At 35.5% G+C, this 71,082-nt stretch overlaps 1 protein-coding gene and 1 non-coding gene across 2 annotated transcripts; both read right to left on the bottom strand.

The window, feature by feature from the left end:
* Positions 1–10,558: 10,558 nt before the first annotated feature.
* LOC141432044 (uncharacterized) lies at positions 10,559–68,667 on the bottom strand. Its single transcript, XM_074093411.1, has 8 exons — positions 68,565–68,667; positions 54,765–54,986; positions 24,157–24,269; positions 16,620–16,715; positions 15,454–15,589; positions 15,059–15,192; positions 13,569–13,782; positions 10,559–11,303 (listed from the first exon to the last, which is right to left on the bottom strand). The coding sequence occupies exons 2-8, from the start codon at positions 54,823–54,825 to the stop codon at positions 11,173–11,175; spliced, it is 885 nt and encodes a 294-aa protein (XP_073949512.1). The 5' UTR covers positions 54,826–54,986; positions 68,565–68,667; the 3' UTR covers positions 10,559–11,172.
* On the bottom strand, positions 29,910–29,983 carry TRNAN-GUU (transfer RNA asparagine (anticodon GUU)). The gene has a single exon. It is a non-coding gene; the product is annotated as a tRNA-Asn (tRNA).
* Positions 68,668–71,082: the final 2,415 nt, after the last annotated feature.

Below are 71,082 nucleotides of genomic sequence, written 5' to 3'. Positions count from 1 at the left end.
CAACTTTCGTGATTCTCACTCATAGTCAAAATACCATATACGGGACTTATCACTCTATTTTTACACAAGTAATATTTACCTCGACGTTTCGGCAACGTTACAGTTGCCGTGGTCACGAGTAGACTGAAGTGTGGGGTGTCAAGTCTGCCTAGCAGCGCGAGTTCTTTGAACTACCCGCACTTGATCACTAATAGTACCGGCACTCGTATCACGAACTACCCGCACTTGGTCACTTTTATTAGTCACCCTATCACACCGACACACAACACTAACAACGTCCGATCGTCCCTCCGAACATTCATCCCGATGCCGACACTTATTAATAACAGGATTCCACGAAGATGAAAGCTTATACCCATCGTCCCGGTTGAAATTCTTATGCTTTTTTATTTCAACATCTTCACGTACCATTCTTGAGTAAAAATGACGTCCCGTGGACAGAATATTGGGATTGTGAAGCTCAATCCAGTGGTTTGGCCTGAGACTCAAATGCTTCGGCTATGCTTCGACTTGTTTGACCTGGGCGATTTTTAATAACTGCAATGTGTTCCTTGACCCTCTCAGCTATTGTTCTTTTCGTCTGTCCGATATAGGAACTACCACAGCTACAATCAACCCTATAAACACCCGGTGTTTGGAAGGGAACGACATCCTTGGGTGTCCTAATATGCCTCGCGACTTTGGACAAAGGCGTGTACACCACCTTGATGGAATACTTTCCTAAAACGGCTCCAACTTTGTTCGTCACTCCTTTCACATAAGGCATTATATGCAGGCTGTCTAGCAACATCAGGATATTTGGTTCTACGTTTCCTTTTGAGCTGCCATTTATTCACCACATATCCGTTACGCTTTAGTACCTCCTAAACATGTCTCAACTCGTTTTCAATAAATCCAGGGTCACACAAATCAAATGCTCTATTTTGTAATGAACTCGCAACGGATTGGAGATGTCTGGGATGGTGGTGAGACGACGCGTTCAAATATCTATCTGTGTGCGTCGGCTTCCTGTAGACGGTATGTGCCAAAGAACCATCCGCTCTCGCCATTACCTTCACATCAAGGAAAGCTAATGAATGTCCCTCTTCCAACTCATAAGTAAAACTAATCTTCGTATGAATCGAATTGAGATATGCCAGAAACTGTTCCACTTCAGGTTTCCCTCCTTTCATAACGCAGAAAACATCGTCGACGTACCGCTTCCGCACTCTAATATTCCACGCTTTTAGATCTATTAACGTCTCAAAATGTTCCATCCAGATATTGGCCATCACCGGAGCCACGGGACTACCCATAGCAACGCCATCAATCTGTAGATAGTGCTGTCCTCGATACAAAAAGTAACTCCCTTCTAAAAAATAAAAAATAAAATAAAAAATAAAAAACTACTAAAATATTACTTGTGTAAAAATAGCGTGATAAGTCCCGTATGGTATTTTGACTATAGGTATTATAGCCCGGCATGCTATTGATGGGTTGTTATTTTTACTTAAAATTCAAATTGTCATAAAAAAGTTTCCTAAGTAGATCAAGAATTCTATTGAAAATTCGATTGCAACATTTTGTCTCCATTCAGTTCAAAAACTCAGCTTTTTTGACCAATAATATAAAACTGAAATAAAATATATTTCAAAACAATACAAAATAATGCTCTAACTATTAAGTTAACCTGTTCCGGAAACTCGTTTGCTCAGAACTACTCTTACAAGTCACACAAACGTCCACAATGTAACAATACCTTTTATACGATTGAGAAGGTATTTATTAAGGCTGCCTGTTCAACTTGGCTTTCCAGATCCCTAATTAAGACGGACGGCGGTAGGCATGCCATTTGTTGCGTCGTTCACGTACACTCGGCGACATGTAAATACAGTGAAGTGCTGTAACTATTAGGAATGGAGTAAAAGTTAAGGATTATGGCGATTAGTTACGTTTTCAGCAAAGTTTTATCTAGTTAGAAAGAAATATAGTATTTCATGACTTCAACATGCTTGGTTGGACAGATTTGGATCAAAGGGCAACATAACATCAAAATAACAAAACTGTTAAGTTACAACTTACAACCTTTGAAAAGAAATACATAATACATTCCACCATCTGCCGTATTGCCAATCTCATTCCCTCTGCAATCTAGGACAATCCAAATGCAAGTAAACAATTCTGAGAAAATACACTTGCAAATTGATTCTCTATTAGTTACAAGATCAGTGATCAGCGTTTACAAATCCATTTCCTCTCGACGTACCAAAATCTTACTTAAACCCGACACCTTACCTGTTGCCCGTTCCCGAATAACATCCGAAACTACCGCCTCTGTATCATTGTTTCATCCAAGGGCTGCGCTCAATATCCATATCTGGAGACCATGCCGGCGCGTTCGCAGTGAATACAAACAAGTTCATAACACTGGCAGTAACAAGATTTTCCCCAAGACGGGACTCAAGGATAAAAACAAAGGGGGCAATTTAGGCTTCCGAGCGCGCTTGACTGATCCACAGGGTTATCCTATAGAGCAAATCCCGAACGAAATACGAGCGTTTATATCACTCTCAATCTGCTGGGACGATCTCCGAGGGTCGAGGGTCGAACTTGTAACGATACGGTGGAACAACTTTAGTTTGGCACTTTATTGAGTTAAACTTGAGTGACGTCATAGGGCTGGGGGCTTATGGAGTCAGCCGGAGTTAAAAGCTGACGGTTAGAACGCAAGGAGTAGGTAACGAGACGTTATGTCATCGCCTTAATTCCGGCAAATTGATATTGACAGCGGCCGCTCTGTACAATACGCATAGGTTTATGACTGGAAGCTATAACGGGCTACTGTGAAGCGTACACAGTTAATATTAATTTTCTCAGAAATGACCGTAAAAGTTGACATTATTCTTTACATAATGAAGGTGAAGTGCATAGTTTATGGTCAGCGAAAAATTAAAAAGTTAAAAAGATTGCAGGCGCGCTAGCTCGACAATAATGAATTAGCGCGCCTGCAATCAGTCACAATTTTTTTTAAAGTTAAAAAGGCCATGGAAATGTTGGCACAAGTCGTATACAGCCAAGTCTAATGGCCGGTATCAGATATTTTGTTGGAACTCCGGACTTTTTCTATTGGGTCTGAAACAGCTTGTGGTGTTTTCGGTGGAAAAATACACCTGCAGTTTATTTTTAATTAAAAAAAGCCGGGAAAGCATAACAAAAATATTGGAATGACATTAAATTTTATAATATATTTTGAGAAAAAGTTTATTCTATTTCAGAATTATTCACCATTTTTGAGAAAAGCTTTATATTAGTCTCGGCTGGAATAGCAATTGCTGGCTTCGTATTAGCTAAACGGACTCGCAAGCTCGTCCGCTTAATACTCATACTCAGCCAGCAATTGCCTACTTTCAGGCCACGACAATAATCTACTATTAAATGATATGCTCCGTCACCTTAATCACGCACGAAACATCTATGTGATAATTAAGAGTTTTAATTTAATTTTACCCGATAGATTATGTGCCAGTAGATTGCTTATACATACAATAAAGCAGAAAAAAATATCACAAAGATTTTTCATACCTATCTATATAAGGCCCGTGATCCCTACTGTCGTCAATTATAAATACTTATTTAAATCTTTTGCTGACCTTTAAATAGGTCAAGCTTGGGACAATTAAGCACGTTAGCAAGATAAGATAAAGTTTATTGCAGAAAATGGGTACATACAAGATGGTAGGTAAATAATACATGTTATTCACTGTGCGCTAAACAACTGTACTACGTTAAACAAGAGCAATAAGACGTAATTAATAAAGATAATAAAAAAACACGGATGAATTTTTAAAACGGAAAACTTTCAATGAACTCTTAACATTGGTCAAATTGCCAACATTCCATAAAAGCACGGATCGCGGCGGATTGATACATTGTTTTGTTAAAGTTTGCGGTTTTCGGAAATGCCAATGTTGATCAAAATTAATGATCGCCTAGGTCTGGAATCGACGGGTAATGTATAATAGATAACAGGCAGGTAATGGTAGGTAATAACTAACTTATAGTAAATAAAAATCGTGGTAGGTCATGGCAAGACTGCCATTGCTATGCCTTTCAAGCAGAGAGTCAGCAAAATTACATTTGACATCTTACCAAGCTTTACGATGCAGGAAAATATCGTACGGAAACCAGAATACACTTACGAAACACGTTTATAGCGTGATGTGCCTGAATTACTCTATCTGTACGAAGCCCGCGTGGGAACTACATCCCAAACCCGATTATTCTGAAAGGAAGCCTGTGGCCAGCAGCGGGAAGTTATACACGGAAGATGATGATGATGATGAATAGGTAATAAATGACCTCTGAAATGAAAGGTCTTTGCGTCAGCAATCGCGTCGCAATCGACTCCTCGCTAATCCCCAAGTTTCGAAGATAAAATTGGAATTAATAATCGATGTCTCCGAAACTAACGTACTGAGTGGAAAGCTAATTTTCGAAGTTTGCTGCGAAGCCAGTTTTAGAATTGGGTCAGTGTGACGCAATTCATGCTATCAGCAATAGGAACATTGTGGTGCTTTTGTTTATAACAGAAATAGAAATGGATTCATATCTTTCAATAGTAATAAAGATAGTTTTAGTTTAGAAGCTAGTTGAGTTCTCTCTCAAGGATAAGTTCACCTTTGTATTAATTCCTAATTGTATTTTTGGTTTTTTCATACAAGAGTAAAAAAAAACATACCGAGGTACATATACCTACTTGGTTTGGATAGGTATTTAACTAAATGTAAACAAACTTCCGCTGCCGGATTTGGTACTTACATTCAAGGATTTTAAACATTTTACTTATATATTTTGTAAAACAAAGTAGACTATACAGAAATAGAAATGTTTAGATAGTTTAATGGGAGAATTTCAATATTTAGACACCAATTGACGTTGTTTTGTTTACATTTAGTTAAATACCTATCCAAACCAAGTATATGTATAGTAAAATGTAGTAATAGAAAATGCAACTGGCATATATAACATATAAAAGTAAAAAGGTATAAATGTTAATGAAACAACAATATTCTTGTGTAAATCGAACGCATTATACATTTATATTTATAAAGAGATAAAATTCCACATCTTGTAAATACGTAGACATTTTCATACAAATTTTACACAGTAAAACACATAAGTAAACATTTAGTCTCTATGCAAACGGATGGTGTTTGATGCTATTTGGAGATGAAAATACAAAGCAAAATGTTCGGACTTGTAAAAATTATGGCACACAAGTTTTGTATTATTATAAGCGTTTATGAAAACCTAAGATAAGAATGTTTCAAGCGCTCTGTGGTTATACTAGCCAGTATGATTGACGTATTGTTATATGAAATGTATATTAATATTTATATCGACCGTATCTCTTATTGTCATAACAACTAAAAATAGATACTGTCACGATACTGCCCTGAGAACACATTGGGAAATTTCGCTGTGCTTGTCAGCGCTTGGGCTGGTGTATACAGGGTGAAACAATGAGCGTGAATCAAAATAAGTGTTTCATGCTGAGTTGCCATGCATTAATCCATTTGTTGAAAATAGTCTAAAAAATTTGCGGTTTCCATACATTGTTCAAATTAAATCACGAAATCAATGTATGGAGACCGAAAAATTTTTCATACTGCTTTTCTTGTCATTATTTATGTAATGTTCATTGTTACTTTTCCATTAATGCAAAAATTTTGATTGACGATTAATGCAATATTTCAGCATCTGAGTATGTGACACTAATTTTGATTGACGCTCAATATTTCAATCTGTATATAGGATGAGCACGCATCATGAATTGCACGCATCATGAATTGATCAGGATCCGGGTTAAATTACAATTAAATAAAATTGACATTCATTGTACAATATCGTAGTCACTTCGTTTTAAAATATAAGTAGATTTTTTTGATATGACCTTTCATCAATTTAATTGAACTGGAGAAATTTGCTTGAAGTAAAATTACCGAATGCATAGGATCGTTCATAGATAACACACAAACTTATCACTTTGTAACCTACGCTCACTTTGATTAGAATTTGTTCGATTTACAAAACTTAACATTAACTTTTAAGCGTATCTTGAATCATAAAACCGTTCTTTAAACGACGCGTATTGTGATTCTATGATGATGCTTAAATTTACTAAAGTATTTCGTTTTAAATTTAATTGAAACAAGAAGGCATAAATATAACAAGGATTGTGTAACAAATTTTTTTCTTATTTCGTAATACCTCAAACAGGCAGGTCTGTAAAAGTAAGATACGAGTAAGTATAACGTAAAATAAACTTAAACAAAATTTTCAAAATTAAAAATGTAATCAAAATAGGAAATATTTTATTTAGGCCATCAAACAGAATATCACGGTAGTTACTCATACCTAAATGTGATTTATGGCCATTAAATATATAACTGAACATTTTTCTAGATAGATGTTAAAAATAATATACGCTTTGTGCATTTTAGCGTTTCAAATTTTACTTAGTCGTAATAATTATTGTGCGCCAATAGTATATTTATCAATTTGAGGTCTTCATTCAAAAATATATGGCGACCTCAAAATGTATATTGATATAAGACTGCACGGTTAAAGGTGAGTTAAAGCTTGGCTAAAATATGACACATAATTGACAGGTATCCAAGTCATGGCAGTCACACTAAAAGCACACTAAAAAGTAGTATAGGTCTACCAGTACACTTTACCCTCCATATGATTTTTTTCGGCTATTAGCTTTATATTTTTTAACTTATGTGATGCGAAAAGTACTTGTTTACTTTAAGTAAAAAAAGTCGCATGGCTATTAGGTACACTATTATATTCCCGAAAAACCGTTTTTTATCTTTGCATATGATAGAAAACGCGTTTATTTCTAGAAACAGTAATTCATTACGATATCGCAAAATGCATTTGCATTTTTGTAGCCCTCATCCCACCGTACGACCTAGTCGCAACTAGCAGGATAATAGAGGTAGCTAGTGTACAGTGGTACAAAATCAATAGACATATGGTAGCTTAATTTAATTTTACCCATCTGTAATAGCTTCACACTGTTGTAATTATTATACAATTATCTAACTTACGTTATGCTTAATATGTATAAAAAGAGTGTATAGCAATAAGGAAGACATCGATAGCCTGCATGAATTTCTTCACAAATATAGAAATACATTAATAAATGATTAATTTCATATCTTACGCACAGTGTCTTCTACGTATTCGACCCAATTTTCAACGAGATGAGTACAAGATACGGGGTAGACTGACCAAAACTTAATAAAAAAATATTTCAAGGGTAAGTAAAATATTATACAACTGGCTGTGCCCGCGACTTCATCACGTGGACTTAGATTTATCTTAGTCAGTTATTGTTTTGACTGCCTCGAAGTGTTCAAAAGATACCTGCCATATTCATAGTTTCCGAATTAAATAGCTGTGATTGTGGACTTATCCCGATTAGTTTATCTAAACGCACCGGGTGGCCTTTCTGCGACTTATCCTATTTTGCTTTTCTACCGCACGCTTTTCAACGGGTTTATTGTTACCTATCGTCAATAACGGACAGGAGGCTCCCCTCTTGACACAAGCCAAGAAGGTAGGGCCAGAATTCGGCGATCTGTGGGACGTGCATAAAGTGGCTGTCGTGTGTTGAGTTGTCAGCGCGGTCAAAAATAACGCGCGCGGAGTAGTCGATGTAGCCGTCCAGGTTTTTCCAAAAGAAAATTTTGCGCGTATATTTTGTGGTGAATGATCTCGATACATGCTATGAGAGAGCCCTGACTAAGGTGATACGAGGTCCTTTACGATGCCTGAATAAAGCACCGTCTGAACACAAAGTCTGAGTAATTACCTATCGATGCTGGTCTCTTATACTTTATAGAGATGTCCTGTATTTTCCCTGTTTTCGCCGATAATCTCTTTTGAGAGGGCCAAGAGAACCAGGCGATTTGCTTAACCATAGTAATGTGAGGTCAACTCACGTTGGTTATGTATTTAATTTTCACCAGCCGGAAGACGTCCACTGCTGAACAAAAGCGTCCCGGCCTGCCAACGCTTCGTCTTCCGGTGCCACTTCAACTTGCATATTTCGGTGTAGTTATGTATTTATATCCCTACCTTATATTTTTATACTTGTGTATTTAGTAAAGTTTAATATGCCCAGTTAACCAAATTCAAGAAAACTACAATTTCAACCACATTTCCGGACAACCATGACATCGGGGCTTTCAAAGCCGGTGTCGGACCAATGACTGTCCTTGAGTAGTTTAGTAGTAGTACCTACTCGTGGGCAGAGGTGATCATTTCCCATCAGATGACCCGCTGGTACGTTTCCCTCCCTTTAATAATAAAAATAAACCTTATTATGGGTACTATCGCGCTTATAATACATATTTACCACTGTAACAGTTTTTCGCAAATATTTTGAATGTAGGTACCTTGTAGGTACAGCACAGAATTCGGCCAGTTACAGTTTTTTATATGTATACCCTGAAATCAATCAAATTCTTAAATCAAATTCTGATACGAACCAGGATGGGAAGCGCTTCTCTCCGTGTCCCTACCCTAACTAACTCACATGAGCATGTCCAACTTAAGTTGAACCGTTCTTCTAAAACTGTTCGATAAAGTAATATTAATTCAAAGCAACGACAACACATCAGTGAAAACCGCATTCTTCTACGGGTTCTAAGATTAGCGTGAACGAATACACAGACAAACAGACAATTCTAAAAATCATTGTTTTGGGTTCCATTAAACTAGTAAATAGTGACAGTTTTTTGAAATATTTTCAATGTACCGACATCGACTTGTTACAGATTTATTATATGTACAGATAAAATAAATAAGTACATAATTGTTTAAATTAAAGCCTAGAATCTAAATTGACGAGTTCGATGTAGTTATTAAATGGTAAAATCTAAAAAAGTGCGGTTTTGTTAACTGTCTATAATTATTATAAATGGGTGTAGCTACATCTCATTGAACAGTGGGTCGTCACAAAATAATCGTACCTATTATGGTATTTTAATTTAACGCTTTTATAAGCCACTATAAAGGTAATTTGGGGTCAAATTCTCGTTAGATTTTTGAATAAATCCCATAGGCTTGGAAGCAAACATAAGGATGTATACATAATGTAAAATAATACAGGAGAACAAACAAACTAATTTCAGAATATTCCCGAGTACAAAAATCATTTTTATTTTCAGGAAGCCTTTTTAATTAAAATAACGATTAACTGTATATATATCTTACTTCCTTAACTCTCGTTTAACTTTGTGTACAAACAAACACAAACTTTGATCTTTACTCTGCGTAACCGATATAGGTACTCCGTGCTTTACCTTAATTTGGAGACACGATAATGACATATCAGATCTGTAAATAAACCCTTTCTCGTCTCGTGTTGCCGAAGTGTTAGCCATTACTAGTTTTAATAATAATTTCATTTCGAAATTGTCACTCCACAACACGTATAAATTTGTTACAAATACTCACTCCAAGTCATGATATGTTTTTGTTACACGATTGCTCCTAGATCTTCCTAAAATAGCTATACTGATATAATTTAAAATTGAAATAATTTTGTGAATTATATTTGATAACGAATTATAATTTAAAAATACATTTTTTACATAGTTCTACATATTTTGGTTATAAAGATAACAGCAAACATCAATATAACACTAAATTATTTATATTTATTTTGATCCGATCAACTTTTAGTGTAACTATAGCTGTTTTAATTCAAAATAATTCCCGCAGAATATTTTAGAATAAAAGGAGCGAGTAGGTTTTGCATCAAAATCATCAGTTTTTTTAATGAATTTATATTATTGTGTTGCGTTTTGCACAGTGAGAATTTAAATTAGACATTTATAATTTGAAATCCTTCTGGATCAACTTTAAAAGATTTTTCTGAAACTACATACTTACTCAATGTTGAAATACATCTTTTGATGTCATAATTATATCCGTTATATTTATTACTAAAATGGCTTTGGCCACAATACTATTCTAGAAGGTAAGTAAGGGCAATATTTTAGGGACTTCCTAGCTTCGGGGTAGGGCTGTTCAGGTCATTTATAAATCCCTAACGTCCTAATTCAGTCTCATAATTGCATACATAAGTGAAAATGTAAATTTACAAAAGAGGTAAAGAAGCATCTCGTTTAGTAGGTAGTCTCATTCATCGGCGTTAATCGGAGGCATTAGTCACCTATTTAGCTCTAAAGCATCATAAAACATCTTAATGATATTTGATTTTAGGTAATTATGTAGCAGATTATTCGATTTCTTTAATAATTATACTCCCCGACGTAAAATAGAGGGGTATTATTATTTTAATGTATAAGTCAGTCAGTCCGAGTCAGTCAGTTCAAAACTCAACCATAGGCCGTATTGCCTTAACGTTTCTGCCGCTCGCGATCGCAAACAAATGACAAATCTCGCATACAAAACTGTCATTTGATTGCGATCGCGATCAGAAACGTTAGGCAATACGGCTTCTGGTTTTGTTGTTTCAAAAAAGTTTTTTTTAAAATTGTGAATCGAATTGTGTCTGTTTCATTCTAAACGTGCGACGTACATATCTGTCTGTATATGGCAATGTAGTTCCTAAATAAATGGACCAATCTGAAGCGTTTTTTTTTAAAAGCTTGTCCTTAGGTAAGTTTAATTTCAATTGGTTTAGGCATTTTTGAGATATAGGACTATGTCAAAAAAAATGTCAGGGGACTTTTATATCACATTTTCTTTTCAAAAAATTATATCACGTCCCGAAATCTTTTTTCCCATATCTATAGTTATTATATATTATTATCTTTATTCAACTTACTTGATTTGCTGTGATGTGAATTAAATATTAAGCTCAATTTAGGTTTTAACTAGAATACGATACGTATTCATTTCACAACACGTTTTGGTAATAATTAATAAATAACATGCTGTTTAAAAATAACTTATATGTCATTCTACATCTTTTGTATGTGACTTTTTAAAAACTGTACCAATTCATCACAGGACTTCAAACGAAATGAGGATCTAGCCGTAAATGATTGTTCGTCGATCGAAAACAAATACTATACCCTTAGTCAAACATTCAATTCCTACAACAGATTTATACCTATGTATTATTCTAGTGATGGAGAGTTAAAATTAAGGGTACATCAACACCAGTAACATGAATACGAGTAGTATAAGGGCGGCTTCGTATCGGCTCGACGCGTTCTCGGGGCTCAGGATCATTCTAGGTAGTTGCGTCGGCGCAGGCTCCACCCGGACGATCACTGTAAAATAAGTATAATTAACAAAAAAAATATTGTCAGATTCTTTTTCTATACACACTGACCTCGCACATTTTTTAGTAACACCATAGTTTACGATAAAAAAAAGACCTGAGACACCGACTTATCAATCAACGTTATAACAAATAAAACTTTGGACGTAGAAAGCTGTGTGTTTTCTCAGATGTTGTTTTAAAGCTAACAACTAGAAATCAAGAAACACGTATTCTGGTAAATCTGCCAAAATTCATATTAAATATAAATACATCGAATTACTTTCATCCTAGTAATACTCAAACTCCTTACCCTAACTCCTAGTAGTTGCAATGGACAGCCAAACAGACATATTAAATAATACATGTCTGTATTACATAGGTACAAGTGTAACGTTTAAGTAGTTGTACGATTGTATATATCGTTAAACCATATACATAAAAAGAAAATAAGTAAATTAAGACTAACAGCGGGCGATCTCATCGCTAATTAACCAAAAAAAAAATATAGCAAAAAATTGAACCGACTACAATAAACCATGAAAATATTTTTCGACCACTCTGAAGTCGGTGCCCCAGCACGAGCCAGCAGGAGTGGTTGAAGCCCAATATATATGTAGGTGAGGTAGACGACTAGGTATAGGTTACTCCTGCTGTTAGGTACTCCTGCTGGCTCGTGCTGAGGCACCGACTTCAGAGTGGTAGAAAAATATTTTCATGGTTTTTTGTAGTCGGTTAAATTTTTTGTTATAATTTTTTTTTCTTACGTTACAGAGACGTTCATTAGTGAGGAGTCCTGGTGCTTCATCACCCGTTCCATTTCACCATACGCATTACGATGAGCTTAAATTGCTTAGCAACTATGTTAGAGTAATTGAAATTCAACCCGTGAAGTACTTGCTATTGGGTTGTCGCTCCGTTGGACAAATGTGGTCGTCTCGTCATCATCAGTTCCACTTCACCAAATGATGATTTTCAAGAGCACATGCACGAGTTACTACTAAATATATCGAAATTATCATAGGTGCCCCCACAATACCTATTTGAATAGTTCCCTCGATTTCCTTAGGATCCAATTATCAGATCCTAATTTGGTGCTTATGGGACCTACTTGAAAGCATTCCTAGACGAACGAAAAAAATCTCTTTCGAAGGGGTTCATAAATTAGGGAGTCCTGAGATAACAAACATAAAAAAAATACAACCGAATTGATAACCTCCTCCTTTTTTTGAAGTCTGTTAAAAACAATGCGCTTTTGTTAACATCTTGTTTTGCTGGTTGCAGAAACATCGTTACGACTGCTAGCAAAATTGACTTGGCATTATTTTATGCAAAGCACTCGACTTATTACTCAGTAAAACAGAATAAAACTTTTGCGTTTTATATACGTGTCCTCTATAACGAGTCGTGATGAGCAGCTACCCGACAAACATATTTCGATTAACAGTAGTAACAGAAATGAAAACGCTATAAAAAAGTTAATAAGTTCCTGGTCCATTATTCTGCTATATTACAGATCCCTGTTTTATTGTAATCCAGTCAAGGGAACTGGCACCGAGATACGGTAAACGCAATCTTGGAATTGGAGTCAGAGAGCTTCTTTCCCAGTTATGTGTGTTTCCATGAGATCTTGATCCGTTTGGACATTGATATCCTCTAATACTGTTTCGGATAATAATGCCGATATAATCTTAATACCAAACGAATGTATTACTTGCACTATGGTTATTTTTCGTGGATATTTTTCCTTATCATATTTCCGAGCAGTTTATCACAAAATTATTATTGATAGGTACGCTTAAAACGTCGTGGCCATAAAACGGAGAAAAATTATCAATAAAAGTACTCTTAACTTGGTTTTTTGTTTCTGCCCAATTTGGTGTTTACATCAGTTCTTGACAAAAAGTTGTTAAATGGCTGTTTAATAAATTTGGTAAAGATACAAATTTTACTTCATCCTCTTATCATTTACTGGAGTTTTGGGTACAGCTTTAAGGTAATCAGCTCTTCTCCTTATTGTTACCCTACAAATAGAAATTAAAAGTAAATACGACTACCAATTATGTTTTTTACGTAACTTTTTCTTTCGTTAAGTTTTTTTTTGTTTTGCGTACTCATTGATTCTTTTTACTAACAATCATTCATACTTTTCAATAAAATCAGATGGGTTAAACATAAAGGTTTCTTCAAAAATATCCCATTTGACAAACCTTCATGTTGGGTTTACCGCTTATAGACCAAACAAGTGACTGTTACAATTGGCTATTGAACTGACCAGAAATGGTGTAATTCTGCACATCAGCGAACCCCTCGGCGACGCTGGCATAGCTCGGAATGGTGCTCAAGCAAGTGACGTCCACGGTTTGGTTGGGCGTGAGCTCCAGCGCCGGCAGCGGGAAGTGGAGCGACGAGCTGGTGATGGCCAGGGGCATGCCGTGGTGGTGCCGGTGTGCCATCGTGCCATGGGGGATGGTCAACTTCTCGTCTACCTGTGATTTATTCAGATGACATGACAAACCATCAAATGACAGTTTTTGTATGCGAAAACTGGCATTGGATTGTGATCGCGAGTGTCAGAAACGTTACGTAATAGATCCTCAGGTAGTAACAGGATGAGCGGCCTCATCAAGAGATGCAACAATGGACAAAAATATGCTGAGATAAGAAAATAACATTAATAAAACTTGTTGTAAGGAACTCTCTGTTAGGCTTAGATGGACGATTGCTTGTAAGTATATTATTATTATAATGTGGTGGACTAGTTAGTTTTGTTCTGGTTTGCGGGGAAAGGTAAAGTTTTTGAATTAAATGCTATCTTTTGTATAGTGTTTAACTGTTAATGAGCAACTAACCAAAACTTATTAATTTAAATTATGAAAATCCATAAAATGCATACTCTTGGTACCTATTGCAGACTAATTGGTAAGTATTTTTTACAACTTATCTTATATTGCATCGGGAGTATACTACATCACTGTAATTATTATTTGTTATATCTATATATTTCTAATTTGCTTTGTTTTGATAGCTTAAATAGTAAAAAAAATGTGACATGTGAAAGAGCCCTTTGCGGCCTGCTTATAGAATAAACAATTTGATTTGGTTAAAAAAATAATGAATCATATAAATTGTGGGCTTGCACTAGGACGCCCTGGACAGAGTGGCGGAAATTTTATAGATGAAAACCTCAATGCTTAATCATTTGATTCAGTTCTGTGTTTAAGGAACCGAATCAGCGAGTATGCCATATGCCCGGCTTGGGGCCGTATCTATAATTCTGTCGGCAACAGTCTACGATGTACGATAAAATCGAACAGTACCCGGGACGCGGACGCTGAGCGAGCCAGCTAACTAGACCGGCCGGCTGCACAAATTGCATATGCCCGTAATGCCATTTTACTCGCTTACCCGGAACTGAGGGCTCTGTGCCTCTGTCAGTTTTTACCAGTAAAACGTTCGAGATTGTTAAAACATTATTGCTGCGAGGATCTTGTAATCTTCGTGCGAGTTATCGGCTGTAATACAAAACTATCATATCCTGAAAGATTTACAATGAGCTGAACTTTAAAGTAACAATATAAACTTTAGTAGCAACTACGTACTTGGGTTAAAACTATTTATTCATTAAAAAGCAAACCATTTAGTTTCGACAGTTGCAAAACAAAAAGTTTTAAAAGTTGAGGTTTCTTCCCCTTTGTCTCCAGTGACACAGAATGGATTCAAGTCGAGTCCTATTTAAACTTCTGGGGGTTTTTAAAACTTTACCTTAGCATTATTTATAAACCAGGTGAGGTGCGGCGCGGGGTGCGCCGGCGCGCTCTGGCATGTCGCGTCCATGAAGTCGTTTGGAGAGAAGCGCTTGTTTTTAATCTTTATCTTCGGGCGGTGTTTCTGTCGCACTGTAATAATTGAAGAATTTATTTACGAATTCAGAGCAGGAACAGAGTCGTCCTGAATAATATAACTCCAGGGGTCACGGCGTACATGGTTCAGAGTTATGATAAATTAATTAAGTGACCTAAATGATTCGCTGAGCCTTCATATTCTCTTATTCCTGGAGCTTTATTTTTTTGGCTGAATTAAGTATGATCATACTGAATTTGACCTTATCTACTGAATAGAGTTTAAAATTTATACCATATTCAACACATAAAACTTACCAATAATATTTAGCTCATGCAGCTTAGAAACTTTCGAGTACAAAGGAGTCTCCAAAGCGATCTCGCAAGCATACGATCCGGAAGCGGGGAAGTCTAGTTTTTCTAAAGTTACTGTACTGGGCGATACCGTTGCTAACTGAAATTTAAATTATATGCTGTAGATAAATGCAGAGTTTGGTTTAGACCAAACAGACAGGCGCGTAGATTTATTAAAGGTTAAGCAAGCAAACGTTAAAGGTTTAGATTTGTAAAAATGAAGACAGCCAGCATATGACAATTCATAATATATTTCAGAATGAGATGACCGGTACTTAAAAGAAATAAAACAAAATGTTGATGTAGAAAATGAACATACATACATCCGATTTTGATTTTAACAAGATTTTAATTATCTTCACATGATTTCGTGAAAATTTTATAAACCTTTGTTGCTGAAATTTGGTAAACTTTTGGGGAAGTATACCTATCTATTGTTTAAATGTTTATAGAATAATTAAATGGTTGGGTTTCCTATATAACTTATAGTTAGAACCTGCAATACATTAATAAACTGCAAGTGTGTATAAAATATTAACAAAGAAGGTACAAGTATAACGATCGGGTAAATTTAAAATTACTAAGAATTGAAGTTACCAAAATATTTAATGGAAGGATTTTTTGAACTTACGTATAACAAGATATTGTTACAAGAAGCTGTATTGTATAATGGAAGGTATTTGTACAATCCCAGTTTCGGTTCCCGAAACATGAGCTTGGTAGTAAAGTAAAGGGTCCTTAAAACTAATTGGCGATCAAATGGCGATTGTATTGTTTTATTTCTAATATTAGAGGTAACAGTAACGAACAACCCTCTATATTATGATACTCCAAAAACAGATCATACAAACGATTTTGGTAATTAAAGGTTTACGAAGTAGAATTTTAAAAATATACACTATAATTAAATCTACTTGGTATTTCGCTTGTATTGCAAAATGCGTGGTTATAAGTAGACCAAAGAAGAGGATATTACTGCTGACGTCTAACCGTACGAGCTTTTTAAGGTACCTACTCGCACTTGATCATGTTAAATAATGAGGGAAATTCGTGAAAGTTTTAAACTATTCATGGCTATAGTGATTGTTATTCTACCTTAAAACAAACTGCTTGACCAACATTCTACTTACATCAACAGTAGCTCCAGTAATGTTGTAGATCTCGTATGGTGGGTCCCTATTCCTGATATACCTCATTAAGTTCCGTCCGTCTTTGTAGAACACCACCTAAAACAATTACGTTTTTTTACAAGGTTTTATTTAACTTGCAATGTTTGTATGTCTATTATCTATCCAGACGACCAGATGACCTAGTGGTTAGAGAACCTTACTACGAAGCTTGAGGTCCCGGGTTCGATTCCCGTGTCGGGGCAGATATATGTATGAGAAATACGAATGTTTGTTCTCGGGTCTTGGGTGTTTACTATGTATTTAAGTATGTATCTATCTATATAATTACATTTATCCGTTGCTTAGTACCCATAACACAAGCTTTGCTAAGCTTACTTTGGGACTAGGTCAATTGGTGTGAATTGTCCCGTGATATTTATTATATTGACCTGCACTTACTACTTACATATGTGCGGGTCAAACTTTACGAGTTAAATTTGATCCACTTCCAGTGGTCAAATAGATTTGAAATTTGGCATAATTATGGAAATCTGGTGACAATGCAATAATCAGACAGTGACATCCTGATAGTCCGGCCAGGATCGTCTCCTTAGGACGCGACGGAACTCCTCAACGGTTAATGTCATATTGATTTGAAATTTGGTAAGAAAATGTGGTTTGGACAACAATCAACAAAAAGTACAGTCAGGACAAAATAATGTTTTAAAAATTAAATTCTTAACAAAAACTTATTAGCTTTTTACGAAAGTATTAGCAACAACTACACTTATTTTCCTACCCTTATTCGTATTTGAGACGTATATTGTATTTGTAGTAATAGTAGTATCCAGTACAGTCGACCACATCCGGCAATTTATGCCAGTTTCAAATGGTTCCGGCCAACTGACGTTCGTCCCAGAGTTTGTATCTAAGTACGTATGATACTAGGTCATATCCGGTGAAACAGTTTATTTTTCCCTGACGCCTTCCTTCATACCTACATAAATCGAGATAATTCAAGTCTCAATTACTGCTAGGATTTTCTATGATGAATTAATTTGTCGAGTTAAATTTTTTAAATACCTTTGTATTTAAAAACACATTCCTTTGCATTTCAATTTCTTTGTATTTTCATATGTATTTTCCTTTAAATCATAGGTCATTGTAATAGCGTAGATGGCAGTAGGTAGTTATAGTCTTATGTTTTGAATTAAAACATCTGTAACTACAATATTCCTCAGAATGGACATTAATTTTATTATGTGGCCTAAGCAATATTACCTAGTGAGATATTGTTTTAATGTGTTACATTCACATTAGTAAAAGGGGCAAATCATTTCTACGCTGATCTTACCAAACTGAAAGCCGGAATTTCTTGAAATGAAAATTCAAGGCGTTTTAAAAGCACTAATTCAAAATCCTTTCCAAGTATTTAACCAATGGATGTCCAAGTATACAGCAAGCGATGACTCGGGCTTAATCGAATCGCAATTGGTTTGATGGCATACCCTATCCAAAGCTTCCATTCTCCGCCATTCGGCTGTTACAACAATACTGTGCAGCTATCTGACTTAATCAAGCTATAGCTTATATGTTATTATTGATCTTTACATATCTATAATATCTCAGTATCTTTTACGTGTGTGAATAACCTAGTTAACCAACTTATAAACTTAATAACTTCCGACATTGTCATATTAACTTGTAATAGCGTAGATGGCAGTTTAGCCCTAGGTACCACGGTCGCTACCACCAAGCAGGTTATTTTCACTTATAAACTAACGAATCACTAATAGAGCTAAAACATGGATATACCTATTATTCATGACCAAATCCATGTTGATTTAAACCATGTCGAAAATCGTAAAATTCATGGTAAAGTTGTCACGACTTGAATACACATAATAACGACATACAATTTTCAAAACGACGTTTCAAGGAAAAAATAAAACGTAGGTATAGGTTGTACAATTAAAAAAAACAATTACGAAATTTATAAAAGGAACTCTCTGAAAGTAGGTATACGTACTTCCAGAGAGTTCCTTTTATAAATTTTGTATTTTTTTTCTTTTTTTTTGTGAGTGCCGTTACAGAAAGTTTCACGGGTTCCATAAACTTTCATGTAAATAATGTTTGTTTGGATACATCTTCGTTCCACCTCGCTTATATTGAAGCGTCCTTAGACATTGCACTAACACAGTTTTTTAGCATAGCTAAATCAGTGAAACAAACTCGGTAAATGCATGAATGGGTTAGGGGCTGCAAGCTTGTAACATCGAGAATATTCCAACCACGTGTCGGCTGATTGAGCCAATTGTAGTGCAAATACGAGCCGTGTTCTATATCGCAATAAAATTAGTGCATTTGGTAAAAATCAATAGGTTACAATACTATCCCACTAAAAACATAAGTGTTAAAAACAAGATAATTTTTTCTGTAACACACAAAGAAGTGCTATCTAAAACAATGCCCAATAGCCATTGCAAAATAGCCAAGCTAAATATGTACCTATGTATGCGAACTCACATGAAATATTTTTAGTGGATTGATTTCACTGTCAAACTTGACACTTTTTTCAGATACCACTGCCAAGTTTTCTTAAAAGTCAACCAGGCGATTTGGGCTATCTTCTTCAAAAAATTAAACGAGTTTGGCTGAGTTTCTCAAAATTGGTTATAGTTTAGAGGGGTGGAAACCGTCATCGTCATTTCTATAAAAAGCAGTGACTGCTCAATACTTCTTGCAAAGCCTTCATTAATTACCTACAGTTTTTCCCATCTCTATTTGGCAATGATGCGTTTTCCTAGGGCATTAATGTTTAATGCAAACCGTCAATGACATTGGGTTCGACCGAAAATATCCGAATACCGCCAGATATTTTAATAAAAAATGGCGGAGGTGGAGCAAAGCCTTCGATCAAAGCGTCCGGGTTATCAGGCACTCTGTGTAAGCACTTTACTTTGAGATTTTTATGCGGAGAGTGCCCCATAGTGAGAAGCGCTAGGAATGTCCTTGGTGTTAGCTATTGAATTTTTAAACTACTATGAATTTTTAATTTTATTTTACGAAATTCTATCAAGGTTTTCGTATTAACAATATAAAAATATCTACCTACTTGCTGGTTTGGCATTGATTAAATGTAAATAATGAGAAAGTAGTAATAACAAAAAAAAACTAGCCAAGTGTGAGTCGGACTCGCGCACTAAATCTCAAAAATCAATTGACCACCTGATTAGGTTCAGTTCGTTGTTAGGTAAAGTTGGTATAGTCAAGGAATTTAATTCATGGGCCACCATGGAACCTTGTCAAATGAAAAGTCATTACGACTTTCCTTGTTAATTAATGCGACATCTCACTATGACGTTTACTGTGTAATGGTTCCATGGTGGCCAATGAGTTAAACTCCTTGACCGTACTATCTATATATTAAAGTCATTGACAGAAAAATTACAAAGTTTTTTTTTGGGTAAGACTGACTTACGCTTGACCGGTTTTTATTATTTGTTGATAGGTATGTTGCAGTAAATTTATTTATCTCTATCAGCATACTGAGTTCTAGGTTCGCATGTTTAAACAATATATAGGTAGAGATACATATGTACAATGAAAACAAAATTATACGTTTCATGTGAGAGGACACCATTAATTTTTTATTTAATTTAATTTTTATTATTTGTTATTGTAGCAGCAATACTAATACACCGAGTACTGCCTTTTCGCAACGTAACGTTTGGCAACCTGTTTCATTTCGCAAACTCTAAAACTGTAAATATTTCAGGATTTTTTTAGGGCCATCGTGTAGAACCCTTTAGGTTACGTTAGGTTAGTTTTATAAAAATCCTGAAATATTTACAGTTTCAGAAATATTAAACAGTTGGGTAATGAAAAGTTGCGAAATGAAACAGGTTGCCAAACGTTATTCGCCGAAACATTAGTAAACCACTAATACACATTATGTAAAAATTTCAGCTGTCTTACTGCTATAGCTGCCTAGCGACAGTAAAAGGATTCTGTTTGTAACCCTTCGGCTATGGAACTCTAGAAATTACTAAATTATAACTACTATGCTATTAAAGTCGTGTTTCTTGCCCTGTAGGTACGAGCGAAATTTAGATTGGACTGGATTTTGTTTTCTCATCTTGCAACAGCATGGGTCTCTAAAAGGCGAGTGTAGCATTTTTTTCCAAGGCTGGCAATCTACCAGCACTCTCTATGGTACTGGTAGGTGTCCATAGCCAACGGTGAACACTTAAAATAAGGTGAATTTTATGCGTTTGTTGGCTATCATATGTTATTAATAAACTTGCATTAAATGCTTTATTAGGTGCCTCTGAAATCGTCGTGTTTCTAATTGGTTGCTACACTTACCCAATAAAAATAGAAATTCAGTATGTATTTATCGAAAATGGCATTCCTTTCCGTAGTTCGGTAAAAAAACAAGTGTATATAACAGAAGGTTGTTTTTTTGTCATATAATTTATGAAAATATGCGATTACCATTTAGGTAATTTAGTACAGACATTACAAACCGAGAGGTATTTACTAGTTACCTCAATATTAACAAGCGAATGAGATTACAGAGCTTTGGTTTGTAGAAAGCCACAGTTCGCAAGCTAGGTGGGGACTCAAATTAATGGCAACGACTATTAGGTTGACCACCTTGCAAGGATATATCTTGCGGTTTTTCAGCACTATAATAACTTTTGCTCACAAGAGGAATCTATAAAGTATGAATGAGATTATTCACAAGAATTAAGTCATTATAGGTAGGTACTGTGGTGGTGTTGTGACTTTTTACTTTTATTCAATGCTTTCCCTTTGCCTGATCGATTAAATACAACTGTTTTTCCTAGACTCCATTGCACATGTTCGCCTTTAAATTTGAATCTTTGAAATTGGAACTAATTTGCCGGCTATAGGTACAGTCAACTACAAAGAGATGTATCCATGTTAATCTTACAAAATGATGTAACTATTCGCATGCCATAATTAATTACCTTTGGTCGGTGACATTTCTAGTAACAACAAAACGTTACATTTTGATCGACTCGTATAAAATGCAACAATTATTTGTATCCCGCTACGCTTCCTCCGAATGTACACTAACAAGCCTCTTTTACTATCTACCGATATATTATATTATGACAAATATGAATAAGTACACGTTCAATGTTCCAAAGAAATGTAACCAACACACTAAATAAATATTATTTATCCAATTTCCTGAGACAGATGATTGTATGCAATGACAAGTGCAATTAGTTTTTTTTGAAGTTTAGCTACACTTATTTTATTACCTACCGTCAGCATCAATCACCAATGGGCGTCTAAATGCTTTATTTACAAATAGTAGGTACTAATATAATAAATGCGAAAAATTGTGAGTATGTATATGTGTGTGTATAGTTTGTTACTCCTTCACGCTAAAAAGGCTGGACGGATTAGCTAAAATTTCCTAAGGCTGGTGATTGGAATAATACATAGGCTACTTTTTATCGAAATATTCCCAAGAGGTCTCGATAAAATCTCTAAATCTCAACAGGTAGGTTCAGAGCCATTAAACTTCGCACAGTTTTTTTTGCAACGTTAATGAAATCTACAATATTTTTTAGAAATTCTCATGGGAATTAAGTAAAATCCCGGAAGTTCAATTCATCTGCTGGATCTAATGGTACGCGTGCGCGTAGCCGCGGGCTAGAGGTGAGACGTACTAGACAAAACGCGGACTGAGTCTTGCGAGTACGCGTCTACAAAAAGACTAGATCCAAAGACTAGGTCCACGAGTGTATACAAGTACTTAACTCAATTGACTCATTGCGTAAACAAAAAGATTCCCGTAAATGCGTTCCCGTGATTGCGTATATCCGTACTAGTTTTAGTAGTTTTACGAATATCGAACTACCGAAATGTCATCAAAAGAAACTAGACTTTTTGTGTTCATGCTTTTTAGCATTGTTTTGTGTTATTTGAACAAATGATAAATCGCTCGTTTTTCCTGGAATTCATCGTGCAGTGGCGGACGAGTCGGGCGATCCCGAGGACTCGAAGTTCCCGGACGTTTTGCGAATAGTTCCAAGCGCGAGCGCAGTGAGCGCACGCATCATGCTTGTTTTCAAGTTGGCGGAACGTTATCAGCCGCCGTACTCCTAAATACTCGTACGGTAAAAGAAGCGCGGGCGGGAACGCGTACCTACTCACGCATCCAAGCCAAAACCTATTCCAGTAAATACGTCTCACCTCTACCGCGGGCAAACCCTATAGTAGATAATGAAGAAGAAATTGAGTGTTTGAACTACGAATCGGCTTGCTTGGATTCAGCGGTGCTACTACGAAATTCGAAAATCTAATTTCGTATCGTACCGTACTAGCGTACCGTACTCTCGTATTAGCGTCAACAGGACGGCAAGATACGAAGTTCGAATTTTGCACTTCGTAGCAGCACTATAGCTGTTCCGAGTTTAAAAATATTGGTTATTTTTTAATATATCGGTAGATAGTAAAAGAGGCTTGTTAGTGTAACATTCGGAGGAAGCATAGCGGGATACATAATTGTTGCATTTTAAACGAGTCGATCATAATGTAAGGTTTCGTTGTTACTAGAAATGTCACCGACTAAGGGTAATTGATTATGCCATGCAAAAAGTTACATCGTTTTGTAAGATTAACATGGATACATCTCTTTGTAGTTGACTGTACAACATGGTGCATGGTGCATTTTTACAATATTAACTCAATTTATAAGCCGAGGTAGCATAGGCATAACAATGTACCGTGAATCATTTTACACTGTTCGAAAACTCAATTTTTATTAACACGGGTGCATAGCTTATTAGCGTTACGGTTAAATGTGAAGTGTGCAGTTCTAATCGTGAAACATAAATCTGTGAATCCGTGCAGTTGCGCTCTAAATTACTGAAAAGGAAATCATTTTACACTTAACTGTTAACTGGTTCATATTTTACGAACTTCGTTGAGTGCATAGACTCACTGCATCGTAGAGTTTATAAAAGTATATATATACTTATTAAGTAAGTAAAGTGCGTTCATTTGGCTTCTCACTTAATAGTGCGATGAGACGTTTCTAGACAAACCACTACTTTTTTTATGTTTAATAGGCATGCGTTTGACCACAACCTCGTCTGATGCTAAGCGAAAATGTGATTTATATGAACACGTTTGATACCTCGTAATTTATTCACCCTTGATTTGAAGACGGCGATCACCGCTGCGTAGTCCGTGTAGCGTTCAGAGAAAACAAGAGTACCTACCTAGGTAGCTCCTTAGTAATTCTACTCTTAAGTTGGTTGGATAAACACAAAAACGAGTAAGAAGATGACATAGTAATGCCAACAATAGAGCAGAAGCCCTGCCTACTTCTGCTACATCTGTCAAAAAATACGCAGATGGAGTATGAACATTTTCCGAAATGTACATGGTACCATGTAAACTAAAAGGTGAGCCATTGTCATGTGGCATTTTTTCATGTAATACGTGAATAATCGACAAACGAGCATACAGTTTATACAGTTATCATTTTATCAAAAGGTTTGGGTGTTACCTTATAAATAGAATCGGAATCGACGTTGTGATCGCAGTGAAGAGTGGCGTTGTGTCGGTGCTGCACAAAACGAGGCGCGCGCAGGTCTACCCACACGTCTGCCATACCGGCCACTGTGAACAACAAAGAATCGCAATTGAATAAAAGAACGGTCACACCGCTGCTTAAAAAACGGTGACGGTACGGAATCGCAGTGACGCAGACGCATCATATTCGCACCGTTTTTATTGCATGCTCTCCACACCGCTGCTTAAAATACAAAACGGTGCGGAATCGCAGTGACGTGCCGTAAACGGCAGGACTTTACCGTATGCTCTCCACCAAAAGTAGTGAAGTTTACGACACGTCACTGCGATTCCGCACCGTCTGCGTATTTTGAGAGCATGCGATAAAAACAAGCGCGTATACGATGTGTCACTGCAATTCCGTACCGTCACAGTTTTTTTTAAGGAGCGGTGTGGCCGCTCCTTAAATAATTACTTTTAATTCATTTTAAAACCTTACTGCGGAACCGTGCCGTGCGCGGTTTTAGAATGGGATGGGCCTATCTCTTCCCGCAGGTGTCGTAAAAGGGGACTAAGGGACCTGTACCACTACCACGAGTTTAATGACCGTACTCGATAGCGACGGCGTAAATTATTTGTAGAGGCACTGAACAATTCTCCATACAAATAATTTACACCGTCGCTATAGAGTACGGTCACTGTTAACTCATGGTAGTGGTACTGAGGCTGTATTGTCGTAACGTTTCTGGCGCTCACGATCGCAATCAATTGTCAGTTTATGTATGCAAAATCTGTCTATTTGTATTGTATTGTAGTTATTCATTATTTTTTTAATTTTATTGACTTACAATTTACATAATCAGGTATCATTTTGTAGATGGCTTGTTATTTTGAGCGTGCTGTGTTTTATAAGAGACGCCGTAGCGCTGCCTGTTCATCACGATAGAAGCGAATATTAGCTAACAGTTAAGCTAATATTGACAGTCCATCGTGTACACAATATTACAAGCCATTCCGTAATTATTTCTCACCCAGTATTGTACGACCAAGCTTACAGTAATATCATTGACAAATAATAATCTACGGAACTATACCCATGGACATTAACCGATGATAAATACCTTTGGTTCATTGGGGCATTTATTTCCGAGGCATTTAATATGTGACGCGCGTACGGCGAGCGTAGCACGGTACGCGTTTTATGATGATCACATACTCGTTTATTGTAGAGAGAAAGGCCGAGAACTCTCAGAAGCAGAAAACGAAATCAAAATTATTATATTTTTGTTTCGATTTCTGTAGTGGATAGACATGGGTTAATGTACGATTGCAAATTCAAAAATATCAGCCTTGCTGGAGGGGCTGTTGTAGGAATAAAAGAAGAAGAGAATAGGAGTAATTTTACTGCCTATACGTACAACAATATAGTGGAGTGGGTATACTTTATTTACAATGAGTTGTAGGAACACAAGATTACTTATAAGGGACGTTTTACTTACTTAGCTGCTTAGTTTTCTATACGGCAAGGCAGGCAGCCTTCCTACATAGACCTAAACTTAAGTCGTCGCAACTAAAACAGTTTGCAAACTTAGTAATATTTGATGCGCTACTACTACACTCGTACAATCGTACTCGTACAGTCAACGTCATAAATAAGTGATTACTGTTGTACCTTGTCACTTTAAGGTCATGTTTGAAAAGCCATACAAAATTGTGTAACGACTGAAAGCAACAAGGTACAGAAATGATCTTATTTATGACGTTGACTGTACTACAATTGTAATCCATTGCATCTGAGCTGTTCTGACCCCGCTTTAGAACACTGCTTACTTAAAGCCTTAACTTAGTATTTCCAGAGCTGAAAACCACTTACAGTTAACACTCACTTACACTTACTTTTAATTACATAAGTTAACTTCTTTTGCCCGTAATTTATTAGTGGATTTATTTATTACTACCTAGCTGTTATCTGTGATTTCGTCTGCAGAGAATTCGTTAATTTCTAATCCGCGAGAACTATGCATTTACATTAATTCGTGTGAATTAAGTGCCTGTGTGATGAATTTCATTTAAATCCGCTACGCCGTATTTGCGTGATAGAGTAACAAGCATCTACATATCCATACCTAATTTAGAATATATAATAAGTAGAATACTAGATCACACAATTCATGAAAAGAAAGATGGGTTTAATTTTAAAACGAGTCGTAGGCTTAAATTGTATTAGGAATATGATTATTTTCACTTTAGTCTTAAGGTAGCGTAAAAATTGGAGAAACTATACATCGTCTTATACCAAACTTTCTATAATGAAAACTTGCGATGAGCGATATGTGCTACCCTAAAGTACCGTAGCGTAACGCGGGCATTACATCATGATTACGTGAAGGGCCCTATGGTAATGACGGTCGCGATTTGTATGAAAATCAAAGTGATGGATGTTGATATTTTTGTGGGCAAGGCATCACCGAATTTAGATTGAGAATGAAGTTATAAAAAAAAATGAAGTTATTGTTAATAGAATCAAGAAAATCTTATAAGTAATTGGATTAGCAACTAATTTAAATTAAGTTGATTACGTAATGCTTAAGATGGGCATGAATATGAAACATTATAGAAGCAAATATAAAAGTAGTGGAATAATATTTATCATCACACGATGTATAAATATATCTTTTTACTCGCATTCTGGGATCCACTCGATGTTAAAAATAAGGTGCAATATAGACTCTATAATTTTGGTATTTTGAAAACAAAACTAAAACCAACATACCTTGTGCCTGGCTGATTAATTAACTGACAAGCAACGCACAGCCTAAACCACGGTAGCTTGAAATTCGGTAGACATATATGAAGGCCTATTATGAAATATTTAATAAAAAAACTCACAGAGTAAGGAGCTAGCCTTTTTTAGTTTTCCACTGGGGCAAAGCCTCCGAGGCATAAGTAATTTTCAATATAACACAAATTTAAGTGAAACTTAAAATGAAAGCCCGGAGGTGTTATGCCCGAACTCTCTCTGGAGATTCCTTAAGGTTGCTCAGGTTGATGATGCTATAACTCACGAGTTCCACCATCCTGTAGGCAGTAGCTACGACTCGTAAAGGTGTAAATTTAATCCCGCTGTAAATTCAATTCGGACTTTATTTAATCTGTGTTAAGCCTGCAAAAGCGTACCATTTCACCCTTACCAAAAATCAGGGACATGATAATCGACTTTAAATGTTTGTTTGGCTGGCTGCATGTTATTTATTGCATTGTGGTGTTTATGCATATTGATACGAATGAGTTTTTATTACAAGATGTTATTTTGTTCTACCCTAATTGGTCAGTGTAATGTTATCAATCGTATCGGAATTACAATTGCGTTCACCGTTTTATAATGCGGTATAAAATGAAGGTAGAACAAAATGGGGAACGCTATCACGATCGCTCGCGCGTTACACAATATGTGGCGGTTTTGTCTAAATCACAAATGCCAGAGCGTTAAGCCGAGCTTAGACTTGCAAGAAAAATCGTGCAAGTTGCTTTACATTGCGGCGCTCGATTGACCACTACAAACTCGTTGGCTTAACGCTATGGCATTTGTGATCGCATTTACCATTTCTTTCTACCCTCATCGTAAACCGTGTGACAGAAAAAGTGGAGAAAACGATCGTAATTCCAAGTGTATTAGACAATAATACTGGTCTCATTGTTGGAAATTAGCACTGATCATATTTGTAAAATAAAGTAGGTACAGAAGTGTTGATAACTTCCACTCGTTTTTATTACAGATTTTATTTAATTTCACCTCGTATATATATTTTTTTGCTTCAAATATTGCAAGTTAATTTTGATCCACTTCCAGTAGTTTGATTTAATTGCAATTTTGTATATGTAATGAAGGTTGAATGACAATGCAAGTACAGTTAGGAAAAAGCGCAGTAAGTAACAAAGATCGCATTAAAAATTAAAATTTTAAGAGACACTTATTTGAAATAAATCAAAAAGATCAATTTTCTTATAATTTAAGAAACGACAGCGAAAGAAATAGAAAAGATTTTAGAGGTAATAATTAAGGTAAATTAATTAATGATAATGACCAATCGCGCCGGTGTTCAATATTCAAGAGCTAGATTGAAGTAATTATGCAAATCTGCTTTAGAGCTGTAAACAAGATACCCTGCTTAGTTCCTGGAAGATAATAAATAAATCATGTTCAGAACAACCGCCACCTTATCGATTTATTAATGATTTATTAACTCCAGTGAATGTGTAAGTATTTGTAAAAAAAACAAGAACAGGAACCGTGTACCGTGTACCGTGTAACCTAAGACTTTCTCATAATAGTCATAATAATTATGTTGTGTTGCAAAATTATTAACTAGTTATGATAATTATTAACTATGAGTAAGTAAGTAATAGTTATGATCAAATATAATAATGTTTCAATATGCCGTTGATTGCGGGTTCAAATGCATTATTCACAAGGAACGAGAAATATCCTGCTAGCTTACATGTAATAGATAACTTAACATTTAATTAGTGATCGAATAACCACGGCCGTAGCAACGCAACCAGCATGATTATTTTTCGCACTGTGTAAATCAACCTTTTTAAAAAATGTGCGAGTTAAAAATTAAAATCCCTGTTAAATGGTACTCTTAATTCTATCTCTTAGAATGTCATAGTTCGGTTACTACGCCTCAAGATTGCGAAAATTAATTGTAACGCAGCTTTACCTTGTTACCAAACGTGTTACAGTCAACTATGTCACTAAAACGTTAGAGCTATTAAGACGTTAAGCAAACTACGTGCCTTCACAGGCATGGTTCCGTAACTTACTTGTTATGGGTAGCCATTAGAAGGGTTCACTGTACATATCTTGAGGAGGAAATAGTTACTTTATGAAGTAATCTTAGCATAATCCTCAACTCGTATACATAAAAGCTGAAACAGGTTAAAGTTTGTGCATATGTGAAATTTTGATAGACAGCATACTTAGCAACGAAGTAAATCTGCATAAGATAACGTACTTCTTGATAGGTAGTACTAATGATTTATCTTATCCATATTTTTTTGAAAAAAGTTAATTAAATGCACAATCACAAGAACGACAAAGATTAGTCAGTTGTTATTCTCTTATCAAACTCAAACTCACAACATTTATTGACAAGAAAAACACACTACATCACAACAAAAACACAGTAAAAACATAAACCACCGGTATCACAACCACACCACCACACACCACAACCACAACCACAGGTATCATCAGTATTACCTATATACATTAGTTATCTATCATTAGCTACCTGCCTAAAATAGTATTTTATGCAACTGTAACGTAATAGGGTCACATGAGTGTTTTAAGGCCTAATTACGTACGGTTGCATACAATATTTTATCTATATTCATATATTAAATCCTCTATCATGTGTTCAAGAACCATTGAGAATGCCCTGCATTAACGAGAACTAGGTAGGTATGTCTGCCCCACGAGCTGCGCCCGCTGCGCGCGCGACGACCTGCTGCTGCTCGTGGTTTTTGAACGCATAATTGAGGATTTACTATATGGGTGTGATATGGGTGTAGATAAATACAGTTACGTATGCACTGTGTGTTTCATAAACACGATACAAGTTTCTCTATTATCTTCGAATTCATTACTAACTTATTAAGCGTATCTTAACAGCGCAGCGAATTGTTTGCACTACCATAATTATTTCTATGGATAAATGTGTACTATGAAAACAAAAATACCCGCGCCCCCGGGTGGGCTCGAACCACCAACCTTTCGGTTAACAGCCGAACGCGCTAACCAATTGCGCCACGGAGGCAGATGAGCTACTGAGCGAAATTGTAGATCGGACTGAAACATCTTGCATATGGAACCGAATCTGCATTGATTGATTGACTGTGTGTGTAATTGAACATATCGAAAAAACAGATTAGTGGTGTATTGTCATCGTACCTTTCGTTCTATATTATATCACTCGTGGATGACAGCGGAAAAATAAAAGACTAGATTTTGCCTATACAGTAATTCTGCTAACGGAGCAATGTCATGCATGGGTATTTTTATGTCATTAAGGAGCTGTTTCACCATCCATTGATAAGTGTTAACTGACGGTTGAATGTGATGCCGTCTCTATTTGTTTTGTTCGGATAGACGGAGCAGGCATCACATTTAACCGTCAGTTAACACTAATCAATGGATGGTGAAACAGCCCCTAAAGCTACTTTTATCTGCATGAAGTGCAATTTTACTTGCCAAGACCATTCTCGGATTTCATATTCTTTAAAAATCTACCTTTTGTCTTCCCTTTAAAAACTACTTTAAACAACTAGTAGCAGTTCCGAAAAAAATAACCGCGCAGGGACGTCTAAAGAGTAATAAAAATGTTGACTCTGCAGGAAACTGTTTGCTTAAGGGCTAGTGGACTGGCGGGAACCAATGGAATGTAAATTTTGTTGGCGCAGCTTCGGATGTAGCTCGTCTACACGGCTTACGAAAAGGAGATTGGTGGTGAACAATGGGATTCATGGATAGAGAATTTATTATTGTTTACAGTTACCTCGGGTAACTTCTCATTAAATAATGGATTTAAAAAGTAGACCAAAAAGTTAGGCTGTTAGTGTGATTTGATATAAATTGTGCCAAAGCGTGAAATGAAATGAAATGATATGATATGCATAGTCATTATGTCGACTAAAACATGCCTAATTTTGTAATTAAGTGCGTCTAGTTTCTCCTTTTTAAGAGGAAATCATTTGAATTTTTCCTTTTTGAAAGAAAGAAAGAAAGAAAGAAAGAAAGCAGGTATAGTAGACTTTTGAGGAAAAATTTGATCAAAATATGTGAACTCGACTATTGTTAACGTCATAGAAGCATGTTCAGACAATTTTAATTGAATTTTTACTCAAAAGTATAAGAACTTGACTGTACATACAAGTACAAAATAAAATACGTTTTTGGATTATCCCATTTTTACACAGTTTATTTGACAACCTTCTGAACGTTTGTCCAAATGGACGGGCCCGAAAATTGGCAATTAATCGTCGAATTTAGTTTTCCTTCGGGCAGGCATAAACAGACTTTTGTTTGGATATACTGAGATTGACTTCTGAAATGTCTCTAAATTGATTCCCATCATTATTTTTGTTTGAATAAATCTTCAATGCTGCGATATTAATAATCCATGAATATAATAGCGATTTCAAAATCACCTAAAACCGGACTAGCTAGCCTGTGTTCATACTGCATGTTCTTCACGGAGAATTTAAAAATTCCCGGAGGAGTCTGCGAAATACACGAGAGAGATTATAAGAAAGAAGGCAGATCACTTTGAAAAAGTAATATATGGCAATAACATCAGGGTAATGTAACCCTAAGTAATGTATAAATCATTCATTGACTATCTAAAGTTTATTTCGCGTCTTTTACCAGTTGTATCCACAAATTACGAGGTTGGTAATACTCAGACATCAGACGTGTAATAAAAAGCAATAAACCTGCCTTTTATTACATGTGTGTATATTCACCGTGTAATTCCAACTTCGACAGTAGCGGTGGTTTAAATTAATGTTAATAATTTAATCAATTTAAAGCGAAAATCCCTCTTTATGCTGTTGCCGATTACCATAATTTGATTCCTTCTCACTCTATTCATTAAAACGAAGCCTGCTGATATAACATCGTTATTACATGAAACGAAAAGTTTCTCACTCAGATTCTTGGCAAATATTGTTTATGTTTTAACGCTTTCTCTCCTAATTTATTCAATTAGGTAAATGGGTTTATTTATTAACACACAAGACCATTCCAATTTGCTTTATTGCTTACAATTGGTCTACTTTGTTTAGACGTAAGAAGAACGTCATTGTTTCCTGCCAGCCGCTTTGTTTTATTAATCGTAACATCAACGTTCACGAATATTGTACACACTTGAACAAACATTCAACAGGTTGATGATGTCACACCTATATTTTAATTAAGTTCAGGTTTTTAGGGTTCCTTAGTGAAAATGCCAAAAACAAAAATAAAACCCTTATAGTCTCACCATGCGCGTCGCTATCTGCGGCTTAGCTCATAGATGCATACTAGTTCTAGAAAGCTATTACTTGGTATTAATGCACATAATAATTACGCAGACTAGTTTTTTTCCCTTCTGATATTTTAACGAGGCTTTAGCACACCAAATGTGACTATGTCAGCCTCACGACAAAATTTTGGAATACATTTTGAAGACAGGTATATATTTTGAGTTAGGTACCAACTCGTACTATCCTCCCCTCCCCTACCCTATTTAAGTGCGGTTTAATTGTAAGCCCATGATGTCCGATGTTGTTTGATAGCTCTTTCAAAAATATTGTAGGTTTGCGTAATCTATTTTTCGATTCAGGGATTCATTAGTGAAATAGTAAGCCTTAAAGTGGGTGCCCCTTATTTCGCATAACATTAATTGTCCTAATATGAATTCGCATAACAAGTTTGCCATAACATAATTGTGCATAACAGCGAACTTGCATAATTCTAAAGAAGCATAACACTTATTTCGCATAATACCTAATGAATCCTAAGAATTGAAATATGCATAACATTATTAAATATAACTTTAACTGTTATAAAATGAATTTGCTTCGCATAATTTTATCAAGCGAGTGAATAAGGTCAGGGTAAAACCGACTCGCTTGGGTTAGTTTTTTTTTATAATAGCCCAATAATAGATATTTTCACATTGTAGTTCACTTCTCAGATCTAATAGAGTAAATAAAATGATATGTCGATCACAATTATTACTTTTATAAATAAATAGCGTTATGCCAATTTCAATTAGGACAATTAATTTTATGCGAATTACCTAATAGAGCCCTTTCAAGTGCAAATTATTGTCAGTGTAATGTCTGTCCACCTACCTGCTAAATTATTATTTTTGGATATGTGTATAATTTTACGGCAGTAGGTACGAGTGTTGTATACATGTGTACTAACACACAATAAATTTAAAAGGAAAACTATCAGGTGCTAAGTGAACTTTACTAGATAAGAGTAGATAAAAGTTAATCAATACTTAATATTTAATATTTACCGCTATTATAATTTTATTATAGTATGGAACTTTACACTGCGCGTGACCAGACATGAACTTGGCCGGGTTTTTAAAGATGCTAAGTAGTCGACTTGAGAAAGTTGCCGAAGCATATTGATCCAGTCGCCTACGCAGCAAGTAAGAGAGTGTCTAGGCGGCCATTGGTTACGCGGCGGACCCTGTAATACGCGTATATAGTTAAACATAACCTAATCATCAAAAAGATGAATTGTCACTTCAAAGTTCAATATCTCAAAAATGGCTGAACCGATTTAGATAAAACATGTCTAAAAACCATCGCTAGAAAACCTGCTATCAAATAAGAAACCGCATTCAAATCGGTCCACCCGCTTAAGAGCTACGGTGCCACAGACAGACAGACAGACACACACACATAGCGGTCAAACTTATAACACCCCTCTTTTTGCGTCGGGTGTTAAAAAAACGTATAATCTATGATTCCATCGTATTCTGCAATTATATCTTTACCGTAAGGTGGGTGACCTATCATCTCCAATCATGATGATTTATATGTTGCAGGGAAATGGCCAAATCAGAAATTTTACCAAATCTCTAAGGCTGTTAAAAAGGGGAATTGATTTTATAAAATGAGATCAGATAGAAAGAGGGGGGGGGGGGGTTATCATTTCACTAAATTTGTTTAGCGATTTGATAAAAATCTCAATAAAAAATACCTAACGCGCAGAAAATGCATATTCACTGTTACATTAGGTAAATATACTAGTGAAAACTATGCTAACTAAAAGCATCGTCAAAAGATTACAAAAATTTACTGGTTGCGGGCATTAACAATTTTTTTTAAAAGCTGTTTTCTGTAGACGATTCTAAAATGCTTATAACAAGTTCGGAGTGAAAAGCTAGTTTAATACAAATGTTTGCATAAGCTTCGGAGCCATTAGTGAAACAAAAGCTTTGTTCCAAGGACGTGACGTACAATTTGTTTTTGGTTACGAGTCGGTAAACCAAAGGTCTAAATAATCGTTTAAAGCAGTTGAGCCAAAAAAATATTTAGTAGCAGACTTAAAATAGGTACCTACTTAGAAGTAATTTCAAAGTGTAGATAAGTTATTATAATAATTATTATTAGGGATGGGCCGAAATTAGTTTTACATTCTGTTTAACCAAATTTCGGCAGTTTCGGCCAAAAGTCGTCATTCGGCCGACATTCGGTTGAAATACCGAACTTTAGGAATTAGGAAAAAAGAACCCACTTGTACTATTTTTATTAATAGAAAGCATTTCTCAATACAGCAACAAAAATGAAATAAAATTACTCGTAGTACCTATTATTTTTTCTTTTTTTTTATTCGACTGGATGGCAAACGAGCAAGTGGGTCTCCTGATTGTAAGAGATCACGACCGCCCAGGGATATTGCATATGCGTTGCAACCTAGAGGCCTATGGGATACCTCAAGTGCCAGTAAGTTCACCGGCTGTCTTGCTCTCCACGCCGAAACACAACAGTGCAAACACTGCTGCTTCACGGCAGGATTAGCGAGCAAGATGGTGGTAGCAATCCGGGCGTAGGTACCTTGCACAAGGTCGTAACCACCTGCAAAGCGTAGAGGAAATTTATTGAACCGAAGTTCGGCTGAAATTCGGTCTAATTATTTATTTTTACCGAATATGCGGCCGAAGTTCATATCAGGTTCAAACCACATTCGGCCCATCTCTTATTATTATGTCAAATTAGCTTGCAGCCGTGGCTTAGTCCCCGTCACAAAATATACTTTTACAATGCACGTGCTCGGAAAGTGCCTCTTGACGTGGGTCAACATAATAAATCCATAGAAAATTAGTGATTCCTGCACGCATCCACAAAAGTGTGCAGAAAATTTGTATGGATCTTACTTACCGCACTTGTGCGGTAAAGACAAATTGCAAATGATGTCCAAACTATTGTTAAAAAATAAGTCTAAAGAGTCGTTAATTAGCTAACTATAAATCAGAATAAAGGTTTGCAATTTATTTTTCTGAAAAGGTACATGTCGTTTTAAAGTCCAAAACAGTAAGTGTTTGGAACTTCACACATATAATGTGCAAACAAATTAAAGTTTTAAATTAAGGAGAAGTTCTTCGTTCTATTCGCCATGTTAACGTAGTCCCGGTCTATCATTTGAAAACTAGGTAACAGAAATAGTGAAATTTTGTAAGTATGGACTAGACGTGTATATCTAGCCTGTGGTTTTTCAGATTTTCACCAAAGTAATATCAGAATTACAGGAGCTGAAAAGTCGAAAAAAAAAGTAAACTTTGCAGAGAATTACAGACTAATAAAGCATTTTACAAAAAATCGAAAAACCACAGCATAGAAAATATATTGATATTGGATTGTAAAATATCATTGATTAATGTGCATACTTTTTGTATAATATGAGGACAACGAAACGCAAAATTCAACCACCCAAATCTTGAAAAGCCTACAGCTATCTCGATATAAATTACACGTCGTTGCGGAAGGCATGGGGGACGGCTGCGAGCGCTTATGTCACGAGCGATAAAGACAGCAATATCCCAAACGAATACCTAACGCGGCCGCGCGGCCGGCAGGGAAACTTCTCTTATGTTTTTATCAATGAACGGAGCTGTCTGTCAACACGACGAACATCACGCTTTTGATTATTAAAAGAGTGATAAAATATGATTTGGCGTCTTTTGTTTACGTCAGACTTGCTAAAATTCACAGTGTCAGCCCCAATGAGCTCTGCAAACAGCCCGGGTGCACAAACAGTCATTTTTTGTTTGTGCACACTCAGTCGACACGAATACCTACGTAATGGCGGAACCCCGAGGCTTTGACGGTTGTTATTAAATTATAAATTTCATGTCTGACCGCTGTCCGCAGATTTTTGTTTATTAACAAAACTTGGTTTCGTTTTTGGATATTCAAGTGCTCATGGACACTTTTATTGTCCTTGTTTATTGTTTTGTTTTGCGACGTGGTTTTCGAATTATTTGGCACGTAAATTTATTTTGTCATTCGTTATTATGCGTAGCGAAATGAAGTTAGGTTTTTTAACTCACAATGAGTAATTTGTTTTCGAACATTTTGTATTTTTCTGTGAACAGTATGCCACAGACTTCTGAATATGACATGACATCATATGTATCCATGCAAAGCCACAAGACCACGAAATGACTTTTCCCACCCTCTGCAAATATACTATTTGTAAACTGGCTCAACTGGCATGGAAAAATTAAATAAAAATACTCTTCTGCAGTGAAAGTCTTTAATCAGCGAAGGTGGAATTTTAACACTGGTCTTACATATGGTTTTTGATAAATGTAGGTCAGACTCCCAAGACAGAAGAGAAACAGGGGTCGCGTTAACGGTTCGCGTTGTTTGACAATTTGTTGCTTCTTACTTATTATGAAAACTACAGTGTTTATGGTTGCTGAGAGATCGAAATGACTTACAGGAGGGCTCCTCTCAAAACCTGACAGGTCACACTCACTCCGTGCTCTACCGTCCGGCTGTCCTGTGCTTTGTCTCCTATCTCTTGGCTTCCACTAGATATTGATGAGCTGTCCCCAAGTACTAGTTAAAACATGCTATGTGACATCAACCATCCATGGTGACGAGGACTGGAGTAAAAGCTTCAGTATAGCGATATAGCATGAAGAAGACAGCGATAGAGATGAAAATCAATTCAGTACAGTACTTTCAGTACATACAGTTCATAAAACGAAAACTGAATATGAAACTGAAAATGAATATGAAAAATAATATTTTCCCTGAAACAAAACATTATTTGTTACAGCCATCATTGACACTACTGGTTTAAGAGTATGTAGAAAGGCATCATCAATATTTACCTCGAAGGATTTGATCTCTTTTCCTTCTCCCACCCCTAGATCCAGTACTGTATTATTTTAAAATCTCTGCAACAAAATTTCAGCATCAAACATCTAACTTTACAGCACTGTTGACTGAAATTGCCAGTCTTTATGATACTCACCAGTGCAGTGTTGACGGCTGAAGGAAATTACAGTTCCAGGCGAGATAAAATTTTAAGGTTCCACAAACCTGAAAGAGTTAACTATTGTTACTATCAGAAATCCAGAAAAAAACATTGAACTAACTTCAGGAATGACAAACTTACTACATTTGAAGTTGTTCTATTGCAAACTTTCAGCCATTTGGCCTTATAATTATGGGATGCCTCGGGATTCCAAGGCGGAGGCCTATTTGCCACGCAGCTCCTCTACGCAAACGCACATCCGCCGACATCATCGATGACGATGAAGGATCAAGCTGTCAAACTCAAATCCGAAACAAATGTCACTGTCAATGTCACTCGCTGTTTAAGCTACAGTAAAAAATACACGACATTGGTGCTTTCAACGAAGTGACTTTTAATTCCGACAGATGCCGCCAAACGTTCCGTTACATATTTGACGCGCGATAACATTAATATACGTCCTTATTTATATAGTTATAAGTTTTATAATGTTACTAGTTTTTTACTCATGACAAGTCACAGACCTTGCAAAGCCAGATACAGTAAACTCTATATTTTGTCCGTGTTAAAATAAAGTAAAATAATTACTTCATTTATTCATTTATTTATTCCAACAAAAAATTGCAGCATTACAGTTAGACACCAATGCGCTGTAAAATTCAAATTATACAAAACAAAAAGACTTAAAATACATTTTAAAAAAAGACGCCGGCAACCCCACGTTCCGGCCGAGGCTTGTATAATGCTTTTCTCAAACATGACATGAAATAAAATAAAAAAAACAAGAAATCAAGCTGGCGGGACGCTATAGTCTGGTCACCCTGTTGTGTGCGCGGGTGTCGTGCTGGCTGCTGGCGGGAGGCTGCGGAGCGGGTGCTGCTGGCGTAGACCGTGTCGCAGAGCGCGCGTTGAAACAAAAGGTGGTCGCATTGCCGGCCAGCAACCGGCAAAGTTGTATGAAATCTCTTTGCAGGCCGCTATAGTGACCGCGCGCCGGCAGGCCAGCCGCAGCGCCTGCAGCGCGATACTTCTCGGCCTATTATTTGTAACACAACGTCAATATTTCGCGTCATCTTTCAGAAAATGATAATTAACGTAAGCTTATTAATTAGCGTTAATATTCGCACTCGCAGTCAGGGAAGCTAAACTGAAAAAAAAAACAACTAATATTATAAATGCGAAAGTGAGTACCTATGTTAATTTGTTTTAGTTAATCTTGAGAAGGACATAAGATAGTTATTACTCCGGAAAATTGTAAAGTTCCCGAGGGCGTGCGATAAATGAATTCTACGCAGACGAAGTAGCAAGCTACAGCTATAGTTTCCCATAAGCAAATGAAATATGGCACTTCTTAAATACGCTTCACTTTAAGACTTGTTTTAGAACATAAAAATTATGTCTTGCCTAATTCATGTTCCTTATTTTATCTTTACAAATATTGCGAACTACCTCGAACCGCACAAGGAAGAGGGGTGGTGTCGCGTGTGTATGGGCTATAAACTTGGAATTAAGCATACATTCACCCTACGGGCTGTAAAATCTTATCAAAGCAGGGCTTGGTGTCGGAAATTTAATGTAAATTTATATATATTTTGTATTAATAATCGTAAAGATGAGGGAACCCGTTTCGTATCGATCATAAAATTGACTGGTTTATTTAAGTTCGATTTTTTTCTATTTCTATATGAAATCTACCGGTTCATTACATTTTTCACCTAGTCTCTCACAAATATCTGTAAAAAAAAATTCTCAAACATGACATGAAATATTGACGTTGTGTTACAAATAATAGGCCGGGAAGTATCGCGCTGCAGGCGCTGTGCGTCGGCTGCCGGCGCGCGGTCACTCTAGCAGAAGCCTACAAAGAGATCTCATAAAACTTTTCACTACTTTTGCTCGAAAAAATAACTTTCAAAGGATGTATATATACATGGCTCGTAAGTTCATTTTACCGCACTAGTGCGATTTTTTCCGGTTTTTTTTTAAGTTTACAAGCAAAGAGTTTTAAATTACAATAATAAAAACTATCAACTTAATCGTAGAAAAATGTATAAACATACAAAACTAAGTAATAATTTGCAAAATTCAAGTCAAGTCAAGTCAAATCGCAGTGGCTGAACGCGTCGAACCTTTGCCTGATAATTTTAGTTAACCTAATTAAAAACAAAAATTACGCATGCGCATTATGGGCGCTCATTTTTGTAAAACTTTGCGTTGTTTTGTTTGTTTTTTCAATTTTGTGTTATGAATTGCCTGTTTTCTCACAAATTTATTGAAAAACGTTGTATTGATACACGGTTGGCAAGTTTTAAAAACTCATTTGTAAAACCTTTCTTACCAACCTCGTATCACAAATAACTATTCCCGACCGCTGGCCGGCAATGCGACCGTGTTTTGTTTTAACGCGACGGCCAGCACCACCGCCCGCAGTCGCCGCGCTAGCAGCCAGCGCGACACGCGCGCACACAACAGGGTGACCAGGCTAGCATCCCGCTAGCTTGATTTCTTGTTATTTTTTTATTTTATTTTATTTCATGTTATGTTTGAGAAAAGCACTATATAGGCCTCGGCCGGAACGTGGAATTGCCGGCCTCGCTATGGCTGTCTATATCTGCTTGGCCAGCAACCCATTACTTCCCGGCCTCTGCAGTAATGTACTAATATTTACGTGACACATGGACTTTTTCTTGTATATTCTTTAAATTACCACTATTATTAGTAGTAAAGTACCACTATTTTAATGGAGTTTGTGGTAACGAAACTGAAAATTGTGTACATTAATTTACTTAAATACGCATTAAGCATCCAAGACCCGGGAACAAGCATTCGTATTATTCGTACAAATATCTACCCGACCGGGAAGCGAATCCGGGACTTCAAGCTTCATAGCCAGGTTCTTTAACCACTTGACTATCCGGTCGTCAATTTAGACAATTAATAACTTATATTTTACGCCACGTCACATTCTCCAAAATCAAATTCATAATTATCAACGTCATTCACAATGATCCCATGAAACTTCAACTTAATTTTTTTTTGCGTAACCCTGACTAACTCAATAAAACCACGGAAACGGGCTAGAAAAGGATTAAATCATTTTTATTCCTCCCTGTAAGTTTCATAGTGTGAAAGGTCTGTCGTGAGCTTTTTTATACTTCAGTGCTAAAAGTTGCTAATGTTAGTGGAAAATGAGTTTCTAGTCGTACAGTTCGTCAAAACCGTGAGTAAAAACTGGACACTTAAGCAGCAAGCTAAAATACTGTGGTTCACATATATTTACGTAATAAAAATCGGAAAGCAAACGTATGTATTTCAGGACTACCCCTACAGCCAAAAAGGCAAACCGAGAAACAGGTAAGATTTAAAAACAATTAGTGATCTGTGTGTTTACAAAAAGAAGTACCTAGATTATATTTTAAGCACTATAATCTAACTAACGTACATATGTAACTATTAAGCAAAATCTTGTAACCGAATTCGTACTAAACGAAATGAAGGAAATCTCCCTTCAAAGGTTCAAAGGGCGCGGATCAATAAAAACAAGTGGGCGGAAATACTTCGACAAAGACAATAGTAATTACTTGAAGAAAATGCAATTACGGAAAGTTCTTTGTAAAAGCGGATAGAATGCGGCTTAGTGGCTGACTTGGACAAGAAATTCAAGCCTCTGACACACGGTTAACTGAGTTGAACGATAATTAATAGTTTTAATGTAAAATTGGCCAAGTGCGAGTCGGAGCCCGGATCACACATGAGGAATTCGAACTTCTAACTTTTGATCTTGTAGTTAATATTTGTTTACTTTGGAATTATTATTTGCCAGCTTTGATATTTCTTTCAAGTTTCTTGTTATATGAGCGGTTATAGTTATAGAAACACACAACAACCATTACAAACAATTATTTACAGTACGGTCAACGTCATAAATAAGTGATCACTATTGTACCTTGTCGCTTTCAGTCGGTACACAATTTCGTATACGTTTCACACATGACGTTAAAATGACAAAGTACAAAAGTGATCTCTTATTTATGACGTTGACTGTACAAAGATTACTTGATCAAGGAACAGCTGATACAGGCACCTATCAGTTGCTTTCAAGTGCCTGCCTGATAATTGAAATAATAATAATAATAAACTCTGAAACAGTTCATACTATTCAGCTTTGTAACAAACAGACGTACATACAGATAGACAGCGAAACGAAGATTTTGTAATAGAGCCTCCTTAAAAGGATCTTGATTGTAACTATGACTATTTTAAACACTTCATCCTCAAAAGTCTTATGCGATTAATTATACTAACCATCACATTCCATTGTTTCAAAGGGTGCTTTAGTTTTTTAGTTTCCAACATGATTTCACGGAAGGTTCTTAAGCTGATCAGTATTTTTTCTTCATTGCAAAGATAGGTTAGGTTAGGTGCATAAGGATTGTGAATAACCACAGACATGGTCACTTTTTGGATTTATAGTTTTGCGTGTATTTACTTTAGTAACCCATAGCACAGAATAAGTAATAGTACAAGTACAGAAGCTTCACTGCCGTACAAAAGTGACGTTTAGGCATAAGAATCGTGCCTACTTTATGCTTCTCTGTCTAACGCATAATTCGTGTTCATTCGAACGCGGCACGTGTAGTGCTAGGGTTGCTACTTGTTGCTATTCCCTGAATACACTAGTGAAGGTTAGAAATGTCATCATCATCAGATGTCTTTTGAGCATAGTTGCACAAAATTCACAATTAAATTAAATGAAATTTACTGCGTATGAACTAAGGTACAGACGATTAGGTTCATATTGCTTAACGTTACTTTTGTGATGGCAGTCACATTGTATTTGTTTTTTTTTTGTGTCAAAATTCTATTTTTCAAGCCTTCTCACTTGATACCCATATGGAACGGATTGAAAAGAAATACGCAATAGGCAATTTTTGGTGGAAATCATTTTGGATAAAAAAAATATACCTACTACAACTTTTCATATTTTAACGTACCTACGTTACTGTGGTAAAATGCAGAATCTTATTGCTTTATTCTTCAACAGGTTAATACGTAATAAAATAACGCGACAAATAGGTAATGTTAACATGCAATTATTCATTTTATTTACAGTCCGTCTTTTTTTACACACACGTATACACTTATGGTTATTGTTGTTATACGCACGTATGTATGTTCCAACAATCAGCTGCAATGCAGTATTTTTTTGGATACATTTTGCCAATTAAAATATGACACGCGTTTGCGACGTAAAGTGAGTTGTACTGCGTAAGAGGCGCGCGCGTGCGCCACGGGTCAGTGCGCGGCAAACGGCAACCACTGAATCGCCTCAACGTTTGGGAGGCCCGGTATGTACTTGTAGCTCGGCGGCGGAATGGCGTAGTGACACCCCCCTGCCCATAGGTACCCATACCCAATACCCGTAACCATGAAAAAAATTGGATAACATACTTTAAATTCTACATAATTTTATTCTTACTCGGCAGCTTCCGTTTCAGTCTTACTTTGAAATTTCATCTATTTATGAAATTCATTTTACCCAGTACACATGTACCTATAGAAATATAAGAAGAGTAGCATCTTGTGATCGTTATATTATGTTTATTTTGCTACCAATTTGCAAGTCATTTACAGCAGCAGGAAATAAACCAATTTAATAATATATCTAACGTGCAATTTTTCAATTGTGATAAGTAAAAAATTGATCTCTTTGACCAACCACCTCATGGGTTTTTTGTGTTACATTAATAATCACGTTTCTAATGGACCTGGTAGGGGATAAAAAGGGTATTATCAAAAAGGGGGGCTGTCTACGGGGAAACTACTGGTTTGTTTTTGCCGGGCTATTTGGATGTTGCCGTAAAAAGAAGCAGTCGCTTCGTAATTTTGCGCACAAAATAAAAGCACCATTTAAGATGTTGCTAACAATGCTATTTTTTCTCTAAATAGTAAATAACTTATGTAATTGTATATAATATCTATTATATACTAATAAAATAGGGACATTATGTAGACTGTGTTGTTTTAAGATTAGTGCAAAATTCGCGCGGGACTCGAGACAAAATTGCGGGCTAAAGTTAAACTAGTTAAGTAGAAAATAAAGATCGGTAGTAGTAATAGTGGAACAAACAAACGACTTGTCTATTGTTGTCTCACTTCGAATTGACCTTTACTTAATTGTTGTGACCATTTTATTTTTAGCTCAAGGTTTGGTATTAGTTGGTGAACCACTTATTAGTATTGATTTATTAACTTGAGGTTCAAACATTGTATTACCGAAAATAACATTTTATTAAACAATCATGTAACACGTACGATCACCAACATACTTAAATATCGTAAGTTGCCTTCTCAACCTTAATCTTTTGTTCAAAGTTTTTCTTAACCTTTTCTGTTATATTTACAGAATAGTATGCAGTATTTAATTCCAAAGTCTGGATAAATAACACATTTTTACGGTGCTAATACCAACACTAAATAACGTCTTTATCACTAGGTAAACATCGCATTTAAAACGTTAATTTGTTCCATTGGGCCCAGGCGAACCGAAGTGAACATATTGAATTTCACCCCTTATAGTCCCTAAAGAGGCGTAACGTCTAAAGAATGTCTACGTTTTATCTCATAGGTGCCCGCGACAACCTCTTCTGTCTGTTGGAACATGGGGCTTTTGTCTTACACAGTACACAGAAAGGCCGACATTGTTTCTATCATTTAAGTTAAGTACCCGAAAAGTTGTTAGTTATAAACTGATCAATGTTAAAAAAACCGGCCAACAGTGACCAACTCGACTTTTTTTTATATTCGGCCGTGGCAAGTGTCCAGTCGAAAAGGTACCGTTGGAGGTTGGATATAAATAAATTCAATTTATTATTATTCTTATTTTTTTGTAGTATTTTACTTTTCTCGCAGTCGAAATGAAAAGTAGAGTGTGTAACTCGCTGGTGAAATTACCCATTTCCCAGGTATAATCATATAAATATCTCGGGTGAAATGGGTCACTTTCTACCCTCGGTTATCAATCTACTATTATACTGGTACGAGTACGAGTTCACAACGCGCAAAGAAGTGTAACTCTTATATTAAGCTCTTAACCACGCACGTTTCTGGTCTTCAAGAAGGAATAGGTTCGATTCTTCAAATCCCATAGACTTCGAGAACTAAATATTCCAAAATGTAACTAACGCCGTGGTTTTTAGCTTAATATTTTGTCCATCTCGTTCTTTCTGTAAGGAATACACATGGCATCAAAACAATCTATTATGTTTGGATTTTTGCAGTCTTTTCCAAAAAAAAAACAATCATAATAGATTTTTGCTCGTTTGAAAATCAATCGATGACTGACAGATTTTAGAAATTTAAAAAACCTTATTCCACACATATTTACGCTTTTTCAGTGGCTACATTTAAACAATAACAGCCTTATTCATAAAAATCCTTAATTGAGGTGATCGGTCTGTTACTTACAGACTGATTAAGCTTGTTAGACGGTTGTCAAGAAGTTTGATTCATAAACGCTTGCTAGCTGTCTGTTAGTTGTTGAGCTGCTGATAGACGGATTAGACGCGTTATGTTGGCAATCTTGACAAATCAAAGACAAAAAATGGCCTCATCGATAATTTAAAAAAAAAAAATGACAGGTGACAGCCAATTAGCAGGAAAAAAAAGCGAGATGTTTATTTTCCCGCCATTTCCGATCCGCATGTTTATGTTAAGTGCAAAAAGCCGTAAGTTATGTTAATCATCCTAATTTTATTTTTCTCATATTTATTGTTAGTTAAAGTAGTAAAGTAGCAGTAATTTTAGAGGATTTTTAAATACAAATTTCTGAAAATAAATTTTCCTGTTTTTTTTTAAATCTTTGCGTAACTTCACCCTTCACTAAAAATATCTTCGGTGTGGTTTTTTGCTCTTGTCAAAGTCAGCTGTTCAAACTTGTGGCGGCCATTTTGTGACTTAGCAGGGAGATAAAGGAGGGTCTACGGTCCTCTAACTTTAGCAGAGCCTTGATCGACTGATTAGCGCTAACAGACGTTTATGAATCACGTTTTTTAGCATCGGGCCTTCAAGGAGCCTTCAAGGAGGCTCTAACTTTTTATGAATAAGGCTGTAATAATCAGTCCATCATTTTCAAGTAAATTTCATCTAAAAAAGTATACACTGTGACCACTCGACACTAAAGTTGCCGATATCATGCCATTTACTTGAGTATAACAGAAAAAACTGGAAGTGACGTATTTTCTTTATTTTTAACTATATCATTTAGATTGTTATGAACTTATTAATGCTCAAAGATATTATTTAAATATTATTTTAATTAAAATGCAAGTGAAAAAATAACAGAGAAAAGTAAGATAGTTTGAAAGCAACAATTTATTGTTAATGTTTCAATTTGTGCTAGCGGATACAATGACGTAGATGAATGAATGAATTAGGCCTTAAAACACTTATTAGACCCTATTATGAAACTTACACACACACGATACAGTTGCATAAAATACTATTTCGATCCCTCTCATATTCTTATACTAGGTGGGCGTAAACAGCTGCGACTCAGTTTAATACTAATGCAGCTGCTTACGAACTTTCTGTTTTTAAATAACCATGTTATTATGTTCAATAAAAATCTTTAAATCAATAAAAATCTTTAAATCTTTAAACTTACCTTTGTTCTTTTCTTCCTTCCATCGCTCAACAGGGAAAATGCTTTGAATCGTTTTAATATCAAAGTTGCTTAATATTTCCTTCTCGATAGAAATATTATAAATAGACTAGCTGTTGTCCACGCAGAAGTATGAAAAATAGCTTACGTCCTATTCTCAGACCTACTGAATATACACAAAATATTTCATAAAAATCGATCAAACCGTTTCGGAGGATTTTGGTAACAAGCACTGTGACCCGAGAATTTTATATATTAAAGAAGTGTACAAATAATCTCCTCAGGCGTTTTTGGTGTCGTGGATTAGTAAGTCACCTCGTTTCAGAGTTCAATTCTAGGTATAAGGTAAGTTAGGTGTTCTTCTAGAATCAGGTCACACGTCCAGAAGTTTCCATGTCTAACTTCCTTCTAGAGCTTCTACTTCTAGTCCCGGGAAGATTTAGCTGGAATCACTTTGAAAGGCGCGGGTGTGCCAAATGGCCAGCCCGGGGAATAAATTGTGCGTAATTTTATTACCGGTCCCTTAACAGGGAAACTTTGAACTAGCATGAGGTGGGCGGAAACCATCCTTTGTCAACCAACCTCGTTTTTGCGGTGGTTTAAATTCATTTTCAAAATCGTTTTTAATTGTTTTGCTTTTGTTTGTGATAATACCTACAGTCGGGTCTTCTTGATGACTTTGGAAATTAGTTAGAATAAGTATTTAGCAGTGTATTGATCTTTTTATTTTAAATAATTTAGGTACGATCAATGTAAAAAATAATAAATTAGTACGTAAGTTATTGGTAGTGCAGTAAAGCAAGTAACATAAAAAATATTCAGGTTTACAAATCTGTTGTTAAAATCATTGTTAATCGTTCAACTATTTTTTTTTCTGAAAATAAAACCGAGCTTTACTGATTCGTTACAGTATTCTTCACATCGCATGATTTCCCTCAAAAATCATAAGAGTTGATTCTAGGGTATTTAACTGCATATTGTGAATTGTATTACTATTTGTTTGTAAGTTAACAATCTGCAAAATTCGTTAGTATTATTTTAAATAAAGTGATGTACAATCCACTCAGACGTTAAACTACTTGCCGGTGTCAAAGACCCTTGTTCAAATGGTGACATTTATGCCCTCGTATCTTGATTTGAAACGAGTCAAAGTAATATTTAATTACTGTGGCGAGTGTAAGGATACCGTACTATCTCTACATAAAATTTAGTAAATAATTGTATTGAAGTAAATAGACTCACATCTGACATCTGGTAGCATGGTGAACGGTTGTGTTGCTCTAAAGATGACCTCTGGTTGAGTTCGAAACGTTAATGGTTGAGTTTGTGTGATTTGTGTGTTCATAGAGTATGGAGGTGGAGGGACTGCTAAACACGCATTCTTGCATGAACGTAGATCCAAGTTTAGCCACCTACCTATTTTTATAACATAGGTTGCTATTTACTCTTAAACTATCTAGTCGTTATATTTTTCCTTGTAAGTTTGATATGTATACCTATATACTTAAGTACTACAATCATGATTTTTTTACAAAATTTTGAAACCAACCGTTTAGCTTTTCGAGGGGCGGGGGTACTCGATTTTATTGAAAATTTTCAGTTTAAGTTTGAATATTTGGCAAACAGATCACTGAATCGAAAAAATCGTCTTCACAGCCCGCTATGATTTTAAAAGACCTATCTAACGACACACACTACAGGTTTAGACAAGAGAAAAAATATCATCCCGTCTCTGAGGAAAACCCCAGCCGGATAGACAGACAGACAGACATGGCGAAACTATAAGGGGTCCGTTTCTGCCATTTTCGCTTTTGGCTACGGAAACCTAAAATGGATAATAAATTGGCAATAATAACTAAGAAACAGTTTTATTTAAATCAAAACAATCGTATACCATATCATAATATTCATAATCACAATAAAACGTGGAACAATCGACCTTTGAAATCTAATTGAGAACGAATTTAATAATTAAGGCATCAAATTTAATGTTTGTAACAATAGAAACAATTAGGGCTCATCTAATTACCCCTCCAATTAATTAAGAACAACTTAATTTCGTGTTAATTAAAGGGATCTACAATTACTTAGGTTGCTGCTTTCTTGGCTGAAAATTATATAGACAGATACATACTATTCAACACCCACGACCCGAAAACAAATATTCGTAATTTTCATACTAATATCTGCCCCGACACGGGAATCGAACCCGGAACCACCCGGAACCTCAAGCTTCGTAGTCAGGTTCTCTAACCACTAGGCCATCTAGTCGTCTATGTTGTGTATTCTTACAGTGCGGAGGTGAACGAGCTGCATCAACATACATTTGTTGCATAGACGCAGCTCTCATAAGTTCACGGGTGAGCAAAGTAATTGTTTATTGTTGATTCATGTCAATCAATCAATTCAATTTATATTTTTTTATGACATATGACTAATCCGTGAAATTACCTTCTTTATCAAATCTATGAAATGTTCTAAATTACATAACCCTGCCTTGACCTTGATGTGACAAACAGACTGCAGACGAAATAATTATAATGGAATCACAGCCTAGCGTAAAGCGATCCGTGTGCCAGATCAGCAAATTCATTTCTGACGTTGCCAAATAAATTTTGTAAAAATCCCCATTAAATTATTTAGGTAATAGTTACGCCAATAGACTGAAAAGAAACATTTAATATTAAACTTTTTTTTACTATAAGTAGTTAGATCGAGTAACAGCACAGTGGCTTTATTAGGAAACTGCAATCTTTTGTGGATTTAAACTTTTTATTCTTGCATCAACTTTCTCAATACCCACGCACTAAAGTTTAAACATGTAATATAAATTCTGCTGTAACCAAAAGTCGAAATAAACATAACAATACCCGATTATGCAATGTTTTGCATTTAAAACCGACCTTCATAACAACTACGAAATTCAGAGGGAGTAATAGAGTTTTTAGATTACACGAGATTAAATAAAGGGTTATATCTTATTATGACGTACTTCAGAAAGTTACATTTTAAGTGCAAAATTCTCTAATTAACACCAATGACGGAATTTAAGCAGATTATGAGTCTGTTAAAAGGTCTTTCGACTGTCATTTGTTTCGGAGACTCGCGCTTTTCAGTTGGATACTTGGGGAAAATTAGGTTTTTAACAGGGTTCTATGATCTTGTAATTCTTTGCGTCAAAAAGAAGTTTAATGGCAATGTTCGATTAAAATAATCAATTTCTTTGGTTGACCTCTTTCTGAATTTATGAATACTGAAAATATAAAGTGATTTATTGGAACGTCATGATAATATGACAACGGTAATGCTGTGAAATGTACTTTTTAATAAACAAATAAATAAACATGATAGCAATTAAGGGTCCAAGGTTTGATTTATGGACTCTTGAGCTGTAGACTGAGTTCGAACACAGGCTGGCGAACATTTGTGTTTTTCTGAATTTATATGCGAAATTATATTTGAAATTTACCATGAGCCTTCTGGCGAAGAAAACCCTTACAGCACACCTACGAAGTCGTTCATTGATGTATGTAATGCCTAAGTTCTATTTTTTTGAAGGGGCACAGCAGTGGGACTTGAACGCTTCTGTGCAAAGGTTAGGCTAGCTAGTATTTTAATTTTTTAAACAATTGTTACCTTGATTCCTCTAAATCTTTTTCAAAAACTTTTCATGCTTATTTTTTATATTGAAGATATATTTTTTAGATTAAGCTGCTGTGCTGCTTTTTTATCCTAGAACAATTTGTCTGCATTATTTTTTGCTTAAAAAGTTGTCCTATGTCAGTTCACGTTTAACTAGGAAACAGAAACCCTTAAGGCAGAAAGTCGCTAATGGTCGAGACGCTTGGATAAATTTAGTTAGGGCCCCTCAGAGCAAAGTTTGCTTGTGCGAATACGTGAGTAAGAAGTTCTTCCGATCGAAGCACGTGAACACATTTGTAATGTTGTTTTATTCTTTGCTGGTACGAAATTTTACTCATCTGTCCAAACACCGATGTTCGAGAACCCAAAGTTGCTATTATTGAACGTCAACGGCTTATTCTCGTATTATATTTTAGACGCTTGTCTTGATTCAAATTCAAATCGTTCATTCAGTAAATAGGCCGCAAAGGGCACTTTTACACGTCATTTTTTAAACTACCAGCGCTTTCGGAAAGACCTTCATTGCCAAGAAGAATGCGCTGCAAGAAACTTGGCAGAAAGTCATTAATTCAAAATCAAATAATTACAAATAGAATACTTAAAAACTAAAGTATAAAATTAAAGAAAAAAATACAAAAAAGAATAATAATAATACAGGGATGTATGGAGTCCCTTAGTTAAAAAACTAAAACTAAACACTAACTATATCTACGTTCAGTGGGATCCGGACCAATATGTACCTAATTCTTATAACTTGAAAATTATGTAAATCATAATGTAATATTACCTATATTAAATGAATAAATCTCTTAACATCAGGAGACCCACTTGCTCGTTTGCCATCCAGTCGAATAAAAAAAATATGATAAACTAAACTAAACTATGCGGTACTTTTTCTGAGAAGTTGTTGGAAAGCTTAGACCCTGATATTTCAATTTTAGGTATTTACTTTTTTTATACTTGCATACTTAATGTATATTTATAACTACGCTATTTTTTGATGGTGATGAACTACACAATTTCACAAAATGATAATGACTATCCCTAGTGAAAAACTGATTCAATTGAAATTGTTATTCTTATTATATCTTTGTGAAATTTTTGTATTTATTTTTGTTATTTATTTTACTTTTTTTTTAAATATCAATGCGAATTATTCTATTTTAACATAAATGTAAATTATGATATTTCCATATCGCTTGATAAATAAATTACAATAATAATAATAATATTGACTAATTAGGCCAATCAACTATTTTACCGACACTTCAGGCGTCTCCTGCGATACCAAAACTGTCTCTGGCGTTAAGTACCAAAAAATCGTACTTCCAACAAGTTATTTCACGGTTTAATAGGTTGAACTTACGTAGGATGGCATGTGTTCATGTACACCATCTATTAAATTACAGAATAAACATGTTTAGTTACAAAAATCTGCAATTGTTTGAAAAATGTCGCGGACAGATTAGTGTGGGTAAAAAAGTTGATTGGCCCAATTACACTTAATAATGCTGATGGCCGTTGGGGTGATGATTCTGGAGTACGAGTAGAATAAGGTTGACAGTCGATCTGGTGAAGTTGTGGAAATACATAGGGTTGATGATGATGATGACAAATACATTGTGTTAATTTTTCGTACGTAACTTACAGCAGTTTTCTATCTATGATGGGATGACTATTGAGCTTGAATAGGGGTAGCTACCAAAACGAGACCATCATCGACACCATCAGCCGGAAAATATCCAGATGAATAGGCCTCTTGGAGCGATACAACGGATACTTGCTGCTTGTTGCATACATTTCACTAAGTAAATCATCATTCCATCTTCTGAGATGCCTCTAACTTTTCTCTATTTTAGTAGTACATAGCCAACTTACCAATCCCCGGCATATTTTTACTAACTTCTACTTGTGTTACCCGTATCTATCTTTTTGAGTTGAAATACCTACCTATCTTTATTTTAGAGGTAACATTTATTGTCAATAGCTTGGCGATTGCAAGTCATAGAATATAATCCCAAAAATACGGCGCTGTCTTGCAATAAGCTAAAAGCTTTTTGACTGCTTAATGAAAGTCTGACTCAGCTTTTAATACTTACTTATTTTGTTTATTATTCACTGAAGTCTAGGTAAACTTCAGAATCCCGTCTACGAAGTTTTAAAGTATTTCAAAAAGCAAGAAAATACTACTAGAAAAAGTGAATTTTGATACATAAGCATTTAGCTAAAAGTTTGGTAATGTCGCCATCATAAACATCATATAAACATCGAAGCTGTCTAAGTGTCTACAAAGATCAAAGCACGACTGTATCGTCAAAATTTAAGATATTTTTAAGCACTCGTATAGTGCTCTGATAGGTACTGCTGCTTCTTAGCTATAAGCGCTGGTTAAGCTTCACTTAACTTGATATTCGTTTGTTTGATAATATGTCACTTTGACATTTGATTTTGGCTAACCATACTAACTTTAATAACACTAGACTCACGATTTTAACTCTGAATTATAATAGTTCTTCGAGCACTTGTCATGACTTAAAATATTGCGAAAATTAACTCGAAGTTTTGACCACATTGCATTCGCGCATTGCATCGTGACTATGGCCGCTGTAGTCGAAACACTCAGGTAATTTTAGCAATGTATCAAGCCGTGATAAGCCTCGATTGACAAATAAAAAAAAACTGACTAAAAAATATACCGAACCGACTACATCATCATCATCATTATCAGCCCACAGCAGTCCACTGTTGGACATAGGCCTCTTTCATGGCGCGCCACAACACTGTCTTCAGCCCCTCGCATCCATCCGCTGCCAGCGACCCTCTTAAGGTCGTCCGTCCACCGTGCCTCAGGACGCCCTTTCAGTATTCGTAGGTTAAAACTGGTACACCGAGTACAAAACCCTTGTAAATATTTTTCTAGGTACCTACTAGCTCAAAGTCGGCGACTCAGCACGAGCCAGCTGGAGTAGAACAATACTCGTCTACCTCACCTACATACTATGAGTATGTATGGTTTAGACGCTGATTACATGATACAATCGTATTGATCAAACGACTAAATTGCTTAATTTTAACTAAAATTCAACCTTTCAGCATCAAGATATGATCGGTACAAAAAATATGTATTTTTTACTATTAAATTTCATTGGCCAAGGTACAACGTATTTTTAGTGTCCTAGGTACAACGAATCCAGTTTTTTTAGGTAAAAATGCATTATTAATTTAGCGTTACAATGATACCAGAACATTAGTACGTAATTATTTCGAACATGTTGCTTTAGGAATCTCAAACAGAAACGAGACTGAATAATTGAAATTTCACACATTTTAATTAAAGACAGAAGCAGGTACGGAGAGTTAACACCTAATGATGAATTAAGAAGAGGTAAAAGATGTATACGAACGTAAATGTAATAAGATTGTTCCGAAAATGTTGACATTTTAATTTAAAGCGACACGCGTAGGACCGTTTTCAGCATTCCTAAGTATCAACTTAGGTGTACTACTCGTACTTGGAGCAGGAAATTTGTCTGACACATTTCGTCTTTTGCAACTAACTGAATGTTCTGTACAATATCGTTAGATTTATATAAGATCTTGTGCAAAAGAGAAAGACAAAAATGGATCCGGGCTACACAATACAATACAAATATTCTATATTGAACATCACAATTCAATACAGTCAAAATATATAAATTCATTGTTAAAAACAAACAGTCAAAAAGAAATTAAATCTGAATTCATATGTTTAACAATCGTTGCAAAATTTTATTAAAACACTATGAAAGTTAATTTTCCAACAACTATGCTAGGTACTATACAAATCATACAATCCATACTTCCCTACTAATATTATAAAAGCGAAAGTGTGTGTGTGTGTTTGTATGTTTGTCCGTCTTTCACGTCGAAACGAAGCGACGGATCAACTTAATTTTTGGCATATTTAGAGACAGTTTATGGGCCAGAGAGTGACATAGACTACTTTTTATCCCGTAAAAATGCACAGTTCCCAAGGGAACAGCGCGCGATAACCGAATTTCATGCGGGCGAAGCCGTGGGCAAAATCTAGTAATAAAATAAAGGCGCATAATGCATAAAAAAAACTGAAAAATCTCCTTAGCTCCAATTTAGTAACAATTTTCATAATACGCCGAAGCGCAAGCATTTTACGCGTGTAATCAACAATATATAGTGCTAATTTATAGTGCTATTTCCTACCATAGTTCACGCGTTTCCGCACTCAATCCCGTTGCTCATCGCCTACAACAGAAGTGGCTTTGCTCTTAAATATTAGAGTAACACACTTGCGGGTAAATTACGCACTCCGAAGAAAGGGCTACAAGAGTCATTTATCAAGCCAACACTGCTTTTAAAGTACACACGATATACGAAGCATTAACTTGGGCTCGCTATATGCTGTCGGCATGTTACACAGTATACAGAGCAGTAGCTATAAGAAAATTTTCTTATCATAGCTTTTTGAGCCTGGAGTTTACATAAGACAATTTTTACAATGAATCTTTAAAAAAGTTATTTCCACCAGCAAAAGTTATGAAAAGAAACCTAATAATATTTGGAACATAAATCATTGAGTAGTGTGTGACACTGGTTCCGGGTACCAAAAAACTGATTGTCATGTATAACATCGAAGAACGCATATGTATCCAGCATTGGACGTATTCAAGCTGATATGATGATGAGAGCTCTAAAAGCTCACATTGACTAGGAAAAATTAAATTCCCAATAACTTTGATTTTGTCGCGTTCAGAATATTTAGTAAAAACGCCAGTTGCATTACTGTCAAAAAATTATAGCTGTGTCCAAAGTTGTTAACATTTTGGTCTCGTGGTTTAGCCGCAGAACGACAATAACTTAAACAGCAATTAAGCTAAATTGTACTTTGTCAAAGTTTAGAGAGTCACGTTTTTGCAAGAGATAATGAATGTTAACACGTGCACTTATAAGACACAAAGAAACGGATTTGTGCTCGTTTTTTACACACGAAACACGTGTTTCATTGTAAAGATCTAAAAATCAGAGTGTTTCTGACAATTTGTAGTGCTTTCCAGAATAAGAGAATAGCTTTTTGTGAACTCTTTATAGCAAATAAAATATTTGCTAACTAACTATGAGAATAAAATAAATCTTGTCTCAGTGGTTGTTGACTTTCATAATAAGAATGAATAAAAAAAAAACTGATCACAATTCTATTTACCAAATTTTTAAAAAATATGTCACTTACCTAATACTAGCTTCGTCAAATGCAGCAGCAGTTGTATCTTCCAAATGCGTTCTGTCTTCATATCGCTGGTAGTCTGTTCTTGAGTGTCGAATCATCAGAAAACCACTTTGCAAGGGATCCTGGCAACTGTCACCCCCCAACGCTCACGAACACCACACACGAACACAATCGAATATGATCACTATTATGCTAAAGTAGCACATTGTTGAAACTGCACCGAATCTGAAAAGATAAAACGTTTAAAGATAAGAAGAGATTATTGGAGTTCAATAACCGATATTTTTATGCATTTAAGGAAGGAAAATCGACGTCAAAAAATATAACATCTCCAATGCTTAGAATTAAATGGATTACCTAAGTCAGAAGATTTGTATTAGGTTAAGAAAATTTACTTTGACATTCAAATGCCTCGGGTGCTTGGGGCACAAACCTACGCAGCCAGAATTCCATTTATTTCTTCTGTACACTTTATCTTGCATAAATATAAAGCAGTATCACTTCGACATATTTTATTATACACAACGTTTTAAAAGTTTCTGGCGTCGTATCATTGTTAATTAAGAGTTCGTAAAATTAATACGCAAATAAGATACTTTTGGCATGAATAAATTTATTGAAACAAGTTTTCAACGTAAAAAATATAAAAAAATGTTTATTAAGGTGTTATAAAATATCTGAAATATATCAGCAGTGGGTTGGATAAGCTATATTGGACGCACTTGCTAAAGCTTTTCTCAGAAAATTTATATTCAACATGTTCAACATGGGCTGTTTCACCATCCATTGATGAGTGTTAACCGGTTGATGTGATGCCGTCTCTATTTGTTTGTTTGAATAGACGGAGACGGAATCACATTTAACCGTCAGTTAACACTAATCAATGGATGGCGAAACAGCCCCTAAGTCTCATTTTTGACATTATTTTGAACAGTCGAGTTCAAAGATATCTTTACACTTTAGTACCTTGTCACTGTATGCCATCTGACAATTTTATAATATTTATAGACAGCGACAAGGTAGTGAAGTGTAAACATATCAAGGGTCTCGACTGAACGTCGACCGATTTATACAGGGTTACATTTTTAACGTGATACAAAATTATATGCATGAATTCTTTTGTTCAAATTAGTCTGATGAAATTACACGGATAACAAAAATTTACCTACGGAAAATAATTTGAATAGACTAATCATAATAAAAGTGTTAATTTAAACTGTTGTTTAGTATTAATTGAGATTGATACCTACACATCACATTCAAAACCTTCATTAAACAGTTACCTTCTTTAAACAGTGTTGTCGATCCCAAATGTTATTTTTTTAATAAATGGCTTCTGTCCAATGACATAATTTTGTTTAAAATTAAAATCTAAAAAAAATGAGGGTAGGTATTATTTACAAAGAATTATTAATCAAACTCGCCGAAGCATTTACTGAAATATTCCTGACTCATTTAATAACACAAAATAACACGGGAAACAAAAAGCTACTTTCTGGAGTCTCCTATTTAAAGATTAGGTACTGAAATGACGTAGGACCTACGTCGTAGGTAATTGAAAATGTGTCATTACATTTACAAAAGTTGATTTCCTGTGGTCTTCGTGGGATGAACCTCATTTAGCTACCGGTATTACTAAACTGGAAAGCCGAAACATAACTGTGAATGGAAAAAGCTTTACATATAAGAGTCTGTTTTATGTTTTGGACGATAAAACGAGAAGTTAAATTGAGTTTTACGATAGCGCGAGAATAAAAAGTTTTTCTTTAATATAGACTGGTAATTATGTGAGTTATTTTTACTCTAGTTAATTTTGTTTCCAGTGAGTTCACATTATAGTTAATAAAGTTTAAATGTTTTGCATCAATTTGAATTAGTTGTATCGCTCTTTCTTTTTTCCTAGTCTAAACTTAATCAGAGTACAAACGTTAGGTATTCCTACAAATATCGCGTCATATTGTAGTTTTAAAGGGGTTCTGCCTTTTCGCAGAAATTCGTTTGGCCGAATATCACTTCCCAACCAACGTTTGGCCGAAGATTCACTTTGACACCTAACTATTACCATTATTTCGTATGGCAATGTTACATTTGGTAGAATTATTATATAGCAGAATATCATAATGTCACAAAACATGTGGAAAACTTATCATTTGTCAAATCTTTCACTAGGTCAAACAACTATTTAGTAAACGAATAACGTTTCGTCAGTGTAACAGTTCCCTTTTCATACATAAGCCAACTTTTTACTTAAAGTAAGAGTTACACACCATTTTATTTTAATATTGGTAAATTAATTTAAATATTTATTTCAAATAGGAGTGTTGTAATACGAGTACCTAAGTATAGCAACAGAAATCTAATGTGTGGCAAAGTGTTAGGTTAACGGCGAGCAAACAGCGCACGAAGCCGAGCGAGCGAAGCGAGCGTTCCGCATCAGCGGCCGGCGAGTGCCAGAATCGTATTTTTTTTTTTTATTTTTTTTTAAATGTCCAAAACATGAGTATAATGAAAAATAATATTGAACTAAAAATGGCATCCTTGTAAATTAATGTTTCCAAATTAGAACGAAGACTCAGCTTAGTAATTGCCGGTTTTTCGAAATCTAACACACACACATTTGGTACAAGATTGATACCTACCGTGATCATTGCCGTATTGTATCAAAAAGTAAAACATTGTCATGTGGGCGTTTGTCTAAAACGCATTATATAGTGCACAAAAAAAACACAACTGAAATGTTGCGCTAACCTACACTAGGTACTTATTTTATTAAATACATAGTTACTAAACGAAACCCTTATTCAATAAAACATTTGGGAAACATTGCAAACGAAATGAATATTACGACAAAAAAAAACATACTACTAACCGAAAGTTGGCATTTTGAAAAGTGACTTTATAACAAACAGGCCAAACTTACAGTCGGTAACTGTGAGGTTGGGAAATGAAAATAAACATTTTAATAAGTTGGCGAGTGATCATTCGGCGAAATGAAATTCTGCGAAAAGTTGATTGGGAAGTAATATTCGGCGAAACAATTTTCTGAGAAAAATTAGAGAACCAGTTTTAAACTACCGTTCTCTTCGTTAGCAGCATCTGCTACAAATTTTAAAGCAGTTTACATCGTGGGCTTCATTTACGTTACCCGAAATTTTGTGTCTAGACTTAGACTAAACTAAAGGTAAGATTTCGTGATTTTACAGAGCTCTCGTGGGACTATAGGGTAAAGGTAGCCTGTTATTCCCGAGGTCAAGCTTTCTACATATCAAAATTTAATACAAATCCGTCCAGCGATTTTAGCGTGAAGGAGTAACAAACAAACACAAACACTCGAAAACTACCGCATTAATAATATTAGTATGATAGGATATATTCGACTCTAACAGGATATAAGGTAGACAACCCTACTACTCTACTTAATATTTGAACTGCTGATTGGATCCCGCGCAAGAAAAAAAATGTCTAGTTCTCTATCCCGTGGGTGTTTCTAAAAATCAAAATACGAGTCAAGATACCTAAAACGCTCTTTAACGATTATTATTAGTTGAAAAGTAAATAAAACAAAAAACATATTTCTGCATTTCAAATACCTATTCTGTTATTATTATAGAGAATATATTGAATTGCTAACACAATTATTTTCAATTAGGTATTAATCAAATGCCAAAGTTTTTTTTCCTAGAATTGCTCCGAGAAAATGTAACGTAATTATAATGTAATTAATTACATTTTTACTTTGTTGTACACAACTTAATAAGTGAGTATTCTTTCATAATTGATTAAATAATTGCTAGCTATTTTAAAGAAAATAAATATGTCTTGTATCAAAGTAAACCAACAAAATGGCTACAACAAAAAATGGAAACGTTATCACAAGTCAATTTGACAGTTAGCTGAGTACCTCCATCTATCGTATTAATTATATACTTATATTTTTATGAAATATAGGGTACTTAAGTAGGTACGGCAAACTCAGGAGGGAGTTGTCAAATGCCTGTTCTCTAAATTTACTTGACTATGAAAAGTAAATGCACACACAAAACAGAATCATGTTTGTGCTGTTGATAATTATTTTATCTTCCGATTCTCCATAATTTCTTCAGTGAATTTTAGTTTTCGGGTTTTCGCAGAGTTTTTTAGTGACGGTTGGATGAATCCGCGTTCAAAAAGCTTTCCAAATATTTGTTGAGTGATTAGATCAATTACTTAATTTGGAACTCTTTGATCAAACTTTAGTGATACTGGAATTCAATCACGACATTTAGGGCGTAACTATAGCGTCCTGGCTTATTTAACATGTGGTAAGTGCTAATAGCCATTAACTGATACCTAATGGTTTATTATCTGATTACGCTTATGGTGCGTTCCCGTTGAGACGATGTTTAGAGGAAGCGTGCGGAATCGACCAATTAAAAAAAAAGAGATTTTTATGTGATAAACGCAATAAGTTTGACTCACATAAATTTTGTATAGAATAATGCATGCGCGCTTGCCGCTGCGCTCACCGCGTAAGATAATGATTGATAATTAAATTATCTGATGCAAATTGATGTGCGTCAAGTGCATTGCGTTTAACGCAGCGTTTATCGCATAAAACAAGCGAGCGCTATAAATATGTGACAACGTAAAAAAAAGAATGATATAAAAAAGGCGCATGCCATGAAATAGTCCAAATTAGTTAACTGCCAGTCTTTCGAATTGCGCTGATCCTCCTTTGGGACCATTTTCAGGCCATCATACAGAAATCCATTACTCGTGCAAGGGGAATTAGTTTTCAACTTAATAAGCCCAGTGATACGGAGCAAATCGAGTGTGACTGACGGAAAGGTAGACATTTTTATCTATTTGTCGCGAGTGATAAAAGTTCAATTTTTGTCCCTGTCAGGTTCGGATTAAGGTACGAAATTTATAAGTATAAATCAGCTAATCTATCTATCTAGTCTCAAAACACAGACATTCATTGCCCGGAACGCAAATTTGCCATAATTAATTTCAGATATTGCAAAATATTCACAAAATTATTCTAATTATAAATAAACCCGCGTAGCTCACCCAAACACTATGAGATTTGACATTTCGGAGACCTCACGCCACACTAGCGCCTCTAGTGGCGAAATCATACGCGATAGCCCTCATTATGCTGAGCTATATTTATCTACAACATTGTTATCTTATAACACTGAGATTTTAATTACATGAAGAACAAAAATCATAAAATCAAACAAACAGACTTACTGGAAACCTTTTCTTTATATTTTGCTTACAAAAGCCCGAGATTTTCAACTACAAGTAAAAGTTTCACAATGAACCAATTGAAGGTTGTTTATACTTAAGGGTTCACGTGACATTAGTGGCATGTAAAGGTTGAGCGGCGCACATTAAAATAATTCCAACTTATTTGTAAAGCAATTCAACTTCGTTGGGTTTATTAGTCCGGCCGCGCGTGAGAGGTTAGCAATAACCTTCGATATTTAGGTCAATCCGTATATTTAATTTGCCCTGTCTTGGTGGCGGGTCTCACTGAAGAACAGCGTTATGCCTTGCTGCAACATGATGCTGTGTAGGGGCCAATTTCTATTATAGGTACTCGACAAGTGTTATTTATATACTACTTACCTGAATAACACTAAATTATTGTTTTTTGACTGTATGAGTTTTGTCCAAATATATCCACTGTTTATTTTCTTTTTTCTGTGTATTGAATATGAGTTTCTCTCTCTCTTTCTTGATTAGAACTACTATAAGTTACTAGCTGTTGCTTATATTTGATTTGCAAATACTTTGTGTAAGTACGTAGGTTTACTAATGTTTCGGCGAATAACGTTTGGCAACCTGTTTCATTTCGCAACTTTTCATTTCCTAACTGTTTTGTTAAGTATTTATGAAACTGTAAATATTTCAGAATTTTTATAAAACTAACCTAAAGGGTTCTACACGATGGCCTGGAAATAAACCCTGAAATATTTTCAGTTTTAGAGTTTGCAAAATGAAACAGGTTGCCAAACGTTACTTTGCGAAAAGGCAGTAGGTACTGGAATTACGTATCATTATAACTATAAATTTTTCTAGGTAAAAACTTTGCTTTGTCCTTTCCAGAGTCTTAAACTATCTCCATACTAAATTTAATCTAAACTGGTTCAGTGACTTAAGACTGAAGAGGTAACAGACAGACGGGAAGAGTACCTTTTTCATTTGCATGTAATATGAATTAAGAACCGATGCAATTTTTGGATAGATACTAGTTTTGGTATTGCTAACAATATTCAGATTTTCTCAAAAATATAAGAGAAATATATCGCAAGCACTTTTTGACGAAAAACAAATCGACGAACTCAACTTTTCTGTGGGTTTTTACCCAAAGCCATCAACCTTATTTCAAAGTAAAATAATCATGGAAATCTTGCCGTGAGATATATTTTTTTTGTAGTCAAGTTGAATTCGAATTCGTTTTTTAACGATCAAAAACACTTAATTTAAAAATTACTTCGTAAAGATAAGTTAAGTCTCCTAATTAAAACCGCTACGAGCACGCCATGCTACGAAGAAGCTACGGTTGTCGCAGCGTAGAACTAAAACCGCAGATACTGACTGCTACAGCGGCGTAGCAAGCGCTATCTTATGAACTAGCTCTTGTCTGCGACTTCGTCTGCCAAACATTTGTTCATATGTGGATTAGTAAATATATTATATATTTAACGCTTTCAGTGTCTTTTTAGGGTTCCGAAACCAAAATGGCAAAAACGGAACCCTTATACTTTCGCTATGTCTGTCTGTCTGTCCGTCCGCGGCTTTGCTCAGGGACTATCAATGCTAGAAAGCTGTAATTTTGCACGGATATATGTAAACTATGCCGATAAAATGGTAAAATTAAAAATTAAAAAAAGTTTTTATCACATAGACGTAAAGTGGGGGTGATTTCTTTTTCTCATCTAACCCTATAGTGTGGGGTACCGTTGGATAGGTCTTTTAAAATTATTAGGGGTTTGCTATGAGGATTTTTCGATTCAGTGATTTGTTTGCGAAATATTCAACTTTAAAGTGCAAATTTTCAATAAAATCGAGCGTTCCCCCCCCCTTTAAAATATAAACCTGGTGGAAAAATAAAAAAAAAACAGGATGGTAGTAAGTTTATCAATCTTTCAAGGAAAATTATAACGGCTAAGTTTGCTTGAGAATTATTAGTAGTTTAAGAGTAAATAGCAGCCTAAGGTATAAAATATACCTAAACTTGGAATATTCCGTACAAAATACGAAATCCTTAGAAAAATATTACTTAATTGTTTCGTAATGGCTACGGAACCCTATTTCGGGCGTGTCCGAAACGCTCTTAGCCGGTTTTTTAAACACATTATAATCGTTTTGCTAGCTTTCGTTCAGAGCCATAAATATCGGTTTCTCCAGTAAGTACTTTAAAATGTTTACTGTGAGTAATATAAATTTGCTGCGCTACTTTTACTTTGAATCACTTACATGTCGCTGAGCGAAATTTAAAAAAAATCCCGGCAGTGTATGCGTAAAAATATAAATCCAAGAAATTAAACGCATACATTTAGGTACCATCAGCCAAAAATTGGTCTACCACCCTAAAGTTAATAATAGTTTGCATTGCATGTCACAAAACAATAATGCCAATAGACGTGTCTGTCAACATGAAAGTTCAACTTTAGGGACATATGATAGGAACTTGTTTAAAAATTGATAATGATTGACTTATTTGGCTGATGGTACATACCAAGGAACTGAAAGCAGTTACAGAGATGTATTTACAAACACATAGCATGTATGTGTAATATTGGGCGAAAATTAAAAAAAAACGGCCAAGAGCGTGCCATACACGCCCAGGATAGGGTTCCGTAGCCATTAAAACACTTACTACAGTCTTAAAATCTATTACCAGAAAAAGAGCGTATCTTCACGGCACTTACGTCCATCGTTGAAAGTATTTATTAAGCGTTACCTTTCCATATTTTATGCTTATTTTTTGGACAAACGGTTTACAAGATAGAGGTAGGGGGGGGCATAATTTTTGCTACTTTGGGAGCGATTATTTCCGGAAATCTTCACTTAGTCAAAAAAGTTTTTGAAAAACCTATCTTTTCAAAAGAGCTGTCGATCTATGTGCCACACGTTGATTCGAGTTAAATAGCGGCTTTGACAAGACATCTGTACTCCAAATTTCATTGATATACATCTTCTAGTTTTCGAGTAAAATGGCTGTGAATACGGACGGACAGACAGACAGACAGACGGACTTGACGAAACTATAAGGGTTCCGTTTTTGCCATTTTGGCTCCGGCACCCTAAAAACAATGCAAATCGTTGAGATACATACAAAGGCGAATTTACCCCTTTAAGGGTTACTAGCAAAACATTGAGTGGGTTTAAATGTCAAAAATAATAAAAGCTACAATACAATCCAAACTTTTTACCACATTTTTTCCTTTTCAATTTGTTTTAGTTTTCTTTTCTCTACCTAACAAGGACGTGATCAAAATTAAAATTATACGAAAGTGACTAATAAAATTTTACCGCGACCTTGGCCGTTGACCTTTAAAGTTAGATTACGATGTTAACGTCAGTAAAATTATCACTCGCGTGCTCGCTCACCGACGCACCGTAGTCCGTATTGTTATTAAAATTATGGAAAAACTAACTCTTGCCCACGATTTCGTATACAAAGAATGTGTTTGTCGCGTGCTAGCGGGAACTTAACAACTTTCCGGAAATAAAACTGTCCTATATCCTTCTCAAAGTCTAAAACTATCGCCATATAAAATTTCGTCACGATCGGTTGAGTAGTATCAAGTATCGGTTGAGTTTAGAATGAAAGCGTAAAAAAACAAATAAACAAAAATACTCACCTTCGCATTTATAATATTAGGAATGTGTAGCCACGGAACGAATAAATTGAGAATATAAAGTCACCTTCATGCTAAGTAACCTTTCGTTTCATAGATCTGTGAATAAATTATCATTGCAAACCTGTGGAGTTGCAGTTGCCCAAAATGTTATTACCATCAAGTGATTCACTTGCTTGTTTGCTGAAGTGATGATTGATGCACAACGTCATAAATATAATAAATTTATCTGAAAATGCGTACTTAAATTGTGTATAGCTATTAAGAGTTTATATACATGAACTGGCTCGGATATATCTTAAGCCCATAAAGCTACATCTTCGTATATTTAGCAGAAGTGTTACCCGGTGTTTAGCTTGACATTTTATAGCCGGGGCATGGGCAAAAGTAGGTCGTTATCACTCTTACTTGTTGCTTTGTTCCTCTTTTATCCCCAGAATACGATTCTATATAAAATTCCCGTTTATTTACTCCCCTGTCGTATATTTACATGTAAATATGAAGGGTGTGATAAAGGGAGAATACGTGTGTTGAAGGATAATAAAACTGTACGATGAGGAAACTAGAAGACTGAGGTTTGCAGGGGATATTAACATATTATATCAAACTAAAACAGTCATGTAGTGTGGTTGAGAAATAGGCAAAATTATTTTTTAAAAGACTTAAAAAAGGTGATTAATATGAATGCGAGTTTTATTTATACCTATGCCCGTTCGATATCTACGGCGCTAGCTTCGATCAACAATAATACGGCGCTAGAGAATATTTCATTTTTTATCATTTTGTTAGATAAAGTATATTTTAGAGATGTTTCCACATAAATTACACCAAAATCGGTTTTGTAATAATAATTGTATTCGCATTTGAAGAAAGTTAACGTTTTTGATTTAAGAATAAATTAAATTAAAGTAATTTAAATCCTATAGTTTTGGGCTACGGCTACTATAATCCTTTTCAACTAGCTTGGGTACGGTGTCTCATGTCATTTAAAGGGTTGTGATAATGTAAATTCAAATCGATTTTTTGCGATTTTCGATTTAAAAAAATATGCTAAGTGTATATAATCGAATTTATTAACGATAAATCTCTCAAAGCGTGTGGTCTTTTTTGGCACTTAATCAAAAATAATAACAGTAAAAAAACCGGCCAAGAGCGTGTCGGACACGCCCAAAATAGGGTTCCGTAGCCATAACGAAAAAATTAAGTAATATTTTTCTAAGGATATATTTTATACCTTACGCTGCTATTTACTCTTAAACTACTAATAATTGTCAAGCAAACTTAGCCGTTATAGTTTTCCTTGAAAGTTTAATATACTGACTACCATCCTGAATCCTGAATCCTGAATCCTGAATTATTTCGAATTTAACCCACCGGTTTAGATTTTAGAGGGGGGGGGAAGCTCGATTTTCATGAAAATTTGCATTTTAAAGTTGAATATTTCGCAAACTAATTACTGAATAGAAAAACCGTCTTAGCAAACCCCTAATGGTCTTAAAAGACCTATTCAACGATATCCCACAATATAGGGTTGGATGAGAAAAAAAAACACCCCCGCTTTACGTCGATGGGAGCAGGTAACCTAAAAAAAATTTTTTTTAGAATTTTGTATTGTACCATTTAGTCGGCGTAGTTTACAGAAATATCCGTGAAAAATTACAGCTTTCTGGCATTGATAGTCACTGAGCAAAGCCGCGCCGCGGGACAGACAGACATTCATGGCGAAACTATAAGGGTTCCGTCAGCCATTTTGGCTCCGGGACCCTAAAAATTAACAAAAACGGTAATAAAAAAATTGAATTACAAAGTAACAGTTCAAAACATCAGACAATACGAAACACGCAAAACAAAGACGCATATAAGTAAGGCCCTATGCTCTCGTACTAATTGACAGATAACGCGAGTCAAACGATTTCACAAGATGTGGAATCGATTCGGTCAATTTCGATCGACAGGCAAAGTCACGCTCTATTGTAATGAGGGCTATCGCGTATGAATTCGCCACTAGAGGCGCTAGTGTAGCGTGAGTCTCCGAAATGTCAAATCTCATAGTTTTTGGGTGAGCTACGCGGGTTTATTTATAATTACAATAATTTTGTGAATATTTTAATGAATGTCTGTGTTTTGAGACAGTTTTGTCTTTCGGAAACCTTTTTCCTACCTTTTTTCCGAACAAAACGGGGACTACGCAACACTGTGGCATGCTCGATATTTTAATGGTACGGTTTTAAATATGATTTTAATCTAAACTTTGTCTTTACGCCCGTAATATTAGACTTTGAAAGCCATACTTAAAAACCTCACGCAACAGTGCGCCATCTAGTGAGACAAAAAACGATAGCCCTCATTGAGTTCCGTTTTAAACGATGAAAGTTGACGAGATTAAAATTTATCTTTTTAGTTTTATAACAAAATAATACATATTTAAGTGATTTGTGTTTATTATTACGTAATATTTTCAGCTATGGAGATGTTTATTTTTTTGTTCTTTCGGTATTCAAGTAATTTTATTTATAAAGTATTGGCCTGAAACTTTCAGGGCATTATGGAATGGAAAAAAAGATAATGTCACTGTACCCAAGCTATTTGCAAAGGATTATAGTACGACGCAGAGTATTGGCGAGAATTTCATTCAATTTAAATTTCAGTACGTGTGCTAACTCTTCTCGATTAGAACGCTGAATCGATTTGGATGAAATTTTGTATGGTGATAGTTTGACCCCGGGAAGGACAAAGGATAGTTTTTGTTGCGAAAAATTGCATAGATCCCGACCGTGGAATGGCGATTAACGAATCCTTAGCTGACAGGTCGCGGGTACAACTAGTAAAATCTAATTCATTCCAAGATTCAAATAGGTATTCAAGATCTTGATCATTCTCCAGATCTGTGTAACTAAAATTACCGATAAAATAATTCGTATTGCATGAATTTACATTACGCGGTGAAGTCGTGCATTTATGAAGAACCTACTACTGCACTAGGTACTTCGCAGAGAACCAAACCAAATAATCCATTTTTAACCGACTTCAAAAAAGGAGGAGGTTCTATGTTCCAATGTTTGTATTTTTTATGTATGTTTGCCGATTACTCAGTCAATTGTGGACCGATTTTCGAAATTCTTTTTTTATTCGGTAGAGTACTTTTTTGAAGTGGTCCCATTGTCACCAAGTCAAGATCTGATGATGGGATCCTAGGGAAATCGAGGGCAAACCTCAAAAATGGCGATTTTAGCATTTTTAGCATTAAGACAAGCATTTACATTCAAAAAGATCACTTGGTAAACTGGACCTGATGAAGAAGACCGTAGACGGCCAATGGAACTCGTTAAAGCTAAGTAATGCTCGCGCGTCTATAAACGATCATGATTACTAAACCTAGATAAGCGACTAAGAAGAAGCTTTAAGTTAATGATTCTTTCGAACTGATCTGATGCTGAAGCCGGAAGGTAGGCAACGGAACTCTGTTATAAAACAAAAAAGTAAAACCGACTCCAAAAAAATAAAAATATAACAAAAATGGAACCGACTACAAAACTCTTGAAAATATTTTTCGCCCGAAGTCGGTGACTCAGCACGACCCAGCAGGAGTGATTGAAACCCATAGTATGTAGGTGAGGTAGACGACTATTGTTCCACTCTTGCTGGCTCGTGCTGAGTCGGATCACCGACTTCGAGCTTTAAGGTACCTACCTAGAAAAATATTTTCAAGAGTTTTGTAGTCGGTTCCATTTTTTGATATTTTTTATTTTTTTGGAGTCGGTTTTACTTTTTTGTTAAAAAAATTCTATTGTATACATTTACCTGCGCAAACTTAAACCTGAATCTATGTATAGAGAATTCGTACTGCTCGAATATAATCATGGTTTGATTCCTGAAGTTCGGTTTGTGTTATAAGAAAAAAACCTAACCTTATTGTAACCAACCCTTTTAAGTAAACGAACAAATTTTTAACTATGAAATAATCAAGAGTTGCACCAACGTCTGAAAATAAAAACTCGGATATGCTACTATGAAATCCGAGCACGTTCCATCGTAACCTTTTTCAAGCAGTACCCTTCTTACTGGCCACAAATAATGAACAGTTTTTAAGAAAGCAAACATAAATTAGTATGAAAGTTTAGGCACTTATATTAGTTAGAAAACTTCAAATTTAACCTCTTTCTTAGATTTAATTTCGAACTCTATTTCTTTTATTTAAACCTCTTTCATCTCCTATTAACATTCACTAAAATTTTATTGAAAGGAGCCAAATACTCGCGTCGGTACCTAATACGCCTATCTAATAATGTTTGACTTAGGAGATAGGTGGGTAACATTCGTAACACGATTATCTGGCAACCCCAAGGGGGTTAAGGACGTATGTAACAATTACCACACTCCCACACGACTACTTATTGAAATTACAACTTTCCCGTGACGGTGAACTTCTTTAATTAGTTGCTATTACAATTTTCCACGACTTTGATTGACACTACCTTATTCAATTCAATTCAATGTCGCTCCTACAAGAGACGAGCATTTTTAGAAATTTACTGTGACAGGCTTTATAATCTACAGTTCAAGTATTTTTATTTGAATGTCAAAAGTGGATGAACCCCACAAATGGGAGGAATCATACCAAATATTATAATAAAAAGTCATTAAATTGAGATTTTATTTACCAATTATTATCGTACCTTCAACGTCACTATCATACCCTCAGTGCAATCATAACTCGAACAGTTTTTTTTCGCAATATAAGGCAGGCTATGTTTCGTTAACTATTATATACCTATTCCAGGCTGCATTGTAAAAAATTTACCGATCCGTATTTTAAGAAAATTTCATTTCAAGTTACCTATTATTTCAATCAAAACATTTAAGAACCGAATCGGCTCCATTGCTAAGAGCGTCCCAAAGGAATTATTGCACAAAAACACCATTTAGCAGAGGCAACAATAACGACCTGTTGAAACGTCGATGTGCTGCGTCTCGCTCGCGCGTGGTGAAGCACTGTGGAGCGTGTTCTTGCGTCTCTGTCTCGCGAGGTCGTGCAAGCGTCCGCTCGAGCCAGCACTTGGGAACTCACTGCGCGCCCGCGATCTATAAGCAAGCCACCCCTCTCTAAGTAGGGCGGTAAATACAGACACCTGTACGCAATAAAACTATGGAGGCAATTTTAAATGGTGTGAATAATTGAAATGCTACCATGGTCATGTCATGTAGCTGATGCCTATGGAGCCTTAACGCGATGGTTATCGGTTCGATGTTTGATAGCCTCTAGAGCTACAGGTGCATGCCGTTAAGTTCACATAACGTATGTCTGGATAAAGTTACAACTTTTCGATCCATTTGTTCAAGTTCGTAAACTCTGCAAATTCTGAAAGCGTCAGTTGGATTCCCTTGTTAGCTAGCCTGTTACCTACCTACACAGCTGCGTGCAGTTCAGCTCCCCAAGGCTAGGGGCCAGTGCATATTGGTTTCATGATTAAATTGCTTCATAGATGTGGACTGTTTTTCTTCCAATAGTATCTTTTAATCAATGTCATAAAACTTAGAAGCCCGAGCCTTTGCATTACACCCATGACTCTTGTTTGAGAAGTGAGGTGGAACGTTTTAATCTATGAATGCAGTTTTTCTTGTTACTAAAATCAATGACATGGTTCCTAAGAACAGATCTTCGTATGCCCTATAGTTTCGGACTTTCCCATACTGACCGATCTAAATGAGTCACCCTGTATATAATATACAAACTACCTTGTGTAATTTAAAAAGTTGTTATCTACACACAACTGCCGACAACATTACATCACCCTGAAAATCCAATCCATGGAAAAATGTTTCAGGTCAACCCAAGGCTCCTGCAAGGTGAGAGGAAAACTTATTACGCCCCGTTGAAGCCATAAATAACGCTCGTAAACAATAATAACTAAAGCATGAACATACTAAAAGTTTAATTTTAATAAAACTAAAGGTATCCAGATTCACTTAGTTATAATAATGCTGGAGCTAGATCTTTTATATTTGCTTATATCAGCTATATAAAGTCATAATTAGGACTTTGATCTTAACATTTTTACGCTTAGAAATTTATTTATCGAGTTCGAATTTAGTTAAGATCGAGCTTCAAAAGTATTTTACTCTTAAAAAAGTAAATATAAGATCTTTAAAAAACGAAAAATATATTCGGTCCAACCAATTCCAACTAATAGTACTTTAAATTCATGAGCTACAGTGGAACCTTTTCAAGGGAAAGGTCAAACGGTTTTTCTTGTTAATTTACGCGATGTCACTATGACGTTAACTGTGAAATGGTTCCATGGTGGCTCATGAATGAAAGTCCTTGACTGTACCATAAGCCACTATTGGCGTATGCATTTTCGGCTACTTGGTAAAGCCACCAGAGGTGCGGGTTCAAATCCCATCCGTTTATTCGAAAATATTTTTTTCGTCCGGTGATTAGAGAAAAAAAAGCAAGTGTATAGCTAATAAATAAAATGAATACTTATCACAAAAAATAGTATAAAAATTAAAAAAGTGCTTTAATGGTAGCTGCCTGACTACTCCATCATGAGACCTGGGATACCGTTTTTGGTCAAAGTACACCTAAGGCTGAAACATAAAAGTAAACATCTTCACATAATTATATTTTATAATGTCAGTAGTTTCGAATTACCGTATCTGCTCAGTATACAGCACCTAAGTAGTAATATTGCATTATGTAGGTACCTACCTAACGAAAGCAAGTTAGTATAGGTAAAAAAATGGATCAAAGAAATTTAAATAGAAAATACAAGTATCGAAAATACAAACTGAAATATAGATGCACAGAAAAACCAGAAAAATAAGACCAGCGCTGGTCTTATTTTTCTGGTTTTTCTTTGCATCTATATATCAGTTTGTACATATTTTCGATATAGGTTTTACGGGATGACCGTAAAAGTAACAAAAAATTTGGAATTGAAATAAAAAATACAAAAAGATTCCAAAAAACCAATCTTAAGAAAACACAAGCACAAAGTAATAAATAGAGTTTTGAGCAAGTATAGGTACTTACTAGGTTTGGTTAGGTTTTGCGCGTGCCAACTCAGTGCGACATGTGATGCATTTACGACGCACATACGTGTGATGACGCCGAGAAACGTGCGAAATACGCCTACCTAATTGCTGAAATAAAATAATATCGGCTACATCACCAATAGCAGAACAAAATTTTCGTGTTTAAAGGTACCGGCTAAATTAACTAAAACGGGCTTCCTCTTCCAAAGGCAGCGCAGCGCGGGGCATTGTACCTAAGACGCTAGCGGCGTTGCCTCGTTGCACTGCAAGGCTCAGTCTTTGGGCGAAGAAAAAGCCTGCTCTTTGGTCGCCAGATACGCCGATTAGTTAGTCCGACACTTCTTTCATAAGTCAATCAAAATTTCATTTAGATTTTTCTTAAATTCCCTCACATTAACGATTCTAGTGTATCCGATTCCTAAGGG

Source organism: Choristoneura fumiferana, chromosome 10, assembly GCF_025370935.1.
Source record: "Choristoneura fumiferana chromosome 10, NRCan_CFum_1, whole genome shotgun sequence".
Taxonomy (NCBI): Eukaryota; Metazoa; Arthropoda; class Insecta; order Lepidoptera; family Tortricidae; genus Choristoneura; species Choristoneura fumiferana.
Note: the sequence above shows the minus strand (reverse complement) of the source record. Positions and strands in the feature narration are given on the sequence as shown.

Coding starts and splice junctions, on each gene's coding strand:
- LOC141432044 (XM_074093411.1), bottom strand. CDS start 54,825: ATGAAGACAGAACGCATTTGGAAGATACAACTGCTGCTGCATTTGACG. Junction 13,783..15,058: donor GGTTTATAAATAATGCTAAG/GTAAAGTTTTAA, acceptor AATAAATCACAG/GTAGACGAGAAGTTGACCAT. Junction 11,304..13,568: donor GCAGAATTACACCATTTCTG/GTCAGTTCAATA, acceptor CTTATTTTACAG/TGATCGTCCGGGTGGAGCCT.